At 42.6% G+C, this 72,089-nt stretch overlaps 1 protein-coding gene across 1 annotated transcript; it reads left to right on the forward strand.

Annotated features, from left to right (window-relative positions):
* Positions 1–41,275: 41,275 nt before the first annotated feature.
* Positions 41,276–43,264, forward strand: LOC147897129 (uncharacterized). Its single transcript, XM_087381456.1, has 4 exons — positions 41,276–41,398; positions 41,874–41,979; positions 42,195–42,375; positions 42,891–43,264. The coding sequence occupies exons 1-3, from the start codon at positions 41,312–41,314 to the stop codon at positions 42,332–42,334; spliced, it is 333 nt and encodes a 110-aa protein (XP_087237582.1). The 5' UTR covers positions 41,276–41,311; the 3' UTR covers positions 42,335–42,375; positions 42,891–43,264.
* The last annotated feature ends 28,825 nt before the right edge of the window (positions 43,265–72,089 follow it).

The following is a 72,089-nucleotide window of genomic DNA, read 5'->3' on the forward strand; positions in this document are numbered from 1 at the left end:
TGTTGCCTTTCTTGGGAGTAGGTGTTCAGATATCGAGCTCCACTCGTGTTATGTCAGGGTGACCGTTGTGCATTTATGTCACCGACTTGTTAGCTACAGATGCGGTTGGTACACCACCCATGAATAATAGCTAAATGACAACTATCTTTATGTACTCTAGTTAGTGGCTTAGTTAGTATGCCACCTAGGTTAGCTGAGTTTGGTTTAAGACCCCACATATAGGGTTCATCTATTCCTTTTGTACTAAAAGAGAGAGTTCTTTTGGCTTTCACAACTAAGAAGAGGAAAACTATTTTCAGCCTCCACCTTTGTGTGTATTCCCCCATTGTGTATGTGAGAAAGCTACAAGTGAGAATCCTTACTTCTCTCCCACTCTCTTCACATGGTATCAGAGCTCGGTTCATGGTAAGGAGCTCAAGAAAGCAAACAAAGTTCATGGTGTCTTGGTAAGAGGATCAGTGTTGCTTTCCTTTTTCGAGTTTGGGAGCAATTCTCTGCAAGTAGCATAGCCGAAAGTGCAAGAGTGCACTGTCTCAGATTGGGACGCCCTTTGTGATGCGGCAAGAGGGCAACATATGTTGTGGGCGAGGGGCTAAGCCCTTGGTGACATTATTTTTTTGATTTGATGCAATTTCGAGGCTCGTTTTGGTGGCAGAAGTTTTCCACAGGCACTTAGAAAAGTGCCCTGTTTTTGTTGTGTGACCACTGTTCTCAAATAATAGTGGATGATAGCTATCTTTATGTACTCTAGTTAGTGGCTCAATTAGTATGCCACCTAGGTTAGCTGAGTTTGGTTTGAGACCCACATATAGGGTTCACCTATTCCTTTTGTACTAAAAGAGACAGTTCTTTTGGCTTTCACAACTAAGAAGAGAAAAATTGTTTTCAGCCTCCACCTTTGTGTGTATTCCCCCATTGTGTATGTGAGAAAGCTGCAAGTGTGACTCCTTCTCTCCCACTCTCTTCACAGTCGGTCCCTGCAACTTGGTACCCACATGGGTGATTATCTTAATCTCCGGGCACACCAATGGATCATCATCAACAATGTGTACCATAGACTGAGTACTGGGCATTTTCCCTGTCATCTTTCGCCGCTCCGCTGATTGCTGATCCCATTCCTGAGCATTCAGGCATTTGTTCTACCAATGGCCTTCGCTCAAGTAAAGCAGGCAAGTTTTCGATCAATTTTGACCCCACCTCCATGTCTGCGTTTGCGGGCCACTATCGCCCCTGCCTCGTTGGAATGACTGTTGTGGTTGGAATGATTGTTGCAATTGAAATGACTATTGTGGTTGGTTTTTATGCACAAAAGATGCATCTAGATCCTACTTCTGACCAATCGCACTCTGACCACACCCATTATAGTGGCATTCCGCTGTGTTGTGGGTATTAGTCAAGAAAATTGCACACCGATTGGCATTAAGGGCACACTCGGAATGACCAGGATTGTGGCAGTGACTGCACTAGATACCTTTCAAACCTTTAGATATAGATCCTTCTCCAAAAGCCACTAGAGTGCCCTCACCCCCTTTAGAAGTTCGTCAGATCTTTGTCTCCGTTTCGAAGTCGGATTCCTTTGAACTGTTTTCGTCAGAGCTAGCCACGTTCGAATCTTCATCACTAGCATCCAACTTCTTAGATTTTTCCAGTTTCTTCTTGGTTTTACTTTTTGAGGATTTGCGGTTCTTGCCTATCCTCCCATGCAGAGACTCCCCTGTTCATACTGCTTGTGCCATGATCACCGTGAGCATCGTCTGTGTTTGATCCAGTCTGGCAAATGCCATCCATAGATCTTGAGATATCCCCAAAATGAAGTAGGCATTGAGCACCTCCTATGTAGGTCACCTCGCTTGTGGCATACGTTGCATGAGTAAGTTGAATTTGGACACATAATCCTCCACATCCTAATCTCTTTAATCCAAAAGGTGCAATCTATCTAGAGTTTGTGGAATCATTTTTTCCTGATGAATCTGTCTCAAGAATGCATCGCGGACAAGATCATATGTGGTGAAGTGATCCACTGCATACTCTACAAGCCACCATGCAGCTTTGCCTACTAAAGTTGACTCAAAAACTGCCTCCTATCAGAGTGGTAACACGGGTGGCGGATTGTTGACCTCATACACCTTCTCAAACTATCGGACATGAGCATTCGGGTCATCTGATTTTTTCCCTGCAAACTTGGCATACTTGACTTGGCCCGCCATCATGGCGCCTCCAACGTTTGGTGCTCCTCCTCTTCATGGCCCTCCTTGACCAAAGAGATTGCAAGAAGTAGCCAAAATAGCTATTGGAGATGAGGATGCACTCAATACTCTCGGTATCCATCCAACGAGACCCGCACCTGTTGCCCGGACCATAGCCATGATGATAAAAGTGAATGAGAAGGTGTACTTTGATGATGGTTAACTCCTCCTAGAGAGCCTTGTGACATGACGTCTCCATGCTCGAGAAGACTATTCCATCATCGCAACCGTGTTGTTAGTGTCAAAGGATCAGGAGGTCCTTGCAAGCATGTGCGCATGCATGCCTTTTGGGAAGATAGCAACTGCATAATTCGCTGTCAAGACCATCAGATGAGGTTCTTCGCTGGGATTTATGCACTCGTTCAACCATAAGCAGGGTGTTGGGGATCGGATCGCATCCGCTGGAGTTCATTTTGAAATCCATGGATGTGCCTCCTCACTGTAGCAATCTCCTTCTAAATATCTACTGGAATGCGTGCCGCTGCATATAAACCTCCATGTGAAGTGCCGCTGCAATGAAGGCAAGGAAAGGACGACATGAGCATGCCCAAAACACCTTGCCAAAAGAAAATAAATCACGAGATCATGAATCCCTTTTGTGATGGTAAGAATGCGCATCGTGATCGCCACCTACGTGTAAACGCTATGGGAAATAGAGATAAAATGATGTGTGCAACATCTACAGAAAGGATACAGCGAATGCAAATTTAGAGACACAACACTAAAGATCTCTATATTTTGGAGCAAGAGCTCTCACAAAAATTGTGTAAAGAACGTCAGAATGCTAGTAATAGCATGCGTACAAGAACCATCTATCGGTTAGAGACAGTTGAAGACTCAACCAGTTGGAGTATTGAACTACCAATCATTGTGGCTAACCTACCCTTGCACACCCCTCAAATTCACTGCTGCTAACCCACATGGTTATGTAATAAAAACGCTCCTCATATGTGACAATCTCGAGGCATAGAGGGTTGATGGTACTCTTCCATGCTATCTGCTTAGTTGGAGGATTAGGGCCAAGGTTCATGATATCTGCAAGCCCGCCAAATACTTTCTCTTATTGTGGCCCCTTTTCGTATTCAGATCCCTGGGATCCCCTATGAGAGTCGGATGGTGGAGACTCATGTTGCTGGGACTTTTGATGATGAGAAATGCCTTCAGATCCCTACTGATCATTGCCCTATTTGCCACCAGGGCTCACAGTGTGTTCGGAGGCAATGGAGTTGTGAGGAGGAGAGCAGGTAGCATCTAAATGGAATATAGTGGATCTAGCAGTTTGTTTAACTCATGCCATAGAAATGAGTGATTTTAGGGTGTTGAAGTGCTTTGTATAGTCCTTTTTAAAGCACTTTAGGGTTTTTATTTATAGGACCTTTTAAATTAGAGTTTTTTGAGTGCACCCCTCCCCCCTGTCTTTCGTTGCCAGTTTGGTAATGCTAGATCTTCCCCAACCCACCCACCCCTCTGCCCTGCCATGTCCAACATGCACATGCACATGCAAATCTGTAGTTTTTAAAAAAAATTTTGAATTTTGGAATTTGTAATTGACTCAAAAAAGCCTTAACTTTATTCATCAAACATTTTAAATTTGGGGTTCTCTTAGGACCCAACGCCTCCCCTGTCTAACTCTACATTGCAACCAAAGAGTGCAACCCCTTGACTCCCTATTGAGGACTTCCAAGCAGCACATCTCCTTGTCTTCTTGACATGTTGAACCGCTTTGGTGGGACTTGAGACCTCTACCTTGTTGCGCTTGAGAGTCTTGTCCTCTAGACATCTATAAAGCCAGTCAAACAATTTGTGTAGTGCATTGCTTCACGTGATACCACCCCCATGCCTTGTATTCTTGAACTAGGTTGCCTTTGCTTTGTAGTATTATTTCTCCATTCCTTGAATATTCCAAATGGACACAGGGTCCCATTGCTCCACAAACCACGGTGCATAAAGAATTTGTAAAGAAAAATATCAGATTAGAAACATAAACTCACTAAAGTTTAAAGCACAAAATTTTAACCTAAGAAGGATTGCCATGTAATGTGTAATATGTGACTCCCCCCATGCTTCTACCCCATCAATGATATGAATTCTCCCAATACTGTCCTGAATCTCTCATAATAAAGCTCATCTATTTGACCTTGTCTAAGCAACTTTATAAATGCATGAAGCTTTGTCCACAGTTTTGATCTCAATGTAGCAATTCACGAATGTGAGGCTTGATTTGTAGTGCACTCACACAAACCTTTCTAGTACTCCAAACCTTGTTGGAGTTAGCTCAAATGTCCACCTCTCATGTAACCCACCAATATTCTGTGTACCCAATGTTGTAAGGCCCCCATATGAGGAGAAGCCATGATGGGTATCAGATATTGGGAGGGATCCCCAGTTTAGACACTGGAAGGGGTCTTAGAGTAGACCAGATGGTTATGAGACGGCTTAGGAGCCAAGAGTAGATACCCGTCTGCACAAAGGGGGGGTTCGGGGGGGCGATAGCCCCCCCGATAGCAGGGGGTCCGGGGGGCGCAGGCCCCCGGTGGGGGTCTGGGGGCAAAGCCCCCAGCGGCAGGGTCCGGGGGCTGCCGGTAGCCCCAGGCCCGATGGTATGACCTATGCGCGATCCTTCATCTGCCCGACGGCATGTTTTCTGAAGGGTCGGTTGGTCTTCCAGGCCGACTGTCTATTAGGCCGACTGCCTATTACAGGGCCGACCGTCAACCACTTACACTATATAAGTGGCCACCCCCTATCATCAGATCACCAGTTCTTCACGCTCATAGTCCTCCGTCCAGCATCTGTCTAGATCACCATCGAAGCTCTGTCTGTAGAGCGCACGGGTGGACAGCCAACCATCAGTTGTATCAGCAGTTTGGTATATCAGAATTTTTGTATTCTCTCCAGCTTTCCATCGTGTACTTGCGTTTTGTTGTTATCTTCCGCTGCGTACTATTTTCTTACAAACCTAGGGTGCCTTGAGCCAATGTATGTTTTTCTTTATCAGCATTGTGGTTGGACAAAAATCTCCTTGTCTTTCCTCCACCCATGGACACTTCCTCCATCCATGGACACTTTAGCAGGAAGATTTTTTGTCTTTCTAGATTGTTTCTTGTCTTTCTTAAGCTTCACATTGCCTCAGTGAAGACCCATTAGTGAGAGTAGTTCTTTAGCTTTTGCAATGCATCATGCAGAGACTTACACTGGCCTCAAATTCCAAGCATAGATTAGATGGAGATAGAGTAACTTATCAAGTATATAGAGTTCAACATGCAAAGTACACGGTACTTGTACCCGCTCCAATGGAATCAGTTGAATGGGGTCCCACTTATGGTCCTTTTTGTGATGATCAGGGGATGATCCTCTACATCCACGTAAACATTATTGAAAGCATTCACCTCAAATGTTTGGATGTCATTTTTCTTTTTACTCTTCCAAGTCATTGTGCCACTTACACAATGGTATCCTCCAAGCTTTTCTCTAGCACATTCGTTTGTTTCTTGATATGCAATCCTTATAGACCAAGGTGTTGGCAATGGCATTGTAGATATCTTATACTTTTCCTCCATAGCAAACTTGAAAATTTTAAAAACAGAGTTGTAAGCTTCATGACTTACACCAGTAGCATCACAAGCTCCAGGCACCTCCTTTGCTTGCACGAGGCCCTTGAAGTCCTTCATTACCTCTCTAGCAACTTGTTCACATAGCCCTTTTTGTCTAGGGTCCTTCAACACTTCAATGACATCACTTGGCTTATTAAACTTCTTAGAATATATGAAGGATCACTATCATCCATTTCCGTTGTTCCCATCACATCTTCCATGAAATTCCTAAAGTAGTGTCCAAATGAGTCTCCAAATGAGTCTTAGTGGAAACAATGCAGCACCACGAATATTTTGGAGTAAGAAATATCATTGAAAAGTTGGGGAACTAACCTTGCAGCCTGTACTCTCCTCTTGTGGGCACCACTATTGGTTGACAATGCATCCATAGATTGCAATTGTCTTTTCCTCTCCTTCAGTCAAAAAGGTGTTCCCTTCAACTTTTGTACTCGTTCTATCGACTTCTCTTGTTCCTTCTCCACAGCACGTTGAACTTGGCCGCAGATAGACCTTTCCAAATCTTGTTTTCTTTCATCGAGCTTATGGATTGATTCTTCCAATTCCTATCACTCCAATGTAGTGTACATGCTTTGTCTCATTGAGTTCCTTGTTTTGCAATTGGAGATCCTGCATACTACTATGCATTGCCACAATAGCAATATTTCCCAAATGTGCTAGTTCTTTTGCTTGGGCTCTCTACACCTCGATTTCTTGCATAGCCAATGTCCGACAATGGTTCAATCGATTACAATAACCGAGAAATCCAACATGTCCATTGCCAACAAACCAAACAACATCATGAACTTTATGAAAAGGAGGACTTTTTTGGGTGGCAGGGTCTAAAGGATACAAGGTTCCATCCACCCAAATGTCAAGGTGCTTCTTCCCTTGCAATCGAAGATTGTGGAGCACACTTTGAGGAGTTTCACTAAATCCCAAACGGCATGTGCTTGCATATTCATCCTCAAGTTGTAAGTTCATATGGTACTTGTTGGAATTGTCCTCGAATGGTGCCATGAGTACTCAAGGACAGGTATTAGTGATGTAGGCTAAAATGTAGGGGAGAGCTAGTAAAGATGGAGCAGTGACAGGGAGACAGTAGCAAGGAAGAGGGAGCAGGAGAAGCAAATCAGGAAAAGAGGAAGAGTAGGAGGAGAGTAGGACGACTGGTGTAGAAGGGAGGGAAGGAGCTACTACAGAAGGGAGGAGGAGGGGAGAGCTGCTACAAGAGGGAGGAGGAGGGGAGAGATGCTGTATGAGGGAGGTGGAGGGAGAGGGAGTAGGGCAGCTGGAGAAGGAGGGGAGAGGAAGGAGGGAGGATGAGGAGCCAAAAGGAGGAGGAGGAGGGGAGAGGGAGGAGGGAGGAGGAGGAGCAAGACGGAGGAGGGGAGAGGAGGAGGGAGGGAGAGGGAGAGGGAGAGGGAGGAGGAGGAAGGGAGGGGCAGGGAGACGAGGGAGGGGGAGGGAGGGGGAAAGGGAGGTAGGGAGGGAGATTCAAAATTTGAAATTCAAATTTCAAAAAGTGGCCCCCTCCCCTCATTGATGGGGGGAGAGGTGGGCTCAATTGTGGGCTTAACCCACCTAGGTTGGGCTGGTTATGCCTCTTTGGGACCCTCCAATCCCCTTGCATTAGCCCACTAAGCATTCCCTAATCCATTCCTTATGAGGCTCTTTTGAGACCCCAATTCTCCCCTAATGCTGAGGGACATTTCCGTTGAGTGCTTGTGAGGATTTCTTGTCATTTGAGAGAGAGTATTCTTTCTAGAGAGTTCAAAGGTGATTTAGTAGTGAGTTTTGTTGGACTTGAAGAGAGGTAGATAGGGAGTGAGTGGATGTGCAAAGCTCCATGGAGGCTCCATGCAAAAGAAATGGTGGCAAAACCAAGGAGGTCATACTCGTGAGCATCAGCCCACACCTCTCAACAACGACTAGGCGGCTCATCAACTAGGAGTTCCACCTCAAAAGGCTCAAAACGAGGCATCAACATGTTCTCTTCATGCCGCCTTCAGCAAAAAGCCAACCTCCAATAGCGAGCATGACCTTCATCAAGGAGCTGATGCACTGTTGAGTAAACGGCTCTATCGTCATGTCGGAGTGCATCAACGCATAGATACGAGCTATCTCAATGTTTTTGAGTACAAGAAACGTTTCTTTTAGACGGGGTGCTACAAACCTGTAGTGGCAGTCCAGCCATAGATCTAGTGCTATCAGCTCTAGCAGGCCACATACTGAGCTCATGGCTCCTACTTTCGACAAAGCTGCTACGACGCTCCATCTACGTGAACCGCCTCTAACTACACAGCCAGTTCGAATGGCGCTCAAACCCATAGTAGCTCTATGCAACAGCAAGCTCAGTGGTGGACTATGGCTACGACTGGCATCCATGACAAGTCCTACCCGATGGCTCTAAGCTTCCAATTGCAGACCTTCATCACAGACCTTCAACAACGAGCAAACACACTCCAATAGCGCCTCCACAATCTGTAACTGTTTTGACTTAGGCAGCAAGGTGACAGCGTAAGGTAGTCGATTGGGAAGGAGGAGAGACATTTCACTGGCACAACAACGTATGCCAAGGACAGCTATGGCGAGTGCAACATAAGAATTTGGCTATGGCGATGGATATGGCTATCATGGCGGATGTAAGCCGCCCTGCACACAACTCAGCATGCAACGACCCATCACTAATCGGCTCCTGAACAGCTCCACAATGAGCTCCATAGCACTCGACCTCCTTCATTTCTCCTATGTCACCATCAACCTACATAGTGAGCTTTGTCCTCCTTTGTTGAGCCGCCATCAGCTCCCCTTCCTTGCTTCATCGTCGACCTGCAGAGAAGCTTACCTTGGTCATCTCTCTCTACTCTCTCACTAGTCTCTTCTCTCTCGTCCTCCCTACATGACACATGGTAGAGATAATTTCACTTGGGTGGGTTCAAAATTGGCCTCAGGTTTGGAGGTTGGTTAGGTTAACTTGGGGGTTACAAATTTGTGCAATGTGGCACCTTATCCACATAGCTGCCACCTAAGCTTGCATCTGTGCTTCATAGGCACAGTGTGCTTCAGCACATGTACACAATGTTCACATCATCAATGCACTTTTGGGCACTCTTGAGATCAAATTCTTCCGCGGGTCAGATCTTTTAATGTAGGTGGAATTTGGAGACGGTCCAAAAATAAAAAATTCTCGCTAGCTCACTCTACGCAACCGTCTTAAGTCATGTCCTGTACTCCTTCAGTCACTCCTTCATCCTCCTCCTCAAATCAACTGCAAGACATTGGGTCCCTTGCTTCGGTTTCTTCAATTTTCACTTCTTATTTCTTGGATTTCATACCTCCTTTCTTCATGCCATTCATACTTTGCTTCTTGGATTTCTTCATGCGATTCTCAAAGTTTCATGAATTCTGATCTTGGCCTTTCGATAGATGAGTTTGACATGGAGCATTTTGGAGTACGGGCATAGGAAGAGGTCTTTATGGGTGGCCAGTTGGTTGTCAGGATCTAGTTCTTTGTGAACGATTGTATTGATGTTTTCATGAGAGCTCTTTGTTAGGGGATCTACACTCTTGCTGTCTGCAGATGTTTTTTGTTAGTTGTTCTTTGTGGAAAGTATGGCATTCAGTTTTTGCATAGTGACTGCTTTTGAAGAGGATGCATACTGAGCGTGTGAATATCAAAAGATTATGATGTCTCAAAGAGATGTCCTGAGGACAAGTGGGTTCCTTAAGGGAGTAATGCTCTTTTCTTTTTCCAAGATTGAAATTTATGTCCAATTTCATTCAAACATTGCACGTAACAAGTGAGAGTTTTTTAATAGTAATTGTCTTACTAGTTGAACTTGTGAACTTACCATTCCAATAGAGTAGGTTCACCACTACAATAACAATGAAATTCCCTAGGCTTGCTCAAGATAATTTTATGTGCCAATTACAATGGTACTTTTACCTAGTGTGTTGAGTTGTGAGGTCTTGTGCAATGGTTTGGTCTTCAGGAAGAACTTCGAGAAGGAACACAAAAGTCCTCATTCACGCACTACAAAAAATTATCATCGCAATAACACCAACAACTCTTAATGACGTCCTCGCTAACTTCAACGCTGAGTGTAGTATAGGGAAACCAAACTCTTTGTAGTAAAATCCATCGCCTACTCCGAGCGCTACAAGGTGGATTCATGTCACTAAACTCATGTCCCATCACATTGTGGAGCAACTCATTGACACACCCACAACAATGCATGGATCGGCTTTGGACTACATTTAGATAAACACATCAACCAAAGAATGCAATAGCGGAATGAACTTCATATATTTGTATAACATTCCATAGTCTATATCGCTCTTGGGAACACATGACCAAACAAATAATAACATGTGGCTTTCACCTCTAACATAGAGCGTTACTTGGAAACAGTTTCCATGAGTAGTACAAATCAACAGATGATCAGTCCTCAGGGCATGTCAACATCAGCTCAGTCATCACTACAAGGCATAGGCCATTTTTCGATGAAAATACCGACGGTTTTTACATTAAATTTTTTTTTTTCACGGGCGCATCGCCGCTATAAAAGTCGCTAAAAGTGTCGAAAAAGAACCGTTGCTATATGGCGACAATGACAAACGTCGCTATATAGCGACACTGTCAATCGTCGCTATATAGCGACACTGGTAAACGTCGCTATATAGCGACGATTAACAGAACTTAAAAAAAAGGGTTAGTGGGGCTAAATAGGGCTTGCTATGGCTCTGTTTAGCCCCACCAATCCTTTTTTTTTTGTAATTACAAAACAAAGTTTTTTTATAACAAAATTTCCCTTGCGAAAAGGGTGATACAAAATTGCTCTTGTGAAATGATGAGCAACAAAAGCATATACATGTTGGACATATACAACATTGTTTGTAACAAAATTACCCTTTTGAAAGGGCGATACAAAATTACTCAAACGAGCAGATATAGAAAATGACATACAAGCCGAAGAAAATGCTACTACCACTACTACTCATCCCGAATCCGAATCGTCCTCGTCTTGTTGGCCTGTTCCTTGGTCCTCGCCAGCTGTGTCTTCTCCCTCATCCTCGTCATGTGCGTCTGATCCTTGGCCCTGTTGATCGCTCATCTCCGATGATGGGATGCTTGAGCTTTGATCCTAAGAGTGAACCATATAAATAAAAAATTAGATTGGAACTTAAAGAATAAAACAATTTAAAAAGTGAGATTACAAGTAGGAGTAAACTTATACCATGCGAGCAGCCACCTCAGCCCGATCGACCGTTGTTCCCATTGCCTCTTGCTCAATAAATCACGGCTTTGTTCCTATCCGAAATGCGCGTCGCATCTCTGCATCTGTAGGAAGATGACCCATCGCAGCTTGCTGTGGATCCAATTTACAAGAGTTAGAGTTAGCTAAAGTGCATGTAATATGTAGCAAAACAAATAGAACAATACAGGGGGAAAGAGAGAATAAGAGAAGGGGGAAATAGAGAATAAGAGGGAAAGGAAAGGGGAAAGGAAAGCGAGAAAGGGGAAATAGAGAATAAGAGGGAAAGCAAAGGGGAAAGGAAATCGAGAAGGGGGAAAGAGAGAATAAGAGAAGGGGGAAATAGAGAATAAGAGGGAAAGGAAAGGGGAAAGGAAAGCGAGAAGGGGGAAAGAGAGAATAAGAGAAGGGGAAAAAAGAGACATATGCTCATGCTTATGCATGAGCATATGTATACTTCGCTTATGCTCATGCATAAGCATAAGCATGAGCATATGTCTCATTTTCTTACGCTCATGCTTATGCTTAAGCATAAGCATAAGCATAAGCCCAGTGAGCATAAGAGAAGGGGGAAATAGAGAATAAGAGGGAAAGGAAAGGGGAAAGGAAAGCGAGAAGGGGGAAAGAGAGCATAAGCTCATGCTTATGCATAAGAGAAGGGGGAAATAGAGAATAAGATGGAAAAAGAGGGAAAGAAAGAGAGAAGAAGAGGAAAAGGAAAGAGGGAAAAATAGGAGGGAATAGATTGAAGGAGGGAAGAAGGAAAGAGTTTGAGGGGAAGAGAGGGTTCCTACGCCCATCACTGCAGCTAGCGCTTAAGGCGCTAGCTGCAGGCCAATGCAAATAAAAATAATAATAAATGGAAAAAAGAGGAAGCACTTACCTGAAATAGTACATCCTGCTCAGTGTTGTGGACTGGCCCTACAAAAGACAAGAAAAAACCCATTTTTTCAAATAAGATGTTAGAGGAAGGAGGAGATTACAAAAGTAACTTCTTGAAAGGAGGAGATTGAGGAGACAAGGAAAGGAGGAGATTGAGGAGACAAGGAGAAAGAGAAGGAAGAGAAATACAGCAAAAAGAGGTGAGTCTTCTTTCTTTCTTGGAATCTCGTTTTTTGTTTCAATCCTTTGAAAACAAGCATGAAAACTAGTTTACAGGTTTAGCAATACAAGGAGAAGCACTCACAAAACTAAAGCTAACAAACAACAACCTACATTGTTGAAATAAACTCACCTCTTGAGGAACTTCCTTTCAGGAAAAGAAAGAGGGAAAAGGGTAGAGAGGGAGTATAAGAGCTAGGAGAAGGGTGAGGAGTGGGGAATAGAGTAGGAGGTTATCGAAAATAGGTGGGAGGTCGTCGAAAATAGGTGGGAGGAGAGATTGGCTGGCTTGCTTGAGAGATTAGGAGAAGAGGATAAAGAAAGTGCCGTGTGACGAGAGTCTTGGGTTTTAACCCACAGCGTCGCTATATAGCGACGCTTATCTGTCACTATATAGTGACATTTTTATTTAAAACGTCGCTATATAGCGATGGAACAAAGCAAAAAGGTCACTATATAGCGACGCTTACAGTCTTTTTTTTGTAGTAGCATGAAATAAAGCTCATAGATGCTATTTTATAACTGTTAATATCCTCGGGGGGGTCACTCATCATATGTAACCCTATCACGTGAGTTCAACAGAAGGATATTTTTTATTTCTAAAATTTACAGAAATAAATATATATAAGGGACTATTTAAACTAGTTTTGGAAAAAATTTACAGATTTGTATAGAAAAGGGGTACATTTTATTAATGAAAAATTTTACAGATAAGGGATTTTAAATATAGGCCTTGAACGCACGTGATATAGAGGGTTTATACATAGTGACCCCCCTGAGTTAATATCTCTTCTTCATGCTTATGTTGTGATTTTATAAGTGTAGATGGAAGGGACGAGTGGAAGCTCGTCCGATGATGCGCCAACACCTGGGAGCACGAAGTGGCTTACGGAGAGGTTATACTATCATTGCACTCATTGCAAGCGAGAAGTATGACATCAACGTCGTATTATCATGCACCACTTGCGGATGTATGGGGAGGAGTCGGAACCAGTACCCACCCTTGGTGTTGCGCGTGTTGATGGACCATCAGTAAGTCAAAGCTATTTAAGTTTGCAGTCTTATTGTATACCAAGAAATACAAGCTAAGATCTTATATTTACACGAAATCTTAAAGCAGGATGAGGAGGATGACGAGGGTATGCATATACCTTCTCACTTTCAGCAAGACTATAGTCTCTGGGATGATGACAAGGGTATGGTCGACATGATGGATTCCATTTTTAGGAGCACTACATCCCATGTACATGTGATGTTAGAGTCTGAGGTCAAAAGAGGGTCAAAATGCAAGAGTTGCAATCAACACAATTGTATGAGGGTGCTATGATGTCTAAACTACGTGCTTGTCTCTCAATCTTGAATCTACAAGTAAAGTATGGGTGGTCAGATACAAGTGTCTCGGCCTTAATGAGGTTAGCTCTTGAATTAATTTGACTCATTTTTTGGATATTGTTTGTTTTGAGAATCATCATTTGGATAAAGGTGAAAAAGAGGGAATTTTGTTCCCTAATAAGCTATCCCAAAGATTGTGTTACACACCATGGCTCTTTTTCCAAAGATGGCAAATACCATGCCTGCATCAAGAGATGAAGCAAAAAAGATGCTAACAACGGTGGGTATGGATTATGATACCATCCATGCTTGCCGTAATAATTGTATTCTCTTTCATCATGAGCATGGAGATTTGGCTAGTTGTCCAAAGTGTGGGGAACAATGATATAGAGATGACTTGCAGGGTGAGTGGGTACCAGTAAAGGTTTTGAGACACTTTCCCAGCATTGCAAGAATACAAAACATGTTCCAATGCAAATCCATAGTGGAGTTGATGACATGGCATGCATCTCATCGGTCCACTGATGACACATTGAGGATTCTCGCAGCTTGGAAGCACATAGATAATCAGTGGCCAGACTTTGCAAGGGAGCCATGCAACTTACATCTTGGGCTAGCCATGGACGGGGTGAATCCTTTCGGGCTACGCTCGACATCTTGGTCGACATGGCCCGGTGAATTACAATATCCCACCATGGCCATGTGGGGGAAGAGGGAGCACTCAGGAAGAGATAAGAAGACACCAAAAGTGGTGGAGCAAAAGCTACTCTAGATTATTCCTCTATCATATATACATGAGTATACATGGGCACTGTACAAGTGGGTGGACACACTGCCCTTTACCCCAACAACCTCCCACTTAAAGGCACTGTGCCTTTAAGGGAGTATAGTACACATATAATACAATCAGCCATAGGCTGAAGAACAAGATGACCACACCATCATCCTATGCCCATCGGCACTTTACAATGTGCAAAGTGCATAGAGGATAAGCTACTAGCAGACAATCAGGTTTGTAGGATAGAAAATGACAAGTTGTAGATGCCTGTCAACCAAGGTCTCATGCTAGATCTCACTGGGAGAGTGAACTCTCACCACCACGTGCTCCTGTGCTAAGTCCATAGCACCTGAACTGTCACTGTGCAAAGAAAATGTCTCTGTACCACCTGTGACCATAAGCACGTGCCCTACAATAGACCTCTGCTGGTCTACCCAACCTGCATCACCTGCATGCTGCTCCTGGAAGCATAAGGACCTGATGTCCACAACCGCTTCCCTACTGCCAAAATCTGCCATAATCATGCTACCAACTCCCACTGCAACGGAAGCAAGAACCGGAAGTGTAGCCCCAATGGCAAACATGTGAGAACCAAGTCTCAACACAGTCATGGATGCATGAAGTACTATGGCTGCCATATCAACCATAACTTGCTGCTCAACTGATCTATGATCGTCAAACTTGCTGTGTTTCAAGTATGGAGCCAATATAGGCAATGGAGTACTCAGTAACTTCCCCCTCTCCATACTGAAACAACCAAGTATCTGACAAACATCATCAAGACCATGCAGCGCCCACTGCAAAGCATCCCTGTCCATAAGGAACCATATGGCAAGTAACCTCAGAAGGATAGCAACCTCCTGAATACTGAGACCATAACCTGTCTCACTGCGCATCACATCTTGAGCTCTCATAACGGTATCAAACCTATGAAGCCAAGCTTGAGGGGATTGCTTCTGGCCATGGAGGCACTTACGAAGCAAACACATCAATGATTTTTGCCCATGCACAATATGACCCGAGTCAATAACTGCAGAAACCACATCTGTCCTGGCATAACTAGCCAATGGATCATACCGGGCATCATTAGCCAAGGTATCCTCCTCACCATGCATAGCCTCATTCTCATCTGCAAGAGGGACTCCGCATCCTGGGAGTAAACTGTAACTGTCCATAGAAGATGCAACCCAAGAAGCGCTGAAATGTATCATATACATCATGCTTCTGCCGAATAGAATAGACCCATATGTACTTTGTAGAAGCATCAATAAATGTCACAAAGTAAGAGGCACCACCTAGTGAAACGGTAGGCATAGGCCCACAAACTGCACTATGAACCAACTGCAATGGCTCAAGATACCTCTCACTGATTGTCTTCCTCACAAAGGAGGATCCTAACTGCTGATCATCATCACAATCATGACATAAAATTTGAGAGACATGCATAACAGGAATGTATCTCAATGTTGTAAGGGCTTCCATACCTGCAGTAGACATATGTCCAAGTCTGGCATACCATAAACTAACTGATGGCTGCATTACCTCAAGTGTGCAATCCTTTGGCAACAAAATCAAGCATTCACCACTTGCCAAATGTGCCAAAGTCACTTGCCAAAATGCCAATAATGCCCTTGGACTGAAGTGAGATCCCAATCACTTTCTGTAATTTACTGTGAGTTCCCAATTCACTGTTGTGCAAGAGAAATTCCTACAACAATACCTCACAGCCACTTCGGGCAAAATAACACGCTGTCCCTGTATTTGAACAGCGATATCTTTTCACTGAAAGACCGGATGCCAATGCTGTAAACAGCAAAGTTGTAGCTGGTAGAAAGATCTACAACTTGCCAGTTGAGCTCAAGAGCCAAATCCTTGTGGATTCTCAGATATTCTCACCTGAAAAAACAGCTTCTTGCACATTAGTCACAGATAGACAGTAGACTGCAACTTTTTGTGGTTTTGCAGAGGCTGTAACTCCTGCAGCTTATACTGGATCAACTTGCTTCCAAAAGCAAAGTTGTAGTATGTTTAGTGAACTATAACTTTCCAGTTCGGCATAAAGTGCAATTCCGCACCAGGAAAGAGATATTCAGTCCTGAAAATGACTGTTCTGTCATTAAAAAACAGCAACAGCAGCTTTTGTGTATGTTTGCTGCCCTTTACAGCACTCATCTGCTCCAACAAAAAACAGCCCCAAAAATGGTCAAAATACATCCAACAGATCACCAATATGTCAACTGCAACACCAGCAAAATGGCAAGTACAATGCCCAACCAAATCAGCCCCGAGAATGCTCACAGACCAGCAATAAAATAGCCCAAAAGCATTGGCAAAACAGCCCCGAAATGTGCTCCAAACAACGCTAATCTGACAGGATCTCAATACATCACCGTACCACCGTATGTATCCAACATAGAAAAATAACCATGCATCCAACGAACTGTCAATGCATCTCAACCAGGCATGTACCACTGTCAAAGATATACAGTCTGCAAAATGGCTGTCTGCACACTGATCATCGAACTGTCCCTTTTTTGGGATAGTAAATAACTCTGTACTGTAAACTCAGATGACCAAGCTGTCAACAGAGAAAACGTAGCCCTTTCAAAGTTCTCCGACTCCTCTGTTGGGCATCGAGCCTAAATCCTTATGGATTTGCAAATACTTCCTGTCGAAAATGCAGTCACTTGCTCTTGAGAGGGAGACATCTCTTGAAAGGAATAGACTTGAGAACTATTCCCACCTAGGTAGCCCTTAAGGAATCTACAACCATCTAAGGCCTCCTTCCTTCGACAAGAGCGATGTCGACTAGTGAATTGCAATTACTTCAGAGCCTCCAATGAGCATGCACCTAAGGCATCTAAGCCATGACTTAGATCTAAGGTAGCTTCTCAGCATAGAGCCCAAACGAACTACTATCTACAATGCGCATCTTTGCATACAAACCAAAAGCGACCCTACAACGTTTGTACACAATAGCTCCAATCGAGGCATCCTCTATGACAACAACACACTTAAGCAACCATTTCTTTGCAATGCAATAGCAACCAACCTCAACACTGCAAGCTGCTCTTTCATAGACTAAATGGAGACACACAGCTTCACAGAGTCCATCGGACTGTAGCAATGGTCCATAGGCACTTCATATGCACAGATAGTTTCCCACACGCCATAACACATTGCTCCAACAATGAAATCTCACCACCTGCAGTGCCTCTAGCAATCGGACTCTTAACCAAAGCTACATGCAAGATGAACTCCTACTCCTCCAACATATACGCAGTAGCTCTTGGCTCCTCCATCGACATAGTAAGGCAAAGAGGCTCCGCAATGACCTAGAATCCCTACGACTCAACTTCCACTTTGGCAAAGTTTCAATCAACCGATGCCATACACAACAAGCTGCACATGCCAAAGCACCACTCCATTAACACAGTAATGTCCAGCTCAACGATGACCAGCTCCAAGGCATGTCCAAACGCCTTCAATAACTTCAACACCATGAACGTCGACCACAAGCATAGCAATGAGCAAATAGTGACTTGGCAAGCCAAACTCCTGTCGATTCTCTTAGTTCTTCCTGAAGCTCCCACCGGGCTGCTCCTCTCTGACCTTGTTGGCCACACTCACCAAGCTCTCCTTGGCTCTGATACCAGTTGTGGGGGAAGAGGGAGCACTCAGGAAGAGATAAGAAGACACCAATTTAAGTGGTGGAGCAAAAGCTACTCCAGCTTATTCCTCTATCATATATATATGAGTATACATGGGCACTGTACAAGTGGGTGGGCACACTGCCCTTTACCCCAACAGGCTAACAATAAAAAAGGGACACCTCATGCTTGCACTACTTGTGCCAGGAAAGTACAAGGCAAAAAACATGGACGTGTACATGGCACCTTTGATAGAGGAGCTACAGATATTATGGAGAGGAGTGGAGGTCTTTGATATTTCCAGAGCTTCTAGACATACCAATGATATTTTGGTCAGGGGTATCTTGATGTGGACCATGCATGACTACCCAGGATATGGAGAGTGCGCAGGTACGTGGTTGTGTCTTTACATGTACAATGAGGGATTATGCTTTTTTGACTCTCTTTCATACGCATGTCTTGTACTAACACATTCATGCACGCGTGCAGGACTTGTTACAAGTGGGTACCATGCTTGTCCTGTTTGTGGACCGGCTCTGAAATCACTTGCACGCTACTCCAAACATATGAGGAAAAATGTTTATGAAGGTCATGCTCGATACCTTCCGCACCTTCCGCTCGACCATCTCGTACGTGGAGGTCAACTTGATCCACCACCATCATATTTGAAGGCAAGTGACTGGATTCAAGCTTGGAGGGCAAATGGAGAGGAACCTCCTCCTGGTATGAAGAGACTATCCATCTTTCACGAGCTTCCTTATTGGGGTCAGTTACAAATCAATCATCTCTTGGATCCCATGCATATCTTCAAGAATGTGGGGGCTACTATTTGGGCACACTTGGTTGGTTCCAAGGACTTGAGAGGAGTGCGAGAAGACTTGTGTGCTATGAATGGGATGTCTCATTTGTGGCCCCAAGTGCATGCTTCGGGAAAAGTTGTCCTCTCGAAAGCAACGTGGATCCTCTCTACGAGGGAAGAGGCAGTGGTCAAGGCAGACATTGCCTCTTTTCAAACACTGACAAGGTACATGCATTGCTTGAAAGGAGCATTTTCAAAGGACAATAATCTTAGTGGGCTCAAGTCCGATGATTGGCACAAGGTCTTACAGGTATTCTAAGTAGAATTAGTGTACCGATAATCGTGATGCGTTAGTGTAATTATTATTATGTTATATTGTTGACATGACTTCATTGTTGCTTTGATAGTTCATCCTCCCAATTACAATAAAAGGGTGCTTACAAGAAGATGTTAGAAATGCTATATTCAAGATCTGTGGTATTATGAGGTATGCTTACTATCAAATCGCATTGAATGTATTTTCTTTAATTTAAGCTGATTAATCTGTAGACTGATTTTGAAAATATCTTACATGGACATGTGAAATAGGTGGATATCTCAAAAAGAGATCTCTATATCAAGCATCGAGAAGGCTAGGGTGGAATCCATCGAAGCCGTATGCTTGCTTGAGAAGCACTTTCCCTCGAGCATTATGACAACTCAACTCCACTTGCTTGTGCACATAGTTGATGAGGTAGCTATAGCAGGTACTGTTCATAGTCGATGGATGTTTTTTCTCGAGCGGTTTATGAAAACTTTAAAGGGATTTGTAAGTCAAAGAGCAAGACCGGAAGCAAGCATGGCAGAGGGATGGCTTGTGCAAGAGTCATTAGTATATATCATAGAGTTTCTTGCATCCACGGATCCTGATATGTCGCAAACTTGGCATAACAAGATTGATGATTGCATCATTGGCAAGGTTCCCCAAGAAAAAGGGATTGAAAGAAAGATGAGCGAAGAGCAAATGGAGAAATTCAATAAGTTTTCTATTTTCAATAGCCCTAAGATGCAGAAGTGGATTGAGAGATATGAAGTGGCCAAAGCAGAAAGAATAAATGCAAGGACAAGATTCAGAGTAATGTACAGGTGATCACAACCATATCCACGAGATCTGGCTCTTCTCCCTACTCACATGTCACTTGATTGGCTACAACTGGCTCTATGTAAAGCCGAACGTGATGGAGAGACAATAAACGAGCGAGAGCGAGAGTTATCATCTGGATGTATGGTGCATGTAAGTTTCTTACTCTTGACGTAATTAAGTAATTATTTGTAGCAATATATGCTATAAAATAGATGCATCTTCATTGTTTTAATGATGCTCTTTTACTGTACAAAAAGTACAGTGCATTATGGTCATATGGACGACATTTTCACATGGAACGCATCGATTCAAAGAGAGTCACATATGATTGTGGAGTCATGGCTAACTTCACACAAGATAGGCGAGCAAGTGCTTCGGATACCAATCTTCTCTCCTCACAGTTGGATTATTGTGGAACCATACACGACATCTATGAAATTGATTTCAAACAATTTACTATTTTCATTCTTGATGTAAAATGGTTTAGAACTATTTACAATGGTCCCCATGTGATAGTGAGAAAAGATAGTAGCGATCTCTTTGTAATAGACTCCACCAAACATTGGATCGATGAAACTGATACTTTTGTTCTTCCCGAGCACTGTGAGCAGGTGCATACTAATGATTTAATTAATTGAAGCTTTCATTTTTAAAGTCCATTGATAAATGCGCTTGAGCATAATTTCATATATATAATTGACAACATTTGGCACCCATCTTCAATATAGGTGGTTTTTCATCCGGATCGTTCTGATCCAAGATGGTGGTACGTGATCCAAGTTGCACCATGAAGTAAGCAAATTTTTGAAGATCGAGATGTGGATATGGAGATGCCACTACCAATGCCGGATCCAATTGATGAATCTAGCGAAGAAGATGTAGATTACCATATGAGCCAAGAGGAAGATGCGCAAAATGACATCGCACGGGAGGAAGATGGAGATCACGATATTGAGGAAGAAGACAACAATCATGAAGAATCACCACACTTTATTGAAGAAGATGATCAAATACTTTTAGATGAACGTATGACACTAGAGTACGATGATGATATAGGAGATCAACTTGTTATAGAGTTGGAGATAGACTTGTTTGGTGCCTTAGACTTGGATCAAGATGAAACAATTGATGTAAATGCTCTTAATTGATTTTTCTCATCTCAAACTTGGACATGAATATATGAGCTTCAAAGGATTGATGTACATGCTCTCATTTTTTTATTCTCTATGAGTCCAAACATGTATGAAAATTTAAAAAAATTTGTCATTGGAAAAAACTAACTTTTAAGGCCTATTAAAAAATAAAAACACCTCTGAAAAAAGTCGCTATAAAATAGTATATCAGTGTCGCTATATAGCAACACTTAAAAGTCGCTATATAGCAACTTTTAATAAAAGTTGCTATATAGCGACTTTTAAAAGAGTCGCTATATAGCGACACTTCATGAACCTCTCATGAACTGCTTTTCATACCAATGATTAACGCTAAGCGGGCACTAAACGTTGGTACGTAAACGTCGCAATAGGATCCGTGTGTAATAGTGCATGCTGCATTGCACCACCCTTGGATCCAGTGATAACCACCCCTTTCGATCATCAGATCATTCCTCAACATGAGAATATATATGCATCACTGTAGTCATGTCCCAGTGCATTAGACATTATCAGGTTCATCCATAGTGCAACCTGGGGAACCTCAGTGTTTCAACATGCACTTATGGTTGTTGTATACAATACATACTTGATGTAGATTAGTGGCAATCGATCCAGGACTACAGAGCAATCACGACATTAGCATTCAACTTTGCATATGCCTCAGGTATATCTTGTGATTTCTCAAATGTATGTCTGGTTTTTAAGCCTTTATACTATCATCTCCACCTTGTTGCTACAACCTATGATGACGAATGTTTAGCCATGGACACATCAAACAACCTTCATCTCATGACAGTTTGAGATACAGGTTTGACAGGTTGCCATATCTTGTTAGTTTTATGGGCATCTTATCAGTAGAGCAGTGTCTCATACTTACACTTTCGGCCCTAGATTTCAAAGCTCGGGGATCACTCTGTCCACACCGACTATGTAGTCTTGAGGTAGTCTTCTACAACCCTGCATAATAGGACAGAGATTACTCTACTACAACATGCAACATTGCTGTTAGTTCTTTTAGGTTGGTGACACTCTTGTATGTCACAACCATTTTCGGCTACACCAACTAGCTTCATATCCGGATGCCTCTTCTTGAGAGTAGCTACACAGTCCATGGTGACTCATGACATGTTCAGATTTGACATGTTCGACATGCAGCCATACACACCGTTCTTCACGCAGTCATCTTTCGATCGACCAATATTTGATCCAGGTGGACTTTACTTCTCCTTTACTCTCTGCATATTTTCTTTCTTTTCCTTTCGGCTTATCGTCTTGGTTTTATTCTCAAAGGCGAAGGATGACCGACAACTTAAGAGGCAAAAATGCATGTTATGTATAGGATCTCATAAGTTGTACTCATTGCACATGCTTCTCCTACATTGTCACTATGCTCATGCATGCACATACTAATCTGATTCTTTTCATTTTTCTTTTTTATTTTGGACACAACAACACAAAGCAACTATAGACGTGCTTGGTAGACGCACAAAATAGCGGGCGCATCTATAGGCGTTGCTTTAGTAGAGGAATTATGGGCGCGTCTACAAGTGCATCTAACAACTCATCTATTTGCATGTCTATTAACACATTTAAATGCGTGTCTAATCTGAGAAAATGCGGGCCCGTCTAACATCGCGTTTATTCGCGCGTCTATTTGCACGTGTATTAATGCGTTTATTTGCGCATTTACACTGAGAATTAGATGTGCATTTAGACGCGTAGATAGATGCAAACCAGAGAATACACAAAGTGAGATTTTGGTGTACATCATTGCTTTCCAAACATTGCCCATGATTACCAAAGCACATAATTTTAACAGAACATCAATGCTTTTTTGCAAGCCCACATATACAAGAATTAAGTGAGGTGAGGAGAATGAGACAATATGTAAAATAGTTTTGCCAATATCAATGATGGGGCTATGGTTCAATCTCATCCTTAATGAGATCAACCCTTGCCAAACTATCTACTTCAAAATCCAAACAAGTGTTTAGATCTACAAATACATTCAACCCACTACTACTTATGCTACTCATGTGCTCATCGAAATCAACATCACCAATGGTAGGCTGGTCCTCACGGGTAATGGCCTCAATATCTATATCTCCTATCTCATGATCATCCTCCTCTCTCGTATCACGGTCATCATCACATCCATGGCCATGATCATCCTCCATATGCTCCATATTAGTAAATGTACTATACATCACTTTGGAACGTGGCATAATAGGTATGACATGCCAGCATCTATTATTATCCACCATTCGTTGATAGAAAACCTAATTCAAACACAAATACAATCATGTTATTTTTCTTGCATAAAATATTTAAAAGCGAGTATTTTTATATGTGTGCACAGTACCTGTTCACATTGTTGCGGTAGTACTAGTGTGTCCTTCCTACTTTGCCAAAACTTTGTGGAGTCAATAGTTACAAAGCCACTTGCATGGCGTTTGATTGTTGCATTAGGGCCTCTTTCCACCACGTCCTTAAACCACTTTACATCCAAAACATACACAAAGAAGCGTCGAAAGTCAAGCTTAATAATATCTTGGATTATGCCACAATAATCATCCATGGCTCCATTGGCTCCCTCAAGCTACCAATGACACCACAATCTTGTGTGTTTCTCTTATCATTAATCCGTTGTGTTCAAAAATGCTTGCCCTCACACCATATAGCATTGAACATAGTGCACTACACCAAGAAAAAATCAATTAAATAAGCAATCTAAATTATTGAAAGCGAAGTGCTCTTAGATACTGAGGGTATGGCACACGAGATTCGTGGTGTGTACAAAAGAGGGCCCTTTCTTCTTGTCTTCTTGCCTTTGCATCCTCGTATCTTGTCACCCATCTTTTCTCACATCACTATTAAGCATGCAAAAGAGGTTGATACTATTATGCAACTCCGTGTCTATTACTTTGTTGCGTCCTTTCCCTTGAGGCACAATAGAGGTCATCCTTAGATCTTCATCATCTCTCCATAGTCGTGGGAGAGAGCTATCCACATCAACAAGAAACTCAGAAATATATACAAGTGACTCTTGTACCAACCAACCCTCGGCCATGCTACCTTCGGGTCTTGCATTTTGTCTCACGAAGCCCTTCAAGGTCTTCATGAAGCGCTCGAGGAAGAACAACCATCGTGCATGTATAGTACCGCATATAGCAATCTCATCCACCAAATGCACTATAAGATGTAGTTGGCTTGTGAGAATAGAACGTGGAAATGTCTCCTCCACTAAACAAACCACCCCCACTGACATAACTCGAGCATTCTCAAGCGTGGTGGGATCTATTTCCTTTGAGCTCACATACCTAGAAATAAAAAAGTACACCATATTAGCAATATGCATTAAAACTTGCATGGAGCATTGATATGCATCATATTTTGTATCATGTAAAGTACCTCACAAGCTCGCCCATCTTGTAAATACAATCTTTCACGTCCTTCGATGCACTACGTGAAATGCTAGTAGGTAGTATGAACTGAACCCACGAGAAGGTGGTTGATTAGTTGCTTATAATTATTCACTCACACATTTGGAAGGAAAAAGATATTATGCACATAAAATACTTACTTGGAGCATCTTGTGCCAATCATGAGATTTCAAGCCATATAATTGCTCTACACCTCTTTTCTTGCTCTTTGTAAAGGCTCCCTTCAAACACCTCATGCATCCAGTGGGAGTACAAATTGCAATAATAGCGCACTTCACCGTCGCCATCTCTAGCTTTGATAATAGACGCAGCAGTCATAGCCAGGCTTCCTACTGCCACTTGCGTCCTTTGCCACGAGGAGTTTAACACCGTAGGGTGGTTTGGACTAGGGTGCGGCCACATCGCACATCTCCATTGCATGACCCGCCACATGGTGGCGCGATCAGTGTGCCCTGTATGCTTTGCTGACATTGATGTGGCGACATACAGAGGACTAGGTATGGATGATCTATATCCTGGTCATCGTCAGGCCGTTGATCCATTTGCCTGCATAGTCTTGACAGAGCACTACAAGGAGGAGGCACAGAGAGCGTTGCTGATGCAGGAGGGTGCTGATACATCGGTGGTTGTAGCATGCGTTCCACGACGCTTTTCGTATGGTGATTTCATGCCAAGTGACAAGGCACGAGCAGAGGAGGCACGCCGGATTGAGCGAGAGGCAGAGCTACAGACATCATTGCAGTAGTGGGTGGAGCAACAGCTAGGGCAGGGCCGAGACCAGCATCTTCTACATGTAGAGACAATACTCGCGTTGGATTTGAGGCACGAGTATTCACAGATGCACGACTATGGGAGCTGAGACGCGCATACATAGAGGAGGTGAGGAAGGTAGAGATGGCAGTGGTGGTGCATGCAGCATGCCCTCCTCTTCATCAGAATGAGGCTGGCCCATCTCATGCAGGTGATGAGGCTAGCCCATCTGAGCCGGCTTTGCCTGAGGGCACACAGCGGACGGTTGGGCAACGGGTCATACAGGAGCCACGTCAGCGTTCCACTAGAGGATCATATGTAGAGCTATCAGATTCGGATTCAGATTGATTGTTTAGGCTTCACACGTTTCTTGTATAGGGATGCACTTCTGTAGCATGATGATGATGATGTACAGATTCATTTTGGTACTTTCATGATATTGTTCCCACTTTTATGATGTATGAGCATATTCATACTTTCATGATGTTCTTCACGCTTTGTTTATCTCAGTTTATCTCAGTTTATAGTTTGTTTAAATGTAACATAAACATTTAAAATTAGGAGTATGATTTTGAATTTCGAATATCTCAATTCACACATCTAATACATAGTAGATTTAAAAAAGAATGCCATGTGAAGTTATTGTAAACATTAAGCATTGAAAAAGTGTTCAAGTTCCAACTTTATCATTTTGAATATCATATTGAATTTCATATATATCAATGCTTGCAATTATTACACTAAACCTAAGAGCCGTGCGAAGTTTCATCCCCATGTGCGTATTTAAAATTAAGAGTATGATTTTGAATTTCAAATATCTCAATTCACACATCTAATACATAATGTATTTTAAAAATAATGCCGTGTGTCGTAATTGTAAACATTAAGCATTGAAAAGGTGCTTGCAAAAATGTATGCATTATACCTTCCACGTGGCGCAAACCAGATAAGTTGGAGACCAAATCTTGCATGGATGTACGTCTAGGGTAGCCTAAGAGGCGTGTGAAGTTTCATCCCCAACAAGGTTTAGGATTTAGGGTTCAGGGTTTAGGGTTTAGGGTTTAGTCGTGCTAGTAGGGATTGCTTCTACGTGGCGCAAACCAAATCAGTTGGAGACCAAATCTTGCGTGGATGTACGTCTAGGGTAGCCTAAGAGGCGTGTGAAGTTTTGTCCCCAACAGGGTTTAGGATTTAGGGTTCAGGGTTTAGGGTTTAGGGTTTAGGGTTTAGGGTTTAGTCGTGCTAGTAGGGATTGCTTCTATGTGGCGCAAACCAAATCAGTTGGAGACAAAATCTTGCGTGGATGTACGTCTAGGGTAGCCTAAGAGGCGTGTGAAGTTTCGTCCCCAACAAGGTTTAGGATTTAGGGTTTAGGGTTTAGGGTTTAGGGTTTAGTCGTGCTAGTAGGGATTGCTTCTACGTGGCGCAAACCAAATCAGTTGGAGACCAAATCTTGCGTGGATGTACGTCTAGGGTAGCCTAAGAGGCGTGTGAAGTTTCGTCCCCAACAGGGTTTAGGATTTAGGGTTCAGGGTTTAGGGTTTAGGGTTTAGTCATGCTAGTAGGGATTATAAAAATGTACGCATTTGTCCTTCCACGTGGCGCAAACCGAATCAGTTGGAGACCAAATCTTGCATGGATGTACGTCTAGGGTAGCCTAAGAGGCGTGTGAAGTTTCATCCCCAACAGGGTTTAGGGTTTAGGGTTCAGGGTTTAGGGTTTAGGGTTTAGTCGTGCTAGTAGGGATTGCTTCTACGTGGCGCAAACCAAATCAGTTGGAGACCAAATCTTGCGTAGATGTACGTCTAGGGCAGCCTAAGAGGCGTGTGAAGTTTCATCCCCAATAGGGTTTAGGATTTAGGGTTCAGGGTTTAGGGTTTAGGGTTTAGTCGCGCTAGTAGGGATTGTAAAAATGTACGCATTTGTCCTTCCACGTGGCACATACCAAATCAGTTGAAGACCAAATCTTGCGTGGATGTATGTCTAGGGTAGCCTAAGAGCCGTGTGAAGTTTCATCCCCAACAGATAAGTCCACGTGCATATTTCATTAGTATGTAGGGCATTTTTCATACGTAGTCGTGCTAGTAGGGATTGTAAAAATGTACGCATCTGTCCTTCCACGTGGCACATACCAAATCAGTTGGGCACCAAATCTTGCGTGGATGTATGTCTACGGTAGCCTAAGAGCCGTGCAAAGTTTAATCTCCAACAGATAAGTCCACATGCATATTTGGTTAGTACGTGCGCCATTTTTTACACGTATTCGTGCTAGTAGGGATTGTAAAAATGTACGCATTATACCTTCCACGTGGCGCATACCAAATAAGTTGGAGACCAAATCTTGTGTGGATGTATGTCTAGGGTGGCCTAAGAGGCATGTGAAGTTTCGTCCCCAACAAATAAGTCCGTGCATATTTCATTAGTACGTGCGCCATTTTTCATACGTAGTCGTGCTAGTAGGGATTGTAAAAATGTACGCAGCTATCCTTCCACGTGGCGCATACCAAGTCAGTTGGAGACCAAATCTTGCATGGACGTATGTCCAGGGTAGCCTAAGAGCCATGTGAAGTTTCATCCCCAACAGATAAGTCCACGTGCATATTTCATTAGTATGTGTGCCATTTTTCATACGTAGTCGTGCTAGTAGGGATTGTAAAAATGTACGCATTATACCTTCCACGTGGCGCATACCAAATCAGTTGGGCACCAAATCTTGCGTGGATGTACGTCTATGGTAGCCTAAGGGCCGTGCAAAGTTTAATCTCCAACAGATAAGTCCACATGCATATTTGGTTAGTACGTGCGCCATTTTTCACATGTAGTCGTGCTAGTAGGGATTGTAAAAATGTACGCATTATACCTTCCACGTGGCGCATACCAAATAAGTTGGAGACCAAATCTTGTGTGGATGTATGTCTAGGGTGGCCTAAGAGTCGTGCGAAGTTTCATTCCCAACAGATAAGTCCACACGCATATTTCGTTAGTACATGCGCCATAGCTCATACGCAGTCATGCTAGTAGGGATTGTAAAAATGTACGCATTGTACCTTCCACGTGGCGCATACCAAATCAGTTCAGACCAAATCTCACGTGGATGTATGTCTAGGGTGGCCTAAGAGTCATGCGAAGTTTCATCCCCAACAAGTAAGTCCACACGCGTATTTCATTAGTACGTGTGCGAATTTTCTTAGTCACGTTTTTAAAATGTCCTAAAGCACAAAACAAATTACAACATTACTACTAATAAACAATTTTTTGTTTCACAAACACAACAAATCCCATTGAGAAGACATCGGACATCATGTAAAAGATAGAATCTAATACAATGATGTGTATGAACGTGTATACAGCCATCATAGTCAAATACAAAATATGAGTCCATGAAAATTACAATGGTACGGTCACACAGTGAGCCTATACATATCGAATACAAAAAAGTGTAATCAACTAGTGATACCCAGTAAAAATCAATCTGATCAACTGATGATCCCAAAAAATATGATATGTAATGTGCTACTCCTCAGGATCAGCTCTCATGCCAATAGTTGCAAGTATGCTCTCGTGATCCGCCACTGCAAGGCGCCATCGTGGAGTGGACGTCGCCTTGCGAGTGCGAACACGACTCAAAGTAATCTTGATCCCAACAACAAGATGAGAATACATGTATGCCTCCTGATCCGCCATGTACTCCTGGAACTCAATATAGCGACCACGCCTCTGTATCTGCTGAAAATAGTGGCCACCTACGATCATGCTATGAGCATTGAAGTGCATCCCATGCCCATCCACTGTATCCTCATTCAGCACACTCTTCAGCATAGAGCATCGCAACAAGTAATAATCCACACCCTCCTCATTGCCCTTCGAAACAATAACCGCGAAGATATCACCAATACGCAAAATATCTGTAAGCTGGTCATAATCTCTAGAGGAACTGAATCCCGCATCCTGATCATCATGTACCTCCTCCCAAGGCTAGAAGGGAGAAAGCACTCGCCGTACCCATGGATCGGCCCATGGTATCATGGAGCACCCTCCCCAATCATCATCAATGCATGCAGAGCAAAAACATGCAAACCGTCGAGAAAAGATCGCGGGGTGAGACTCACCTACGCTCCTGATGGAATGGAAATCAAGAGTGCCAGGCACAGAACGACAATCAAAAGGCCTAGACCGATCAAGACTCCCAATGTCCACGCACCAAAAATACCGGCTCACCACCCTATCGTCACGCGACTGAAACGAGGAGGTAGCACTAGTGGATAAGTGCTGGCTGCACCACCGCACCACATCATGTGCATCCTTGAAGCGATCAGCACTGTGACGCAACTGGTATCGATGCAAAGCATGCTTCACGCAAGCACCTGCACCATTGTGCTCTCCCTTACCGTGCCCTGTCTCGAAGTAGCTGCATGTAATCGAAATGCCTGTCTCATGGTGCCATCTCTAGAACCAATAAAACTGTCTAGCGGATTTGAATTGACCACCGCAACCGTCTGACCAGATCCAGCGCCGCTGCCATGTGACACCATGATCCCTCAAGAAACTATCATGCAAAGTGAAGCAATGCTACACAAAATGGGCATCATGCGATCGATCATCACTAATGTAGAAGTGATACTCTCACACAATGACGCGTGAGTCCATGGTGCTATCAATGCCATCCACATGAGCCTGTGCATGACGATAGCTAATGTGTACAAATATAGCAACCTGCAATATGGCATTGAAAAAAAATATGACTATTGAAATAATTCAGTATAATGAGATGGGGAAAAAATCAATACTCAATCACACGTCACCTGTTCGGAGAAATAATACTCCGATTGGATCTCATGCTGTGGTGCAAAGGTGTAATTCTCCGCAAAGTCCACCACTGAGACAACCACCCCTATAGGAAATGTCCTCAAACATGCACGAAACTGACGATCCTCCCATTTCGCAGTGTGTGAGTGGCGTATGTAGCGGTACAGCTTCCCTCAAAAACTGTCAGTGAATACAACACGTGGTGTCTCCTTCCCCACAAGCTGCAACCTCCTCGACTGTGCACCACCATCTAATGTCAAGGTACAGTACTCATACTGCTGCCAACGAACCATCTGCACATCACAAGTATCTAGTGCAACTCGTGGCACTCTAGCAAAGTCACCACACAAAGTACATGTGCCTTCCACACAATCAAGGGAGTGGAATAAAGCATCACCATCTCGTGTACACAATATGGAATGAATGAAGTCGCGAGGGCTAGTAGGAACCACTCCCCTATGACCATCAAGGGAACGGAATACGTCATACATCAATCCAAAATCCACATGGTAGCGACAACAGCATGTGTCACGCTCCTGAGAGCATCGCACAAACCATGGCCTGCATCGCTCAAATGACCTCTGCCCAATCTTGAACTCCGGGTGCGCCTCTACAAACTGAGTGTACAACTCAGTCTGGGTACACTCCAAAAAACATGCACCATGCTCAATGTACACACCGCGTGACACCCTCTTCCGCAATGCCTTCTTGAACACCGGGGATGCTTTGCAATGCTCCTCCCAAAACTATTGTATGAAGGACCTAGTGGAATCATCCAACAATCGATCGTTGCGAGGTGTACGACCACTCGAAGCCCAAAGAGCATCAGTCTCACTATCCTCTAGACTCTGCCTCCTAATGATGCCTGCTCGCAATGTGCACGGTGCAATCTGAAGAAGACGTGAAGCGGTACGCACATGGCCTATCATATGAGGTCTACTAGGCAGCCACAATAGCACGACGTGCTGCTAAGGCATCACTGGAGTTCCTATGCTTAATAGAAGCATAGGAACATCGAACACTGCTAAGGACCTCGCTAGATACAACCCTATCTCTACGTGCACCAAGACCAGCAAGCCTCCTACACTCTACCAAGTCAGGGTGATCAATCAGGGACATGAGAAGAGAAGACTGCGAAGCTAGCGTGAGGTCACAAAAAAAAGACTGCACAATCTTGCTAGTACGACGACGGATAGTGGACTTCGGCAAGTCACGTCGTGAAGCAACACTGCTGCTGCAAGGTGGGGCAAGGGGATCAATGGGAGATGGTAGGGTGGACGGGGGAAGGGAGGTGCCAAGCGGAGCGGGGGGAGGGGGAGGGGGAGGGGGAGGGGGAGGGTGGAGGGGGAATAGGTAGAGGTGGAGGCCAAAATGTAGGTGGCTAGGGGAAGGGTGGAGGCTAGAGGTAGGGGAGCGGATGAGGATGGGGGGACAATGGAGGTGGGGGTGGGGGTGGAGGTGGGATGTAGAGGTACAGCTGGAGGTGGATCAGTGGTGGCAACGCGAGCTCGAGCTCTAGAGGCTCTCTTGCACTCACGAGCTTTTCGCTTGCGCTCCTCGTCAATGAGATTTGGGGGGGGTTCCTACATCTTTCACGTCTACTAGCTCTACGGCTTTGAGAGCCCATTCTCAATGAAAGTAGGATGGAAGGTGTGACAAAGTGATGAGGAGGCAAGAATGGCTAAGAATGGGTGAAATGAACCAAAACGTGGTGTCTTATAGAGAGCCTCAACTCATCCACTAGATTGCTCTTAGATTGCTCTTCATTATTATTGGTGGAGAGGTGCTAAGATTGAAACTAATTGGCTAAGTTTTGGTGCTAAGATTGATACTAATTGGCTAAGTTTTGTACCTTCAAATACCTCGATCGAGGTCTGCTATGCCTAGAGCCCCGATCATATACCTCGATCAGACCTTATACCTCGATCGAGGTATTCAGTGCATTACGCATGTATGAACCTCGATCGAGGTATCCCTAGGTGTCCTCGGTCATATACCTCGATGGAGGTATTGTATGCCTCACCCAGGTCATATACCTCGATCGAGGTATTGTATGCCTCGCACATCGTCATGTGTATACATCTGGCTGATGTGGCACCATGCATGGTCATGATGTGGTAATATAGTCTCTTCCTGCATGGTCATGATGTGGTAATATAGTCTCTTCCATGACATTGAAAGGTGATGTGGCATGATGAGTTGGCATTCATGAGGTGGTAGATTGACATGGCAAATTGAGGTGGAGGGATTGGTGATGTGGCAAGGTTGAGGAGGTATGCCAAGGTGGCATTGTGTGATCACATGGCTCATGATGTGGAATGATGAGGTGGCACATGTGGCAGCACGTGTGGCAATGTAAGGTGACATGGCAAGGAGTGATGTCACATCTCCTTGATGAGATGGCACCACGTGGTCTAACAATGTGGCATGGTTTTGATGACTCAGCCTTCCACATGGGTAGCATGCAGACTCCAAAGGCTTGCCACTAGGGTCAGTGATGCTCCTAGCCTACCTCACCAAGCCTAATACCAAGCCTACCTTGTCTTGGTATTAGGCTTGGGTGGCCCTTTTTCCCCCACAAAAGGGAGATTTAATTGTTGGAGGCCATATCGTACATTTCCCTTACTCAAATTTAACCAAAATTTTTTCCTCTTATTCATCATGTAGAGGACTAAAAATATTGACATTTTTGAAATGTTTGGTTATGTTTGAGAATTACAAGATTTATTTTTAATATTCTTTGTTGATCCTCTAAGGAGTAAAAGTAAAAATTAAACTTCAATCTTCCTAAATCTAACCGTTGGATTTGGGATTTGATGATTCAACCACACACTCTTATGTGCCTACTAACCTTCCACCGAATTGGATTTGCTTAATTATTCAAAATACTAAAAAAATGTGGTGTGCTACTAAAATGCATGTATTTTATGACTTTACTTATTATAAATAATTATTTATAATTAGATAAATCATTCAAAAATTACCAATAAATCAAGTTAAGCTCTACATAATGCAAAGAGACCACTTACAAAGTTTCAATAACATTTAATCTAAAATGAGTGAGAAATCTAGAATTTAATATGACACTCTCTGTTCGTGACAAACGTGTGACCACCCTGGAACCATGCCGTGTGACACAAAGAAATTTTTTGTGTGTGCATCGAATTTTCGATCAGACTATACGATTGTGTGCACAATAGCAAGTGTGATGTTGTGTCAGAAGACTTCAAAGACTAGATCCATAGGGAAGTAGGTGAGATTTGCATTTTTGTGTGCTAAAAAGCTTGTTTTTCCACCTGCTAAGGATTGGGGAGTGAACAAAAAGTGGACACCCTTAGCTTGCTACTTCCCCTCCCGCGGTGAGTGATTGTGGGAGGACTTCATTCCAAGGGGCAACATATCTAGGATGATCAGGTGGAAGAAATCGATGGTGATTCTCATAGATGACCTTATTCAATGCGTCTGCCCGTGAGGCAACTAGCGAAGGACCACAAACAGGACATGCATGGTAACCCGATGTAGTGAGACCTAAACAATAGACACAATTAAGAGTTGAAGGTGGGTCAGGGTGCCACATCCTTTGCCTATTCATAATTAGAAGTGCAATGCTTACCTGAACACTCGCCATAGCCTGGGAAGTCATGCATCGTCCACATCAAGACTGCTTTGCAGTTGAAGTCTCGTGACGAGGAAGGCCTGCTCACATCATGCACCTCGATACCTCTCCAAAGTATCTCTAGCTCGTCAATCAAAGGCTCCAAATAAATATCAAGGTTTTTGACTTTATGTTTCCCTGGAATTAGAAGGGACAACATAACACAAAGAGGGTGGAAGATTATAATTCACCAATATCACTGGCCATACACTGTAAGAGGTGCTTTTGAGACCAAATGGGTTCACACCGTCCATACCCAATCCAAGTCTCAAGCTCCTAGGTTCTTCCTTGAAGCTTGCTCCCTTGATGGACATATAAATCCTGCACCATATCATCAAACATCTCCTCCTCCACGGCTTCATGAGGTAATGGCGGAGGGCTACTATCACCATCACTCCATGGATCCGTAACGGTCCCTCCTGAAGATCCCACCTCATATCGCCGATGCTTTGCCTCCTCACGGTGAGCATAGGGCAACATATGCGGGTGTCGCACTGCATCCTGTATCAAATTAAAACGGGATCATACCTCAAACATATGAACACCCATTAACTCTTTAACACTTACCATGTTTACGGTCGCATCCCATTCTCCATTCTTTGAGATGTGATTGAGTGTAATCCTACATGCACGATACATGTTTCCTCGACATCGATCACACATACATTTGATTTTTTGCTCCAACCACATTTCGCGATGGTGGATACGGAGGGATTCATCCTCACTAGAGCTACTTGTTGAAGATGAAGACATCCTACAAACAAACAACCCAAAAAAATTTGCTCTTCTTCAAATGTTTCCCCTCAAACTCTGTGGCGCATCTAAAGGCGTGTCTAAAAGAGCGTCTGTTTGTTTTGTGGTGCACATCTAAAACCGCGTTTAAAACCGCATCTAAAATCGCATCTAAAACTGTGTTTAAAGCCGCGTCTACTCTGTGTATAGAGACGCACCTATAGACGCGCTATTAGATGCGCCTATAGACATGGCTTTTAAACCTGCTTTTAGCGCACTCGCTTTGCTTTTCCTCACACTACTTATACTTCGCGCGGCTTGCTTGTTTCGTTATTAGTTGATCCACAGTTTCGACGCTTAAGAGGAGGACACCTACACTTGCTTCCAAGCTTACACTCAAGAGGAAGGCACCCACACTTACTTCCAAGCTTAAAGGAGAGGAGGGCGAACAAGGAGGAGAAGCTGCAACTTTGAAAAAGGAGAAGAACCTTCCATACCTCTATTCAAGGTAAGTCTTTTTGCACTTGATCTTTTTTGGAAGTTTGCTCTCTTTGGATTTGTACTTTCTCTAGGTTTTTTGCAGACACAGACAGCCGCGTCTATAGACGCATTGTTATACGTGAAAATAGACGCGCTAATTAGACACGTCTATAGACGCGCTTCGATAGTTACCCGATTCTCTCTTCCTTTCCCCTTTCTTCACAGCTCATCCATAATAGATTTTTTTTCTTTTTTCTAGTTCAACATGTGGCCAGGAAGTGCTTCCAGCTCACCTGATCCCTGGCATTCTATTTGGAAGGACTTATATAACCTTTTAGGGCACCCTCCTAGTCCTGCAGAGTTATACGGGTATATGACGGGTACTCTAAACACTCCCTAGGAGTCGGCACTACAGACTCCAAACCACCCCACACCTGCTGAGATCACCCCAGCGGAGTCAGCACATCCGTCTTATGCCCCTTCCCCCATGCCATCTTATGCCCCTTCTGCCATGCCGTCTTATGTCCCGTCCCCCATGCCGTCAGAAGGTCCTTCTGTCTCGCAGAGTCGTCGACGTACTCCTATGCAGTCGAGACTCGGTTCTCCAGCTACGAGTGGTGCGCAATCCCATGCAGTCTCAAGCTACGAGTGGCCAGCGTATGAGCTCGACACGATACGGTAGCAGGCATAGTAGCAGGGAGAGCAGTGGGGGATGCATGGCACAGTGCTTTGGGAGGGGTAGCAGTGGGGACGATGATGATTCAGATGATTTAGACATGCCTCCGGGTGATGGTACGATATTCTATGACATCACTCAGACAGGAGGCATCTTGATGGATGCGCGGGGGAAGGACATCATGGCCTTCATGCGCTCTATAATTGCTAACAATTACAGAGATTGCTTTATCCACTTCAAAGACCAGCCAAAGAGGTTGGCTGATGCGACCCTCGCTGCTGTTCGCTCTAGGTATCCTAACCCCCCCAATCGCCAGTTCACAGATAAATGGGCCAAGTCAAAGATTGTTACGATACTTAGCAATAAAAGATCTTCACTTAAGAGGCAGGCACTAGCGGAGCTTGCCAGGCTTGAGGGAGGTCAACCACCAAGGGGCCCGCCCCACACCGCTCACAAGCGTGAGTGGAAGAAAGCAATGAAGTCAGCGAGGAAGGACCCCAGTCTGCAACACGTGGAGGCACGAAGGATCAAGATGGAGGAATATGGAAGCGTGCATTTTGGAGCAGGCGGTGTTGAATCATGGGAGGCCCAATTTGTAAGTATTGATCTCAAATTATATTGCTTATGTAGTTTATTAGGAGGTTGTTTCTTTGTACTAATCCCTCCGCAAATTGTGTCGTCTTGCAGCTTGAGATCGTGGGCAGATACCCTACTCCTGTGGAGACAGCCTACCACTGTCACCATCGCAGAGGAGATACATGGAGGCACTTCTATGATGACGGGTTGATTACTGAGGAGCAGTATACCCGAGCTACTGGAGCAGCCCCCGAGGTATTTGAAAGTAATTAAATAATGCCAAAATTATAAGTAAAGATTTCATTTTTCATACATTGATATATGTTGTCCCTTGTTTACAGGCCCGTGCACAAGACGATGAGGAAGACGAGGAAGGAGGCACAGAAGGAAGCGCAGAAGGGAGCGTGGAAGAGAGCGAGGACCTGGAGAACATAGATTAGTCATAGAAGTAGTGCTAGCTACTCTTTTTTGTACTTAAAGCCACTGGCTTGGCTTTGTGCCTCTTGTATATACACTCCTCTTATTTTTTGTACTTGAAGCCACATGACTTCCTTATTTTTTGTACTTGAAGCCACATGACGTGGCATAGCTTCGTGCTATATGTATATACAAGTACTTCTTGAGCTTTCAATTTTATTGCGTTTTGGAGTTGTAATGTTTTATTTGGAATTGTAATTAAAATGCATTCTGTAAATTTTAAAAAAATAATAATAAAGCGTGTCTATCAGTGCGTCTATAAACGCGTCTATATACGCATCTGTCTGTTCGACAAGCGTCTATTTTTGCGTCTATAAATGCGTTTATAAAGGCATCTATTTAAGCGCCTAAATGTGCGTCTATACATGCGTGTATCTGTTATATAGACGCACTGGTAGACGCGGGTCTCCATACGTGAAAATAGACGCGCAAATAGATACGCCCGTAAGTTTTTTATTTAGTTCACTAAACGCGTCTATGTGCGCGTCTATGGGTGCTTTGTCTTGTTGTGGGATGCTATCATATGCACCAAACAAAATCCATAAAAGGTCTTGTACATGCACCCTCTACTTACCTAGTGCAATTTAAGAGGGGGTGTGAAGGATGGTGTAAATTACACCATCTAGATAGGGCATTAGGGAAAAACACTAACGCTAACCCTAAGGGGTTCTCATGTATATATTCATGTTTATGTTCAATAGAACATAGTGTACAAGTAGTTATATCGTGTGCACTCCTCTCTCTCTCTCTCTCTCTCTCTCTCCCCAATTCATCAACTTGAGGATAAGCTTATAAGAAATTTATACAATTGACGATAAGCTTCTTTTATCAGGGAAGAGCTTTTCACAGTGCGCTAGAATGTTTCCAACTGTAGTAGTTATGGCTTATATTATTTGAACAAAGTTTTGTTGTCGTACACATTATGTTGTTAGTTTGGATATCGAATTGCCAATATGCTTTGTCGAATTCCTGTGTGTAGTCAGTAATTTAGTTGAACTTGACTAGATGACACTTACAGCTAACTTAAGTGATTTAATTTCTTGACACTTTTCATTTGTGTAGTGAGACATACATCTACCTCATCACGTTGTATGACACTAGTGGTTTTATCTTCTATGGAGAATGGTATTATTGGCTTTCTTACAAACATCCTTTCCCTACACCCAATTATTCATGAGACGTAATGAACGACATTCATCTTGTTATATTATAATATCAACGGCTTTTTCTAAAACGGAAAAAAAAGAAGAAATCTTGCGTGTATTCGAGACTCGGCTCTTCGCGTCTTCAACAGTAAACCGGACATGTGTGATTGAATGGATGAATTTCCACGCCCGGGCATCCTGCCTTGCGTAAAACATTTTTGTTTCTCATAGCAACACCGGAGCGTGATGAGCCGACTCTACCGACAATTCCCATAACGCCCTAGTCCAGGTTCAGGCGCCACCCTAAAGCTGAGGATTCTTTATGAATGGAGACAAAGAGGGAGTTGCGGAGTTGCTGTAGTTTACGTAATGTGAGCTGCAGTGTACTCTCGCTTGCAGTTCATTCTTTCGCCTTCAACTCGACTATTGAGAAGCCACTTGCCCCTATGCGCCTAACTTGTCTTTCAAGAACCTGGATAGCTATTTGCGCTTCATGCGTTCATTCTACTCCCTCAAACTTTTCACTCACGAATCTAGATAGCAATTTGCGCTTCATGCGTTCGCTGTCTTTTTTCCATGGTTTGCAGCTCCACCATGCGAGACCCACCTTATCTAATGCTCAGGGGCTTAACAATCACCATCGATGATCGTCGTCGCGCCCTGTGAATTCATTGTATCCAGAATGGATAGGCAGATGATAAAATTTTGGGGTGAATGTTGTTGAGGGCCTCAACGCGTCCTCTGTTATTCCCGTCAATCGTTCAGCAATATGGACGGTTCGATCTCTCAGAAGGAACAATCTAAGAACTATTTCATCCCGTCAAACAAACACGTGCGTTATACATCACGGGTTAAATAAAAGCTATGCTTTTCCAAAACCTATTCATCTCTAGGATTATTACGATTGCCTCTTCAAGCAAAGCTCCCTTAGTGCTCTGCTGCTGGTCCCTTCCACTCTAGTGTGGGTTGACTCTCCACCAAATGTAACTAGTGGCTAACCTCTTGCTAGGCCAATTGAAGGCATGACTCCCCAATTGGTAGAAAGCACAAGAGAACATTGACTTTGATGATGAGAAAGATGACTTTAGAAATAGGAGAAGAATGCCCATCCTTTGACAAGGGGAATGCAAAACTAAACTTCAAGTGAACTTGCCTTGGAGATTTGAAGACATATTGGTGATTTCTTTCTTGGATCCTTGCTTCTCTCTGAGAATGAAGCCCCAAGACTTGAACTCGAGTTCTCCATCAAGACTTGGAGAGTGTGCCCTTGAGACTCACTAATTGTATATTCCAATTTTTTGTGAAGCTCTAACTCTTATTTTAGTTCAAAGGCTCAACTTAAGTACCCCAATTGCTACAACTTCCTCTCTTCATAGATGCGTGGATCCATTGAACCTTAATGTGATGTGGAGCATGATATGCTTCCTCTCATGATAGATGTGTGGGTCCATTGAACCTTAATGTGAAGTGGATGACTTTGTACATACCCTTAGTTTGTCATGCTATAGAGGCTTGTTAGAGTTGGTAGGTCATGATTGCAATAAATGGTACAGCTGATAGATGTACGGGCCCATTTAACCAAGATTTAAGCTTAATGTGGTGTGGAGAACTTTGCGCGTACCCTTACTTTGTCATGCTATAGGGGCATGATGGAGTTGTTCAATCATGATTGGTAGCATTCCCTTACAAAATCATAACTTTTGTACTACTAATGATATCAACATGATTCCAACACCGATATTTTTTATTTTTTGTAAACAAAATTCATATGCCAAAACACTAAATTGCATTGGATTTGAAAAGTTATAACTTCTGTACTGCATTATTAACCTAATCCAAATGCTTGATTAAAGCTAACCTAACCTAGTATAGTTTAGCTTGTCCGAATCTAGTTTAATCTAATTTAACCTAACATAGTTTAGTTTAATGTGACCTAACCTAACATGTCTAACCTTGGTAAAACAGACTTAGAGCGAGAGAGACTAGAGGAATTTTGACTTCTTGGTGGCTCAAGCCTTCGCCAGCCTCAAACCTTCCAAGCACCTCATCCCACTCATGGACGCCTGAACACTGCTGATGTCACTAGCATTGGCTCCTATGTATCTCTCCTTGCTATAGGCAAGCGTTGTCCCCACCCACTATCCTTATGTGATTCTCCCAAGCATCCCCTCTAGTAACGTAGGTTGAGGTGGGGAAGTGTAGTGCAACAGAAGTGTGCTAAAGCCAGTATGACCCTGAAGGGCAAAAGAGCAAGTGGAAGAGGGGGGGGTTCGCATGGAGAGGAGGAGAGTAGACAAGGAATAAGGGAGAGAGCGAGAGGGCTAAATGGAATGTAGGAGGGCTGAGGAGAGGAAGGGAGAGCATGAGAGCTAAGGAGAGGAAGGAGTAAGGAACGAGGGGTGCTCTGTAGGGACTAGAGCCACGGGCGCAAATTCTGTTGCGTGCGGTGGGGGAGGGGGGGGCTTAATATTTGGTCACAGTAGGACATTGCTTGCCTTGCCTTACCATAATATTTCTTGCAAGTAGGCAGACCAATAGGAATTCGATTTTCAATTTTACATTCAAAGGGGGGACATACGTGGAAGTCAACTCTTTTGAGAGAGTAGGAATCGTAAGGTATTAACTAATTTGTAAAGGTGAGAGGGGTTAATGTGGGAGTAGTTTGATGTTTGATAAACACAAAGGAACGGTTCTTCTTTAGGGCTAAAACTAGTGAGTAGAGATGGGAGTTCTGGGTGACACACTGAGAGGACACACAAATGAATGGTTCCTCTTCAGGGCTTAAACTAGTGAGTAGAGATGGGAGTTCTGGGTGACACACTGAGAGGACACACAAATGAATGGTTCCTCCTAGGAGCTAGCATTACACTCAGTGGGGATGGGAGTTGTAGGTGGGACATTAGGAGGAGTATAGAGGAAGTAGATACAAAGGAGTGGTCCTCTTGGGAGGCTCTAGGACTAGTGTGAGTGGAGATGGGATTTGTGGCAGGACACTGAGAAGAGTAAAAGAGAAAGTAGAGAAGAACAAAAAGAAGAATTGGTGTAAAGTCAAGCCACAAGGTAGGGTCCTCACTAGGTCATTAGATGTTGATGCTGGGGATTGAACTCAGCACACTCAACATCAAGAGTCACCCATGTAACCAACCAAGAGCGGGAGAAACGTTGGTCAAGATGAGAAAGAGAAGAATTTGATTAGAGTTAGAGAAGTAGTGGCTCCTTGTGGAAGCTCAATAGAACTAGTGTGAGTACGGAGGAAGAAAAGGAAGGGGTCCTATTAAAGCGTAAAAGGGCCTAGGGGCAAAGATCGTGCGGGGGCTACGTGGACGGGTCGATTGGGGGAAGCGTGGCCGGCTGTGAGGCGACCACGTGGAGATCAGGCGGGGCACACGCGGCAGCCACCTGGGAAAATTGGACTCGGATTGCCTACGTGGACGGCAAAAACGCCAATCTAAACATACTGACGTGGACACCATCTCTTCTCTTCCTCATAAGATCGCCCAAGCCTCCCTACGCCATAGCTCAGGGAATCCCCCCTGCACCATGAGAATCCCCCCTGCACCTCACCACATTCCCCCCTCCTCGCCCTCCCTCCCCCATCAACAGGTTTCGCACTCGTACATCCAGCTCGTGAGTGCTTTCTCTCTCCTTGTTCGTTTCCAGACCTGGTTTTATCAACTTCGACTTTCGGTTTCGTGTATTGGAGAGGGCATCTGTGGCCGGCGGGGCTTTTGTTTTCTTTGGGTGATCGGGTGCTCTGCAGCTCTGCGTCCAGTTGTGTGGCTATAGAATGCATTCTCTCTTATCCGGCTAGTCGTGTCTTAGCGGTTGCTCCCCGTGGGCCGTCATGTGCTACAGCTTCTTTCGATCATGAATGCGTGTTGCGTGGAGAAACTGTGACGGCAACTAGCCCACAGAGTGAGAGGGAAATAGATGGCAGCCCAGGGGGGCGGGGGGGTTGAGAGAGAGATCAGAGAGAGGATGTGTGTGTGTGTTGCTATCTACAATTCCCTCTCTTCTGTGACTGTAGATTGAATTGTTGAGGCAACTGCCTCTGCTAAATCTCAGATGCGTGACTGGGAAGCCCACTTTTGTGGTTGTGCAGGTACAACACCTGATCGAGCGATGCCTTCTATTCTACATGGATAAAGATGAATGTGTCAAAGCACTCGCCAAGTATGCTCATGTGAAGCCTATAGTTACTATGACAGGTTCGTTCACATGACTTTTTTAGTTCCGCATTAGTATGCAGCTTTTTTGCATCGCGGCTGGGAATGTGGAGCTTGTGTAGTCCCAAAGTAGCCGGCTTTCTAAACTCCGATGTACCTGTATCTTTACTAAGGTTTCTCATCATCCCTTTCTGTTAAATCCGAGAAAATTGTGTGTTGACCTCTGTCGCTCATAGTTAGAATGTGCCTTTGTGCAGTGTGGAAGGAATTGGAGAAGGCAAACAAAGAATTTTTTGTGGTCTATCTGCGGTACAGAAATGACCGGCAAACTCGAGCCTTCGACAGGGTTTTGCAAGAGAGCACCGCCAAGTTACGGTCTCAGAAGCTTGAAGATTAGCTCCATTGAAGGTCTATGACAAAGACGCGCTCTACGATCAAGTACGTTTATTCCGTTGAGATGCTTCGCAATTCACCAAGCCGGATGCTTTTGCGCGAAGTATCACCGCTAATCGTCGTTTCTTCATAAAATGTTTGATTGTAAGTTTGCCTTAAAGTAATTGTTATCTTTTCGTTGTTTTTCTGAACAACTTGTAAAAAATCATTATGAATCATACTGCCAAGTTTAAGCACTCCAAAATTCTCTTGCGTGTTTTGCTTCTGTTCTCCGAGGTAGTTGCCGTGGGTTGCTAATTGATATGCGCATGACACTGAAGGTTGCCGTAGGTCGTTGGGTTGTTAATTGATGTGCGCATGACACTGTAAATTTCGGCTGATTATAGCAGAAGCATGTGTGCGGGCTGAGGGGCGTGATCCACGGTTGTCGACAATAACATTCTAATTACTGAATGCCTAATAGCCCCGGAGTTTCTGTGCTCTGGTAGAGGGTCTAGCTTTGTTGCAATGGGTGGTTGCTAATAGTTTTTGTTGCTAACGTGTGGCTGCTGTGCTTTCAGGAACGTTCAGGAAGGGTCTTGGAGTGTTCGCTTCACTTTGCATTAATGTCTACATACAATGTACAGCGCCTAACTGATGTGTTGTTATACTATGAAAAAGCCCGACTGGAAACGCATACACAAGTCTTGATTGAGGGGTGTCGTGGAGGACGCTCCTCGCAAGAATAACTCATGTAATCAGTGTGACTGCGAGCAGGGTTCTTCTATAGATGTAAGGGAGCCCTTTAAATGAAAACGTTTAGGAAAGCCTTGTCTTCTGCCGTATCCTTGGTTACAACATGGATGTATAGAGGGAAGAAGTTTCTCCCGCCTTCACGGGAGGAATCTATATATGTAGTGTCTGAAATTATGTTTCAAATGTCCATAATTATGGGTGATTATACCTTTTTAGCACTCTCTTTCAAGTAGCGCTATACTAAGACTTTTGTAACAAGATGAATTTCATTCATGTGGCCTGCCCTAGATGATGAGCAAAAAAGGGGGTGAATTGCAAATTGAGAGAGAGAGAGAGAGAGAGACAAGGAGAAGAAGAAAGAGAGAGAGAAAAAGGGGGGGAGAAAAAAGTGGAGGATGTGAAGGGATAAAGAAGAAGAAGAAGAGAAGAGACATAGAAAAAGGTGGTGAATTTCATGGGATACTGACATGCTCCTCTAATCAATGCATGCCAAAAGAATAAGAACATAAAAATAACTAAATACTTGATTTTTCTCTTTGAAGGCCAAACGATTACTAAGGCCTACCCATTGAGTGCAGGCCAAAAAAGTGTCCCACAAAACTTGCCAAGTGGCCCCCTTCTATTTAGGTTCTCTCCTCACACACCCACACCCACACACACACACACATTATTTTAAAAGCTCTCTCTCTCTCTCTCGCACACACACAGAGAGTTTGCAAATGTCTTTGCATTTGCAAGTGGTTGCATCATCCATTCATCTTGACAATTGTTTGCTTACCTGCTGAATAACTACATGATCGTAGCTGAACTCCTGTTGTGTTTCTACATATGGTAGGATAGTAGATAGAGTCGGATCCATGCATGAAAGTGATGGATAAACATCACTGCATTCAGACTGTGCTAATGTAGATGGAACTGCCTCGTGCGGAGGACTTACCAACAAATGTGCATGGACAGAGTGTTAAGGTTGATCCATGCTAACATATGGAACATTTGTGTCCAATCCCTCAGGACCAATGAGCCTCGAGTTATCATCATAAATTGGTCCATACCACGTGGCAATGAATGGTTGAAGCTTGAGTGGTTCACTACGAAGAGACCTTATGTATCACGTGCATTCAAGGGATATTTTAAAAACCCAACATTTAATATAGTTTCCCTAATAAAAAGCCCCCTCTTTACTTATAAACTAAGTGAATTTTTTGTGAAGTTGAATTAAATATCCCCTCTTAGTCTTGGTTCATTGTTTGCTTGGGTGTGGCAATTTTTTGTGAGGTCCACAGACTTTCCTATATATAGGTATCTTGCATGATCCATAACTTATGCATTGCTCAACAGAATTCGGTAAACTTTGTATTCAAGTTGTAATACGCATTCCAAACTTGAACATATAGCAAAAAATTATGGAATAACGATTGGGAACAAGACTGTTAAAGCATTACAAGTGCTATGTTGCTGGTGAAGCATGCATCCTGAAGACTATAGGATATAGCAATTTATTCAAAAACATCAAAATTTTATTCCGTACATATGTGCAACCAAGTAATCGTTCAAAAGTACACTAGGCGAGCTTCTTCTCAATCCAAGGATACACCTAAATGAGATCATTATGCATGGGTTAATGGGCCTCCAATGTTGTGCTAAAGCATACCCATTTGAGGGCACGCTCCATAACTTTTTTTTGATTTGTTGAAAACCGAAATGGATTGAAAATTTGAAATCCAAACTATTGGGACTAGTGCATGAAGGTCGTAAAACATTGACAGTTATTGGCATTGGTATCTAGACTCACCCTAAAATGGAAGAAGTTAGAAAAGTGCAATTTTTGCATGTGCAAAGATATTTTAATAAATCCAGTACTATTTACAATTCCGAATTGTTTCTTTTTCCATGCACTTGCTTGCTATATGGCTCATAAGCATGCCAAAGGTCATTGCATTCAATCATACATTGCATCAAATTACCCGATAGTGTGCCATTTGGCCTATTTATGTTTTGAAGCATTTTAGGCCACATTGCACTTGTTTGGGATATCCAATTCTGCTGACATGTATTGTCGGAGGGGGGAAAAACGGTGGTTGAAATTTTGCTACTCCCGCGAATTTTGAATTTTCACACCTCCCGCCCATTAAATCTTGGAAGATTAAGTACTTGCAACCTACTCCCGACCTGCAAATGCCCTACAACACCTCGACGTGACCTTGCACAGACTTTGGTTTACCATTTTCTTCTTTTGGGTAAGTTGTCTTCTATTCTTGGCTTGCCTCAACAGCTAGCTTCTCTGGGTCTATTCTGGACTGATCGTGGCCATGGCGTCAATGGCAACATGCAGCTCGCCATGGCTTGCAATAGAAATAGACAGAGGTTGCAAGATAGGGAAGTCGAAAAGCTAGGTCAAGGCACAAGAAACAGAGTGCGGGTCGAGGAAAAGCTCTGGCATGATATCAAGTCGGCAATGGAAGACACTTGCAACATTTGCGAAGGGAGAAACATCGAGAAGAAAGAAGACTTCTTGTAGAGCAGCAGCGGGAAGTGGTTGAAGATGCACGCATTCTATAATTTCCATTAGAGCGAAGAACATGAGCTGTGGTGTTAAGACTGGTGGGAGCATTCGAGGCAGCAACATCAGGCCATTCAAGTGATTACTAGTGTCGGGTCTTCACAAGCTTTAGCTTAGCACCCCAAAGTTCATAGAGTAACAACCCTACCAACACCTAAAGAGACGTATGCCCAAGAGGCGATGCTCTCTAACTTGATAAATGGCCTACACAAAGTGAATGGGGTGCACACCTTAGATCAACTAGCTGCAAAGAGGGCAACATTAGCTGTGTTGATGTCCCCTCAAACAAAGGAAAAAATGCTTGGGTGCACAATGTCAAAAATGTTGGTGATCAAAAGGACCAATGTGGCTCCAATGGTTGAACGTAGAGCAGAAGCAATGCACGATCATCCCGATCCAAGAAGTATGTGGGCTTCAATAGAATGCAAGAAAAGGAGAGCAGCCTAAGTGCGGAAGTCCTTGCTACAATGACGACGTTTTGGCATGAAAACACGAGAGTTTCTCCAAATAGAAACGACATCTGTAAGAAGCAAATGGGACGCAAGGTGTTTGAGGAGGAGCACATCATGCACATGCTAAATACAACGTAGGTCAGTGGTGCCTAAACCAGCCCGGTGGTTGTTTGTGATTGAGCTTTGGGATAGTTTACTTGTTTCATTTCTTAAACCAGGCTTGGACTAAATGTGATTGTCCTAAATTAGCCCAGTGCTTGGTAAATCATGCAACCATAGGCTGGTTCAGCTCAATCGCTAGTTATGTGATTGTCTTGAACCAACGTGGTTGAACAAACATTAGTTATTGACCAGCCCAGTGGTTGAAATTGTGAAATTCAAAAATGAAATGCAAAATATTGTTATTTTTTAATGGTGAAATTCAGAAATGAAAAGCAATATCCTTGTTATTGTCTAATATGTGAAGTTGAAACCGTTAGACTAAACCATCTCGATGGTTGAAACTGTGAGAGTGCCCTAAACCATCTTGGTGGTTGAAATTGTGACTGTCCTAAATGTGTCCTAACCCATCCCAGTGGTTGACTATCCTGAACCAGCCCGGTGGTTGACTGTCCTAAACGTGTCCTAAACTAGCCCAGTGATTGAAATTGTGACTGTCCTAAACCAACGTGGTGGTTGAAAGTTGTATTGCTTCATTAGATACACAAAGTGAAAGGGGTGCATAGCTTAGATCAACTAGATGTAAAGAGGGTGACATTAGCTATGTTGGTGTCCCCTCAAACAAAGGAGAAATGGCTTGGCTGCATAATGTCGAGTATGTTGTCAATCATAAGGACCAATGTGGCTCCAATGGTTGAACATAGAGCAGAAGCAATTCACGATCATCCCAATCCAAGAAGTCTATGGGCTTCAACAGAATGCATGAAAAGGAAAGACAACCTAAGTGCAGAAGTCATTGCTACAGTGATGATGTTTTGGCACGAAAACACGAGAGTTTCTCCAAATAGAAATGACATCTATTAGAAGCGGACAGGATGCAAGGTGTTTGAGGAGCACATTATGCACATGCTAGATACAATGCAAGTCAGTGGTGCCTAAACCAGCCTGGTGGTTGTTTGTGATTGAGCTTTGGGATAGTTTACTTGTTTCATTTCTTAAACCAGACTTGTACTAAATGTGATTGTCCTAAACCAGTCCGATGGTTGGTAAATCATGCAACCGTAGGCTGGTTCAGCTCAATCGCCAGTTGTGCAATATATTGTTATTTTTTAATGGTGAAATTTAGAAATGAAAAGCAATATACTTGTTATTGTATTATATGTGAAGTTGAGACCGTCAAGCTAAACCATCCCGATGGTTGAAATTGTGATAGTGTCCTAAACCATCCTGGTGGTTGAAATTGTGACTGTCCTAAACGTGTCCTAAACCAGCCTGGTGGTTGAAATTGTGACTGTCCTAAACATGTCCTAAACCAGCCCGGTGGTCAACTGACTGTCTTAAATGTGTCTTAAACTAGCCCAGTGATTGAAATTGTGACTATCCTAAACCAATGCAGTGGTTGAAAACTAATTTGCTTCATTAGATACTTTAATTAGACTGTGTTTTGTATTCTTTTAGTAGTAGCAAATTGGGGGCTCATTGTTCTGTTATTCCCACATGTTGGGTTAGCAGATGGAGTTGTACCTCAAGTTTATGGATCAAAATCTAGACATTTTGAATGGGCAGAGGAGCTTTGAGCATTGTAAGCCCTGGTACGTCAGGAAACACACATAGACTTTGGTCTGCCCCGACAAGCTATGAATGAATTGAGATCTAATCGTATTGGAGCATCGGTCCATGGGGATCGATGCCCATGCCTCCCTGATGAATGCACAGTATGTAGGCCACGTCCTCATCGTGTGTTGCAACGGAGGGCAAGTTTTGCAGCCTAAGGTCTCCATGGGAGCCAGTGGTTTGTCCAAAGGGAGACCATGCATGGCACAGGATTGAATGCATTCACGGCACATGCAAGCATTGTAGTTTGAAGTTGAAGAAGAAGACATTCAATGTCTCTCCAAATGAAATGAGGGAAGACAACCATGTTGCTCTAAAATGGAGGAGATTTGAAAATGTCAATGTTGAAGGATACGATAGAAAGAGATTGCTACTAGCATATAAAAGCACCCAGCCAAGTGAGCTTGTAGGTACCATGGTTCAATCCATCCCAAAATATGTGCTTCAAAATTTTGCGACTAGCTAGCAGGATAAAAAGTTCAGGACGTGCCTTGCCAATTTTCCCCGTGACACTATTGTATCTGTCATAGATTTTGCAAAAAATCATTCTTTTCAAGAACAAAATGAGAAACAAAGTGCTCGCTGGTACAACAAGCAGATAACAATTCTTGTGCATATCACATACAGTCATTTGCTTGATTCTTCCATGCCTGATGCCAATCTGCTTGCTAACTCACAAGAGTCCAGGACAGCACAACACATGTACGATTTCTACATTTTAGATGATAGGGAACATGACACCCTATTTGTGTTCCATGCTTTTCTACTGCATTGAGAATGGCTGAAAAAGGAAAATCCCCATGCAGAAAATATAAAACAACATTGGGTGTGGTCAGATGGTGCTGCATCTCGATTTAAATTAGCCTGTGGATTCTACTTTGTCTCAAGGTTCAAATCCCTGACCGCCGTCCTAGACATGATGAGGAATTTCTTTGGGTCTAGCCATGGCAAGGGTGAACATGATGGATGTGGTGATGTTATTAATCAAGCTCTATTTAAACACCAATTAGCATGCCCTCAAGAAAACTCAATGATGCCCATGATGCTGTTACATGGCTTACAACCAACCTCTCCACAGGTGCACATTCAACATACAGTAAACAAAGCCTTAATAATACTATAGTATGCAAAGTGTTCCATGAAGTGAAAGTGGATGAAGTGTAAAGGAGAAGCCAGCATGATTGGGAGAAAATTAAAGGAGTTCATGATCTGCACAACATATGTGGCTTTTCAAACAACCAACTGATTAAACAAGAAAACTTTCTTGTTTCTGCAATGCGTGCATCATAGGGGATCATGACGATTGTCAAAACATTGCAACTGTGAAGACATGGGAGCGAGTTCAAGTTTTCCCTCTACGTTCAGATGGAGTGACATACAATGGAGAGACAAACGACTCACCATAGTTTGGGGAGAGTTTCAATGACATCAGTGACTATTTGGAAGAGGGGGATAACTTTGCAATTGTTACAGATTATGGGGAGAATGAGGAAGATGACCCATACTTTTTGTTGCAGTGCACCAAGCCTAACTACAAGGTTGAGGAAACATTTAAGGATAATTGGGGAACAACCTATGAGAAGTGGGATGTAGTAGTCGGAGCTTTCTGGTTTTAAAAAACATCCAAGAGAGGCCGCAATTACGAACTACTATATAAGAGTCCACAAACATGTGTATACTCTCATCTAGTAAGAGCTATTAAGTTCCAGATGCAACCTGTGCCACAACGAAAGAAGGGCAAGAGTGTCGTCAAAGTGGATTTAGACATGCATGAGCACATCTTGGGGTGTGTTGGAGCAGTGGGATGAGGACGATTGAGATAGTACTAAGAAAATATATGTAGTCTCATTGCAGGGAACCATATGTCCACTTGTCCTACAAAATGGAATTTGTATTTGAGACTATTCTTCTTTTTAGTATATCCCAAACAACCACCATCCTGGTTTTATTAAATTATTTTTGTAAATCCCAAACGGTAAATTCCATGCTTGTTTTTAGTATATCCCAAAAACCACCGCATTGGTTTCCCATAACGAATCCAACATCCTACAAATCCATTCATCTTGTAATAATAGAAGTAAACCACCACATTGGTGGCTGTTAATATCCTAGTGCAACCAACCACCGTGTTGGCGATCACTTATCCTGCACTAATCTTGCACTACTACCATGCTATCCCTACACTACTTCCGTGCTATCCTAAAATTTGTTCCACAGTGCTATACTAAATCAATGCCCTTTAGACTATTTATCGGCTCATTAAATATCAAATGTTTTGAAAAAACAACCCTCACTGTGGATGCTACAAATTGCTTCATTGTGGTGGTTGGAACTTGCTCCATGGCGGCTGCTCTCTGCATCCTTCCTAGCCTGGGGTGTTACCTCATTGTCTTCTCCACCCCTACTGCTCTCTGCCCCATCCTGTCCTTCAAGCTCTCTCAAAGTTCCTTTATCACCTTTTTGGTTTCGTATTCTCTCTTTTCAGCTCCTCTATCATTTGGTCTTTTTCAATGTTCAATGCGTTCTACATGTTGAAGACTGTTTCTAAAGGCCCTCCTTTTTGGCTCTCTGATCTTCAAGATCCTTTTGCAACTTTTCTAGTTCCTTATCCGCCATGTCCCCATCCTTTCTCTCTTCTTCGAGCCTATCTCGAAGCTCCTTCATGCGCTTTTCTACTTCTTCTCTTTTATGCCTTTCCATGTCAACCAATTTTGTAGTAGCTGCAGCTTGCTCTTGTTCCTGCACCTGAGACTTTCTCAAGTTGCATTGCCTTTGTTGCATCGGTGGCTTTCTCTTGGAGAAAAGTCACCTTCTGAGACATCTGCTTATCATATTGCTCAAAAATACCTTTGAGGTGTAGATGCCATCAAGTGCATTGCAACTCCAGTGGACTAAGATGACAATTGGGATTCGCCATCCATGCAATTCTTTAGGTTGGTTAACACGCTCTTGGAGATTGCCCTTGAGTAAAATACATCACATCTTTTCAATTGCTCTACTGCTGCTTGAACCTACCAAAACTTGCAAGTTCCTCTCATATCAGGAAAGGAGTGAATGGTCTTCTTTAGCACATCTTGGAGGTCTGTTGGCAAGCTCAAAATCTTAACTCCACCATCTTTACTAATCTGAGTGTTGGAGTATACATCTAGGATATCGTGTCTCTTCCACTGCTTCTCGAAAAAGTGTGCTTGTGAACTGCCTCTAGAAATTCCTAGAGAATTTTCAATCACACTTTCATTCATGGTAATCTTCTGACCTTGACAAACTAGTTGCCCCTTCGTCACATTCACCTCCTGTACCAACCTGGTGAAGTTTTGGAGAGCGTACGAATTGGGCTTTTGAAGAGCAAAAGAGGAGCTCCCATATGCCATGATTTCAAGATCAAGAGAGGAGGGTGTCTCGCACTATGCTACAGAGGGGGAGGAAAGATTGTGTGAGGAGCTTCTGGACTGTGTAGGGTCCATTACAAGAGGAAATAGAAGTTACAAGAAGAGTGCCAGGGAGATAAAAATGGTTGAGAGGGATAGAAGATGAAACAACGAAGGAAATGGACTAGAGGAGGCTTGAGTTTGCAGTCCGATTGCAAGGGAGAAAGAAATGGTCGAGAGGGATAGAAGATGAGCAGTGAAGGAAATGGAACATGGAGGCTTGAGATTGCAAGGGAGAACGAAATGATCCAGAGGGATACAAGACAAAATGGTTAAGGGAATAGAAAATAGTGGTTTGTAGCCCGACTACACTGTCAAGGTGAGAGCGACTACAGTGGTTGTAGCCCAACTAATGTCAAGGTGAGAGCCACCATGGTGATTGGTCTGAATTTTGATTAATTCAAGGTGACAGGACTGACTAACATGGTAATGAATGATTAGAGGTGGTGGCATCTAAGATTCCCAGCCATGTCTATGGTGGCGGCTAAGGTCCACCAGGCTGGCAGTTAATTACCAACCATCATAGTGGCCCGCAATTACTCAGCTTCTAGTTACCACCACCAGGCTTGCATGCATGATTACTACGAGTGCAGTAAATTAGCAATCACCGGGCTTGCATGCTCAGGAGAGTACTAGAGTGCATGGTAATGAGGGATAAGAGGTGATTAGGCTTCATGATTTAATTTGGTGGGAATTACTGCCCGATGGTGGTGGCTATCATCAACCACGTCGTTGGCTATGCTTCCATCATGCCACTGCTCACCCACCACTGGGCTTAAGCATGTATGATCACTATGATTGCAGTAAAAATTACTAATCACCGTGATTGCACACTCAGTAGAGTACTAGAGTGCATGTTAACGAGTGATTACAGCCACGTTTTTCATGGCTACGATTCCACTAGGCTAGTAGTTAAAATTTCTAGCCACCGCTCACCCACCACCAGGCTTAAGCATGCATGATCACTATGACTGCAGTAAAAATTACAAGTCACCGGGCTCGCATGCTTAGTAGAGAACTAGAATGCATGGTAATGAGTGATTAGAGCTTCATGATTTACCTTTGTGAGAATTACTGCTCGGTGATGGTGGTTCTCATCAGCCACGTCTGTCATGGCTAAGATTCCACCAGACTGGCAGTTAATTACCAACCACCATAGTGGCACCACATGGCACCTTCTTCATGATTACCAGCCCGTCTAGGGTGGTGCCTAAGATTCCACCATGGTGGCCTGCAATTAATATGTATGGAACCCCGGGATCCAACCACCACAGTGGCTCGAACTTTATAATATATATAAGATCCGTGGCATTTGGCATTTTACTACGTTGCTCTGATCCACCCATGCTCTACTACTTTGCTCCACACCCCTTCTCTAGCCCTTTTTTGCCCAAGCTCTACTTTGCTCCATGCTCCCTCCTCCTCTCATCACTCATCTCCTCCCCTGCTCATCTATTGCTCACCCACTCATCTTCAGCATGCCTACTACCACCTCCCCTCAATGCTCTCTAATCCCAATGTTATATGCCTTCTCATTTAAGGTGATTGTGTTGCACTCACCTGGAGTAGAAATGCTAGCACTAGTGGAGACCCTTTGTTCCCACAGTTGATTCCCCACACATCTGCATGTCACCACCTTAGATGACATGCTCACAGAGGGCCTCTTTATGGCTGTGCTGTATGGATTCCCCCTAGATGTCGATGAAGGCCTCAATATTTTCATAGCATAGTACTCTAGACTTGTTAGGGGGCCGTAACCTAAGTCCTGGCAATGTGCATGGTCCTACCTCTTGCTCAAACAAGGCTCTTAGCAATGGCTAGATGTAATCTTTTGGCCTCTAAGGCTCTCAACGATATTTTGGCTCACTTGATGTAATGTTTTGGTCTCTAAGGCATTTATGTAATCTCTTTTTGTTCAATTTGAGACTCTCACTATGCACTGTTGTTAACTTTTATATTTGAATGGTTATGGCCACTAGTTGTAATCTTTTGGCCTTTAAGGCTCTCAATAATTGTCGAGTTTTTATAAATGTAAGATCCTTTGTTCAACTTTTGCTCGATATAAGTTGATAATTTTTATATAACCTGTTATTTGATGTAGATGTATATTGTAATCTCTTTAACTTAAATTTCACTCGATAAATTGTACTTTTGCACTCATTTATATTTTACTGCAACAAGGAATAAAATACTAGGAAAGAAGGACTACAATTTCCTTAGTTTATGACCAAAATAGCACTAAAATAACTCCAATGACCCCACCGTTGTGGTTGCATGAAGATATATTTAGAAAAATACAATTAAACTTTCAAAAAATGCAATTGACGATATGGCCCTTGAGGGGGAAAATTTTATTGTGAACTTTTTTTGAAATTTATCAAAGTTTGCAAGCTATTTTAGAGTCCCATAAAAAAAAACCTACTAATCAAAAAATAACAAAGTAATTACATATTCTATGTCTATGGATTTATCCTAGGAAATACCAAAGCAATTAGTAATTCTATGGACTAAAAAAGACAAAGCTATTAATCCAAGTAATTTATATTGCAAGTTAGTAACAAATGATATCATATATAAAAATGAGCCATCACAATACCAGCAAATATGTATTATGCATTCAAGTCTATGGATTGTTGCTAAGGAAACAAAGATTTAATGAAACTTCAAGTAAGCATATGCCAATTTTCATGTAGTTCTATTATTTGAAAAGGCCAAAGCAATTAGTAAAATGTTCCACATTAAGAACATTGTGTTGACTCAACACAACAAATTTTGAGCAAAAAATAGTGTCACATCAAAAAGTGGGCTATCATAACACCAACAAAGTTTATATTTTGCATTCAGGTCTATGGATTGATCCTAGGTCAGCTAAGCACTAATGAAACATCCATAGTGGAAAGGGTTGGTTGATGAATACGCATGTGTTGATTTGGATCCAATCCCAATACACAGATGAAGATGTAATAGATATGTTTGCATGCCAGGTAAGGTTTTTGACCCAACTCTCTTTTTTGAAAATCTGGACATGTACACATGGGTTTAGTCTTGATGTGCACATCGTAAGACATCCAAGCCTTGTCAGATCCTGTTGTTCTCAAATGGAAAATACTATGATGAAGAAGCTCCACGGTCATTTCTCCCATGACAATAGCGTGCATAGATTAAGCACTAGCTATTCTTTTTGCAGCCTCCTTAGATATGCCATGCCTCCATTTTGTGGTTCTTACCAATGTGTGTTGAGCTAAATTCCTTAGTATGGATGCTGACCCTCCATGTGCTTCACAAAAATTAGTTGGCATCGGTGCCGATCCTTGAGGTACATGTGGTGTCCTCCAATTTACATAGGCTTGATCCACTATTTGTAGTCTAAAACCAGCCTTGATGAGATTTCCTATCTCCTCACTTGTGATGTTTGTTTCCACATCCACCTTCCACATAGATGGACATTCAGGAACATGCATGATATTATGATCTGGGTGCCATGTATGAGTTATATCATCATTACAAAACAACATCCATAGTGCTTTTGGTCCTCCTACCCCTGGATGCCACTGTTTAGAGTAGAAACAGGGTGCCACCACTCCTTGTGAACTACTTTGTATATATTGATTACACAACCTTTCCATCTATGGATCCAAGACACTTCACTTTAAAGTTTTTGGAGGTCCTTCAAATTGGCCAAAAGGTACGGTGGATAGGCACCTCAACAACAAAGAGGCCACTAGGAAGGCCTCCTTGTCTCATAGGTGGAGCTGTTGGGGCTTGTTCTCTTGTGGGCATGGTCTCATTTTGAGCTCCTTCAGCTTCCCCTACATTGCCATGTTTTTCCCATGATGTTTTTGTAGACTCCCCTTGAACTCCACCTTGCTCCATTGTGGAAGCCCTAACATCCACTGGTTGGGTATTACCTTGTGGTTTTATTGAATGCCAATCTCCACCTTCTGTCTCAAACCTAATTTTTCTCGGCCGCCCTCTTTGCTTACGATCTCTGGGCTCCATCACATACCCTGTCTTATGTGAGGTGTTTTCTAAATGTATACTTGATTACTTGCTTCTCTTTCTTTGGACTGTTACCTTATCCACATGTAATGGTCTTGGTTCTTCATACATTGGTGTCCCTGCAACTATTTCATGCACCATTTGTGCCACTTGTGCTGGTGAAGGTGTACTCCATGAGGCCACTCTTTGCATCAAGGCTTCCAAGTTAGGACCATCCCCAACATGTCTTCCAATCATATATGCATATTGTTTGGCACTTTGTAATAGGGCATTTGCCATGTCCGAGATGCAACAATCATATAATTGTATCTTTGTCTTAAACCCTTCTCCTGCTAGCCAACTACCATGCATGCTTTCAGCTAGATTTGACCTTAGAGTATGTGCCTCCTCCAAGGAACTCTTTGTTACTTGTGGTAAAAAAGGAGGTAATTAGAATTGGTTTATTACATTTATTTAGCTTACTACATTTATCTACAAAATACATACCGCGCTCATGAGATTCCCCCAATGGGCAATCCGCACATCCCACCAACTAAACCATATGTCCATTGAAGGAATGTCGGCCTCACAGACATGTCCTACATGCCACCACTTCTGAATGAGCTTTGCTTGGTTGGTAGCTTCTTGCTTTGTCTTACATAATCTCCAATTCTCACACATCGTTCCCAATGGAAGAGACATGAGCGCTCTCTCCCAACAATTATGTTGTTTGGACCCCCATTGAAAATAGTTCTCACAGCTATCCAATTTTCTCTAGCTTTATCAGATATGAAACCATGAAAATTTACAGGGGGATACCCACATTGTTTCATTGTGGCATTCTAACATCTCCCAAGATAGGATTTGGCTTGCCACATCTTCATCTTTCATCTCACATGTGGCGATGGTCATTAATTCCTGCACACTGGTATACAAAGCCAACATTATTAAATATTATACCACAACTCTCTTGATGATAGCAACATGGATACATAAGGATGGAGGGAAGTTATAGGTACCTAGGATCATAAACATGACATGCCATTGTGCTCCACCCAATCACTCGATGGGTGTGATCAAATTGTACCCATGAATTCCTCAAATCTCCATTTCCTCCTCTTCTCATGTGATTTACAAGATCCACACCAGATGCTGGACCATTGGTTGACATTTTAAAAACAAAACATTTTTCATCTGGCAAGCCTTGCCCTGGAAAACGACTTCCATGGAAGAATGAATACATAGACCTTTTCTTTAGTAAAAGAAGGCTGTCATAACCTTCCCCAACAGGTAACCTTGCCTTCTTCTCTTGTGCAACAATCCGTTTGAACCGGTAACATCACAAGTCAACTATTTAGAAGGTCCCTATACCATTCTAAAGTTAAGTAAACCAAAAATCACTTAGCTACAAACAAATATACTGTTGATTCTCAACTAGTGGTACCAATTGCTCAAGAAAGTTGGTCAACTCTATATCTCCCACACTTGCCCCTTCATCATTGTCTTCTCTCATCAATGATGAATTCAAAAGCTCTTTGGCAACACTCATTTGAGCTTTACGTGGTCCAACATTTTTATCCACCTTCAAAACATCTGCAACAAGCTTCTTTGTTTTCTCTATCGTTGCCTTAGATGTTCCTGGCTGCATGGGGTCCTGATGTTCACCAACATGGACCATCAATCTAGTCATTGTTTCATCAAATGGCATTACATAATATGCTATGCAATTACAAGTATCAATGCAATAAGCAAGCTTACGACAATAGTGACAAACAATCTTGTTCCTCTCCTCTTCAGTCAAGAGTCCAAGAGCAATCTTCTTTTGTAGGTAGCCTCTACAAAAGGATGTGTTAAAATTCTTATTGTTTGCAAAATAAGGGCAAGTAATCCTATGGCATTCTAATGAGCCAACACAGTAGCTAAGCCTTACTGTACATGAGATAGCCATGTTTATGGTTGATGGTTTAGTCCATATAAGGCCATCAAATTTTTGCTCCATGCCATTCATGCCATTGGTGTTTCCAAAAGTTGGAGGAAATTCCAATAGCATACTTCCATTGTATACCCTTGGTAATTCAGTGACTTGCTTCCTTTGCTTTTTATTTGCAATTCACGTTTTGAGTATATTGGCTTGCTTGTTCTCCATGGTCCAAGGTATGGTTCTTTTGCTGATCTGACATTCATCTTTTGAATGGACCTCATTTGAGCCTTCAAGGTCAATGTGTGGAGTCTGCATCATCTCAATGTCAACATCAGTCCTCGACTTATAAGAATTGTGGTACATACCAGGCTTCTCATTGGGACTTAACTCTTCAAGATCCACATAAGGAGATGGTTGAAACGTTTTCTTTCCTTCTTTGCCAAACTCTTCGGAGTAAACTCTACTAGCAACACAACGTGATGATGAACCATGCTCTTCAAGATCACTAATAGTACTTGCTGCCATGATTGTATTGTGGATGAGAGCATACCTTTTTTTCAAGGAGGCATCCAGTACGTAATGCTCTTGACCATCAATATCCCACTCAGATGAAACCTTTACCTTCATTGTTGCTTCACCTTCAATGACTACCTTAAGGCAGATGAGCTTGTGTGTATGGGGAAGAAGGCTTTGAAGGAAATGTGCACTAACAATCCTTCTTTCGTCCTTGAGTGGGATAGAGTGTGATAGATTCGCTCCTTCAATAAGCCATTCAATAGAAGCCTCTTCTATAGCCATTTTGGATGATATGACACAACAAAAGGTACCAAAGATAGAGCGAGCTCAAAGAAAGTGGTTATTAGAGGAGCTCAAAGAATACAGACAATCTTGAGAGCAAAGGGATGGTAATCCAACATGGCATTGAGAGCAAAGGGATGGTAATCCAACATGGCATTGAGAGCGGAGGGATGGTAATCCAACATGGCATTGAGAGCAGAGGGATGATAACCCAACACGGATCATGAAAATAAGAAGGGATGAAAGAGAGAAATGCAATGTGATGCAAAGATAGAAGGCAACCAAAGAGACTTAGAAAGTAATGGTGGGAGAGTATGAAGAGGAGACTCGGGGGGGTCACTCATCATATGTAACCCTATCACGTGAGTTCGACAGAAGGATATTTTTTATTCCTAAAATTTACAGAAATAAATATACATAAGGGACTATTTAAAATAGTTTTGGAAAAAATTTACAGATTTGTATAGAAAAGGGGTACATTTTATTAGTGAAAAAATTTACAGATAAGGGATTTTAAATATAGGCCTTGAATGCACGTGATATAGAGGGTTTATACATAGTGACCCCCCCGAGAGAGGAGAAAATGATAAGAGAGTAGTATTAGGATGCGTGCTCACGAGAAAGCAAAGTGCAAATATTGAAAATGGGTAGAGAAATTGTGAAACAGGTGGTGTTTGAGCTAATTCCAATGTCGATAATGCCCTGACACCACAATGAGAAGTAGCCATGTGACCGTCATTACAACCCATTGAGCTGGAATGATGGTGAGAAAGGTGGCGGCCGAGATTCTTTCACAAACTTGGATTATGCCAGGATGCCACAATCTTAAGCCTTAAAAGAAACATGCTATTATAGGGATGATTAATTGGGTAGAGAAGATTGATGCCAATTATGCCTTGCCACTACAATTTGACACTAGTTAGTCACCTTATCCTTCATTCCCTCTCTCGGCTCTCTCCTCCCTCCTTCCACCTTTTCCCCTCCTCCTCCTTACACAGCTCCCCTTTCCTCTCTTGGCAATACCTCTCTCGTCTCTCTCCTCCCTCTCTCCTCCCTCCTTCATCCCCTCTCTCGGCTCTCTCCTCACTCCTTCCATCTTTCCACCTCCTCCTCCTTAGCACTCACACAGCTCCCCTTTCATCTCATCTCAGGTTGCTTTGTAAAGGCATGGCTAACGGAGTCAGCTCTTCTAAAAACTCACATGACTGCCAAAGCAACAGGTAAAGCTTTGTTCAAGCGAATTTTTCTAAGCCGAACTATCTTATTTTCAATCGTTAAAGCTTCAATAATTTTTGAATTGGCCTTGCACTTAGACAAGAGATGAATTCTCTCTGAATTCTCTCAGCAACTTGTATGAAAAAAAGGGGGGGGCTTAGTAGCCCCCCAGAGTCTGCACTAGTGCAGACTCTGGGAGGGGGCTCAGCCCATGGATATGGAGACCAATACCTTCGACAGAGGTGTGCTAACTTACTACTTCCACTTCAACTTCTGTTTCTACTTCTGCTACTTTTGATATTCGTCATGATTTGTGCTCTTCTCTTTGCGTTTGCATAGAATGAAAGCCGCTATGTTGCAAGGTCTCTTAAGCTTCTAGAAGCAATCTGATAGACATATGTTTACATGGGGATACAAATGGCTGGCTCTTCTTTTGTTAAGCTCCAATATATGTTATTTGATTAGAAGCCTGCTAAATTCATTGCCATACTTGCTATAGAATTGATATCTACCATTGCAAAGAAAAAAAAAACATACAGGGCAAACAAACAATGCAAGTTACCAACAAAAGACCTCACTTTATAGTGATTTCTAGAGCCATCTATGCTATGCCTCATGATGATAAAGATTAATACAATAGCTTTTTCCTCCAATGCGAAATCTACTTTCTAAGTATTCGCTATAACTTGCTTGCAAGGAGTGGTTCCTCTCACCAGATGGGTTCTCATCTCCATACAATCTGCTGCACAGACTGAATGGGACATTCAATCAGCACTTGGCAAAGTTTTTGGACTGAAAGGCGCCTGCGAATGCGATGCCTGTCGAAGGTGTAGAGTCTACACTAGCGCAGACTCTGGGGGGCTGCTGAGCCCCCCTCCTTTTTTTTGGTTTCATAGAGTCTACGCTAGCGCAGACTCTAGGGGGCTGCATAAACCACAGTTGACGAAGATTGGCTGTCTAGCCACTCCAAATAGGCGTCGGCCTTTGCACTCGATATTTGTCTTCCATCTTTGCTGGGCATGATCAAAAGGGGTATACTTCTTTGAAACTTTCACTCCTGTGACCCATTCGCATCCTCCTTGCTCTATTTGTTGTTCATCACTGGAGTGTCCATCACATGGATGTCACCACTACTTTTTTGCATGGAGACATTGAAGAGGATCTCTACATCGAGCAACCAGCTCACTTCGAGGTTCATGGAAAGGAGCATCTTTTCTTCAAGTTGCACAAAGCTCTGTACGGCGGGCTCGAACAATCATCTCAAGCATGGTATATGAAACTTGATCACCTCTTCATCAACAATGATTTCTCCCGCTTCGACACTTACAATGGGATTTATAGTACTCAGGATCAGCAACATGTGTGCATTGTAGTAGTTTATGTTGATGACCTACTGATTGTTTCCAACTCTGATCACCTTCTATTGCAAACCAAGGATCATCTCCAACAGACTTTCCAGATGATCCTTGGTATGCATATTTAATGGTCTACGAATCGAGATTGTGTCTGCCTTTCTCAAACTCAGTATCTCACCTCCCTTCTTGAGCAATGGGGCTTCGTCCACAACTCACTTCCTAGGTATGCATATTTAATGGTCTACGAATCGAGATTGTGTCTGCCTTTCTCAAACTCAGTATCTCACCTCCCTTCGTCACAACTCACTTCCTAGGTATGCATATTTAATGGTCTACGAATTGAGATTGTGTCTGCCTTTCTCAAACTCAGTATCTCACCTCCCTTCTTGAGCAATGGGGCTTCGTCCACAACAAACTCGTTTCTACCCCAATGACTACGTTGCCTCCCATCCCTGATGAGTATCTTCCAGTCGTGGATTTTCCATATTGAGAAATCCTTGGAGCTCTGATGTATGCAATGCTTACTACTCGCCTAGATTCGGCCTTCTCTGTTTCCTATCTCAGCCGATATGCCTCCTCTCCTCATGAACTTCACGTCGTTGTTCTTAAACATGTCATGCACTATGAAGTCACAACTTTTTCAACGGCCATGTTTTATAGGATCATGTAGGGACAAACATGACTACCATTTTTGAATCCATCAAATTACTTTATGTGGTTTTGCAGCTACACAATCGCCTTTTTTCCTCCAACTACTCTTTCAAAGAAGTTATGAAACGAGAATTTTTTGAGTATATGACTCTCGGGGGGGTCACTCATCATATGTAACCCTATCACGTGAGTTCAACATAAGGATATTTTTTATTTCTAAAATTTACAAAAATAAATATACATAAGGGACTATTTAAAGTAGTTTTGGAAAAATTTTACAGATTTGTATAGAAAAGGGGTACATTTTATTAATGAAAAATTTTACAGATAAGGGATTTTAAATATAGGCCTTGAACGCACGTGATATAGAGGATTTATACATAGTGACCCCCCTGAGATATGACTAGAAGGTAACCTTGTTTGGATTGAGAGCTCTGTTGTTATTATCTTTCATGAGCAGGATATCAAAGATGGAGAGCTTAGTTGGAGCTTACCATCGATTGATCGGTCATAGAAGGAATTGATAGCTCAATCTAAGAGGTAGAGTTTGATTTTACTTTTCTACTTCCATGGGAAGAATGTTATAAGATACAAATCCAGACTATTTTTGCAAAAGTATTTGCACAACAATTTGGTCAAGATTATGATGAGACTTATGCTCCAATAGCAAAGATGGATTCCATAGGATTCTTGATACCATAGCAAATGGAATGTGTACTAGCTCAATGTCAAGAATGCTTTTCTTAATGATTACCTAGATGAGGAAGTCTACATGTAGGTTATGTTGAACCAAGGCAAGAGAATTAGGTTTGCCATCTCAAGAAAAGTCTCTATAGTAGGAAGTTTGATTTATATGACTATTACAAGGCCAGATTTGATCTATGCTGTTGGGTTGGTAAGTCATTTTATGCAAGCTCCAAGGAAACCGCATTTGGATGTAGCTAGATGCATACTGAGGTATGTGAAGTCCACATTGCAGTATGGACTATTTTATGAGACTGGGGTTCAGATATAGTTGCATGGATACACTGATGCTAATTGGCCTCGTAGTATTTCTTATAGACGATCTACCAGTGGATATGTGTTCTCTTTTGGGAGTGTTGTAGTCACTTGGAGCAATAAGAAACAGCCTACAGTTGCCTTGTCAAGCACAGAGGCTGAGTACAGGGGTGCAACAATGGCTGCATGTGAGGTAGCTTGGTTGCATAAGCTACTTTATGATATGCATCAATCTACAGATGGGCAATTTTCATTTATTGTGACAACATGAGTAGTATACACTTGGCAAATAACCCAGTCTATCATGCTAGAACAAAGCACATTGAGGTGCATTATCACTATCTACAGGAGAAGGTTCTAGTAGGTTTTATTGATCTAGTTTATGTTAACACAGAGGATTAGGTAGCTAACATATTCATGAAGGCATTGGGTGCAAAGAAGCTGCGCAAGTTCAGAGACCTGCTTGGTGTGCAAGAATTGGGATTGAGCTCGAGGGGGAGTGTTGAGATGTCGAGCTCCCACTCGTGATATGCCAGGGTGACCGTTGTGCATTTATGTCACCGACTTGTTAGCTGTAGATGCGGTTGGTACACCGTCCATGAATAATAGCTGGATGACAATTATCTTTATGTACTCTAGTTAGTGGCTCAGTTAGTATGCCACCTAGGTTAGCTGAGTTTGGTTTGAGAGGCTATGATGCGCGAGGATCAACGCAAGTGGGAGTATGCTATGCAATCAGAGATGAGTTCACTTATGAAGAATAAGACTTGGGACTTGGTTTCTTTGCCACATGGAAAGAAAGCATTGCCATGTAAATGGGTCTACAAGATGGTCACACGTGATGATGTGCCTAGGTACAAGGCCCGTTTGGTCACTAAAGGGTTCAAGCAAGAGAAGGTGTGGACTTTGATGAGATATTCTCTCCGGTTGTGAAGATGTGAGTTTGGTATGAGGGTTCATAGTATACCACCTAGGTTAGCTGAGTTTGGTATGAGGAGTACTTGGTGGTACCATTTCTTGCACATTTGGTGCATGGACAGCTTGTTGTCTATCAACATATGCAGGTGGATTCACATCCTGGAAAATGATGTCCTCATTTCCACATCCCTCATGGGTGCCTTATGCCTCTTCTTCTCATTGAAGACTACATCATGGCTGTGTATGATCTTCTTTGCTTCTCGATCCCAGAAATGATAGCCCATCTCTCCACTTTCACCATAACCCAGAAAGATGCATTTCCTAGACTTAGGATCTAGCTTCTTTCAAAGATCTTTTGACACATGTGCATATGCCTCACACACAAATATACACAAATGAGAGTAAGAGGGCTTCTTGCCACTCCATGCCTCTTCAGGAATACCGCCATCCAAACTCTTACTAGGTGATCTATTGATCACATACACTGCAGTCTTCATTGCCTCAGCCCAAAAACCACCAAAAATACTTGCATTGGAGAGCATGCATTGCAACCTTTCTTGAATGGTACGGTTCATATTTTCTACAATTGGATTTTGCTCTGGAGTATGAGGGGATGTGAGCTCCCTCTTAATCCCACGTGTATCACAGAAATGCTGAAAGTCATGAGAGGTATACTCTCCACCATTGTCATTCCGCAGGCATTTAAGCATTCTACCTGACTGATTCTCAACCAAGGCCAGCCATTTCTGAAATACCTAGAACACATCACTCTTCTGAGCTATAGCATAAGCCCACACTTTCCTAGTTGCATCATCAATGAATGTCACATAGTATTCAGCCCCGGCTAATGACAATGTAGGCATGGGACCACATACGTTTGAATGCACCAAATCAAGCTTTTCAAACTCTTTCTTTCCCCTTCTTTTATGGGCTGATTTAGTCTGCTTCCCATAGAGATAGTGCTCACAAAATTTAAAATCAGAGAAAATCAAATGCGGTACATAACCCAAACGGCATAAGAGTTTCATTCCATTTTGGCTCATGTGCCCCAACCTGCAATGCCACAAAGAAGTGCTTGGCTTCTCGGTTATTGCAACAACATGATCAAATACCCTTGATATATGTAAGGGATACAAAGTCCCACACTTGGCACCCTTGGCCAAAAGCATAGAGCCCTTCTGAATTTTCCAGCTCTGAAAGCCAAAAGTGGTGTGAAAACCAGCATCATCTAGTTGACCCACTGAAATAAGATTCTTGGTCAACTTAGGCACATGTCTCACATGTTTCAAAATAAATGCAAACCCATTTGCAAAAGAAAACTTTATGTCACCTACTCCCACTGTGTCACATGCATAGTCATTTCCAAGATGCACACAACCTGTCTTTCCACTGTCATAAGTGGAGAACCATTCCTATGGGGAGTAACATGGAATGAAGCACCAGAATCCAAAATCCAGTCCTGGGAATATGCATCATCTAAAGTGGTAGGCAACTCTGCAGATAAACTAGACATGAAGAAAACATCATTGTCACTATCATGTGTGACTGCATTGATCTCCTTGATCTTCACTTTTCCTTTGTCCTCCCTTGGACTCTCTTCCTTTTGATTTGCACCTCAATTTGCATTCTTTTTCTTATCCTTTTGCTCTCGTTTCAGCTTGTAGCAATCCTTTTTCATATGGCCCTTCTTGCCACAGTGGTAACACTCACTGTTCCATGCCGTGGATTTGCTACGAGACTTCCCTCTTTCTTGGGACTTCCCCCTAAACTGTGATCTTCCCCTTTGCACATTTAAGGCTGCATCCTGCTTGTTTCCATCCATAGACTTCCGTCTAATCTCCTCGGCCAACAAGCTACCCACAACATCATCAAATTTCAGTACTCCACCAGGTGCAGAGTTACTGACAGCTGTATAAAAGGTATCCCATGAGGATGGCAATGAACATAAGAGAAATATTGCCTTAGTCTCCGCATCAAAATTCATCTTTTGAGCCTAAAGCTGGCTGAAAATAATATTTAATTCATTCAACTAAGAAGCAATGGAGACCCCTTCCTTCATCTACAGCTCAAACAACCTCTTCATGAGGTAAACTTTATTAGAGGTAGTTTCCTTTTCATAAGTGGCACACAGTTTCTTCTACAAATCTTCCGTAGTCTACTCATTTACTACTATGAAATAAACTGACTCTGCAAGATGAAGTCTAATATTAGATTTTGCTAATGCATCCAACTCATTCCAATCATCCTTAGACATATTTGCAGGCTTAGCTTCAATCCCTGTCAAGGGTTTAATCTGCTTCTTTTGAATAAGCACATCCCTTATTTGTTCTTTCCACAAAGAAAAGTTTGTCCCATAAAACTTTTTAATGCTAAAAAAATCCTTTTCAAACATGGAAGAGGATGCCATGATGCAAATGAAGCAAAAATCCCAAATGCTAGTGCCTACAAGAGAGAATCACACCAAATACCAGGTGCACCCAAATGTGTATGCCACAATAGAGTGAAATATCACCAAAACTCATGTCTCAAAGCATCTGACTCATGTGCATATACTATGCATCCATATGAGCAAATCTGGCCTAAAAGAAAATGCCAACTGCAATGGCAATCCAAAATTCCAATAAGTGCCAAATGGCTCAAGCATAAACACTATCAGTGCATCACCTACAATGTGTCAAAGCTATCCCTCAGCATAAAATAGCATCCATGTGCAAAGCGTCCATAAAAATAGCATCCCACAAGGCAATTTGGGCCTATCAGCGCATCTAATAAGGACCTCAATGCATCCAAATGGCCTATAAATCATCCACTACAACCCAATGCACACCACAAATGAGCGCACATTGCTCAAACTGCAACCAGAGTGATCTGCATAAGGTATGCTCAAGAAATCATAGTCCCACGGTAATGACTGCTACTGAAAATAGAACTTGAGATGCCTCAAAACATGGGCACCATTGCATAATCGGACTCAACAAGAAAATCTACAAATATCTCTCTTCTGCTAAAACTCCAAAATCCTAACCGATGAGTGAGAAATGGGAGTCAACACTTATCCACTGCCATGTGGCATAAATCTAAGGTTTCAAAACCTTAGAATGAAAAATGCATAACAGCGAGACGAAATCGAATACACAGAGATCTACAACTCTGAAAATCCTCCACTAAATCACGTAAGAACTGAGAGGTAGGGGTTTTTGGGCATCCAGAATGCAATGGGACAGATGGTTTTGGAAACCGTGGTCTCAATCACTGGGTCCAACACATGAAATAAAAAACGTTTTTGGAAACAGAGCTGTTTGTAAACTCCACCGGAGTGCGAATGATGAGCAACATAGAAGTTTGAATCAAAAATCCAATGAAATGATCCCAGATTCAAGAATGAAGGTGTTTCCAAGCTCCTGAAGTGAAGTGGACACCAAAAGCAAGCAATAGTTGCCTCTACAAGTCAATACAGAGTCTCTGTCATCGAACAAAATAGGGAAAAGCTCAAAAAACGACTTTTTCTTTGAAAACACTTAACAGGCTCTCAGAACCACTTTGCAAAACCAAAGTGACTTTTCCAAAGGTTTCTCCAAGGTCTCTACACACTTGGATGCAACTAAAGTCACCCACAAAGCTTCCCACAGAGCTTCTCCTTTCTCCCACAGAGCTGCTGAGCTTCAAGCATTCACACACACTTAGCTAGATCACTCGGACTCTGATACCAGTTAAGAGTGCTCTCAACAGAAGTAAGAACGGAAGAGGGAGTGAGAGAAACAGAGAGCCACACAAGTTTTGGTGAGTGCAGAACCACCCTAATCTTCTTTTTCATTCATTTATATATGTGTTTGAGTATTGTACATAACCGGGGTAAAGGCAAAGTGACCTTTAACCCCCACACTATAGCACTCCCAAAAGAGAACACATATCCACTGGTAGATCATCTATCAGAAATACTACCAGCGCAATCAGCATTAGTGTATCCATGTAATTGTATCTGAACCCCAGTCTCATAAAATAGTCCATACTGCAATGTGGACTTCACATACCTCAGTATGCGTCTACCCGCATCCAAATGTGGTTTTCTTGGAGCTTGCATAAATTGACTTACCAATCCAACAGCATAGCTCAAATCTGGCCTGGTAATAGTCATAAATCAAACTTCCTACTATGTGTCTATACATAGTAGGGTTTTCCAGAAGCTCACCTACATCCGCGCTCAGCTTCACATTCTGCTCTAAAGGAATTGAAATAGGCTTACAGCTTGTCATCCCATATTTGGACAGCATGTCCAATCCATACTGCCTCTGCTAGAGCCATATCCCACTTGGTGATCTAATTGCCTCAATGCCCAAGAAATAACGCAGCTCTCCCAAATCCTTCATCTCAAACTTCTGCTTTAATAGCATTTTTACATAAAGGATATCTTCATCACTATCACCTGTGATGATCAAATCATCAACATAAATGACAAGAAGCATAATACCTTTCTCTGTTTTTCTCACATAAAGTGAGAAATTTGCCTTGGATATCTAAAAGCGAATATTGACAAGATACTTTCCTATCTTGTCAGACCATGCTCTAGGTTCTCGCTTCAAGCCATACAAGGCTTTCTTCAACCTACAAACAAACTCAGGATGAACAGCATGAACATAACCTGGTGACTGCTCCATAAAGACCTCTTCTTGCGAATCACCATGCAAGAAGGCATTCTTTACATCCATCTGATGTAAAGACCATCCCTTTGATGTAGCCATAGCAATGACTGCTCTTGCAGTTGCCATCCTTGCAACCGGACTGAATGTTTCTTCATAATTAATGCCATATGTCTGTGCATACCCCTTGATAACTAATCTTGCCTTGTATCTATTCACAGAACCATCTGCATTGTGCTTTACCTTATAAACCCACTTACGGCCAATTGCATTCTTGTCTTTAGGCAAAGGCACCAATGCCCATGTAGCATTTGCTTCCAAGGCATCCATTTCTTCATCCATGGCTTTCTCCCATTTTTCTTTTCCCATGGCTTGCTCAAAAGAAGTGGGTTTTGGTTCTTGTATCACTTTAACCATATAGGCATAGTGAATGGCTGTAAATCCATCATATTTCAGCCTATCCATAGGATACCTAGCTCTGGTAGACCTCTGCAAAATAGGCTCACTTCTAGGTGCTCTCAAAACATCCCTTGTCTTCCTTACTCTAGGTGTAACAACAGAGGGAATACCCAACTCATCATCAAGGCTCTGTTCTGAGCCACTGGATTCACCATCCACATAAGAGTGACCTGCATTCACATTAAACATGGGCTGATCTACCTTCTCTTTTCCTTTTTGTGATACCTGCATACCACTATCTACATTGCTTTGAAGAGATTCTCTTGATCTCAATCTGCCTGTCCATGGTGAAGTATGTGAACCACTGCTAAAGGGCACTGCAGGTCCACTAATATTTTGTGATTGCTGCTATGAATTCTATGCAGCATTACCATTTTGTGCATCTACATCATCAATCACATTTACTGGTTTTACCAGCTACTCATCTCATCAAAATCAACATCTCTTCTCATTGTAAACTTACAAGTAGAAGGGTCATAGCATCTATACCCTTTCTGCTGTAGAGAATAACTAATAAAGATGCACTTCTCAACTTTTGGATCTAGCTTGGGCCTCAACTCATCTGGCACATGAACATAGGCAATGCAACCGAAAATTTTCAAATGAGAAATATCTTTTTTCCTACCAGTATACATGGGCCTCTAGCATCATGCCATGTATTGCTGCAGTGGGAGTCCTATTCATCATGTAAACTATTGTAGCAACTGCTTCAGCCCAATAATAATCTGGTAGGTCTTTTTCATTTAGCATGGCATGAGATACCTCTCCAATATGCCTGTTTTTCCTTTTTGCAAGTCCATTTTGCTATGGGGTATGACTGCATGAATATTGCTGCTTTATGCCATGCTCCTGTAGGAACCTTGCAAACTCATTTAAAAGGTACTCTCCCCCTCCATCTGACCTTAGGCATTTTATTTGCAGGCCTGTTTCTTTTTCAACCATAGCTTTAAAAGCTTTGAAATGCCCAAACACTTCACTTTTCTTTTTCATAATATACACCCAAACTTTTCTACTGTAGTTCTCAATAAAAGTGATAAAATAAAGAAAGCCTCCAATAGATGCAGCTTTAGTAGCCCACAAATCAGAGTGGATTACTTCCAATGGCTTCTTGCTCTCTTGAACATGTCTAGGAAATGGTTTCCTTGCCTGTTTTCCAAATTGACAAGCTTCACATACCTTATGCATATCTACAACCTTGAATTTAGGCAATCCTGCAACAATATTTTAGGCTTGCATTGATTTAAGTCGTTGTATATTAACATGACCAATGCGTTTATGCCAGATATCAATATCTATAACTACACCGGTCCCATGTGCAAACATTGCTGCACTCAATTCAGGCATGTCTGCATCCAACGTAAACATCCTGCCCTTCTTCTTTCCTTTTGCTATCAAGCGACCATTATTTTTCTACTGTAGTCATCAATAAAAGTGACAAAACAATGACAACCTCCAATAGATGTAGCTTTAGTAGTCCACACATCAGAGTGGATTAATTCCAATGGCTTCTTACTCTCTTAAACACGTCTAGGAAATGGTTTCCTTACCTGTTTTCCAAATTGACAGGCTTCACATACCTTATGCATTTCTGCAACCTTGAATTTAGGCAATCCTGCAATAATATTTTGGGTCTACATTGATTTAAGTCACTGTACATTAACATGACTGATGAGTTTATGCCAGATATCAATATCTGCAACTACACCGGTCCCATGTGCACACATTGCTGCACTCAATTTAGGCATGTCTACATCCAACGTTAACATCCTGCCCTTCTCTTTTCCTTTTGCTATCAAGCGACCATTATTTTTCGTATCCTCAACAAAGCATCCATGAGGATTAAATCTGACCTGCAAGCCCTGTTCAACCATTTGACCAACGGAAACCAGGTTCTTAGTGATATTTGGGACATGAAATACATCACATAGGTATTTCTTTTTCCCATCCTGCATAGACAAAGGAATTTTACCAATCTGCACAATAGGATGTGCAGTATCATCACCAGTCTTGACAAATCCTAGTCTTTCCATTTTCCTTGCATCCTGCATCCATTCTGCATGACCTGTCATGTGGTTTGAAAAACCTGAGTCAACACACCACACATCATTGATTTCTTCTACACTTGTCACAGAATTGTTCATGTGCTGCACCATAAACAGATGCTCATTTCTGTCATCACCCTGTCTACTAGAAGATGCATAATTCCCTTGCTGCAATTTTCCATTCATAATGTCATTCTGTTTTTTGTAGCAATCTTTAGCCATATGACCCATTTTACCACAATAGTAGCATTCAACATTGCTGTTTGCATTTTGGCCTCTCTGCCATCCACCACAACCTCTTTGGCTCCCCCTGCCTCTAGAGTTACCACGTCCTCCTCCATAGGACTGGTTTTCTTGAGTTTGCTGCATATTTTGATTTTTACCACGGCCTTTAGATCGGCCTCCTCTACCTCTTCTAGCATTTGAGTAGAAGATAGTTTCTTTTGAAGTTCCTCCTAAAGAAGATGCACCACCATATCTCTGCTCTTCATAAATTAGAAGAGCAAACAACTCCTCAAAATCATGAAATTTTTCACGGACGGCAATGGATGTCTGGAACTATGCATAATCTTTTCCTAGACCATTCAAGGTCATAGACACTAAATCATCATCTTCCATTGGTGACCCAATGGAAGCAAGTGCATCTGCAATCTTCTTCACCATGTGGTAGTCGTTGATGCTCAGATTTTCTCTTTGAACATTGTGCAACTCCTGCTTGAGCTGTATTTTCTTGGCTTGCGTATTTGTGCTGTACATTTTTGCCAAAGTATCCCATGCCTGCTTTGGCATACTTACATCTTGAATATGCACAATCATAGAATCTGAAATATTGATAGACAGCCAGTACATAACTTTTCTGGCTCTCTCATGCCATCCTTTAAATGCCTGCATTTACTGTTGATTCGGAACATTAGGAAGAACTGGTTCTTCTTCATTTCGTGTAATGAACTCCCAATAGCCTTTTCCCATAAGGAAATTCGTCATTCTAAACTTCCATGCTTGGAAGTTGTTTTTGTCAAGCTTTTCAGTGACAATCTGTGAAAGAGAATCAGACGCCATTACAGAACACTGCAAAATATTTTGTCACTACAAAAAACACAGCTTCTGCCTCACAAGGGCAACTCTGAAAAACTGACGAAAGTGGAATTTGACCACACAGTCACTTCCTAGTGATGATTTTCATCAACAGGAAATAAGGATGATTTTATATCTCCCAATATCTCTACACATAGGCATACGATTCTATTTCTACGGCAACTTTTCATCGACCTGTAGAGCAGTGGTCGCACAACAAAAACAGGGCCTTTTTCTCAGTGCTTGCGGAGAACTTTCGTCTCCAAAACAGGCCCTGAAATGGCCTCGAATCAAAAAAATAAAGTCACTAAGAGCTTTGCCCTTGCTCGCAGCATATACTGCCCTCTTGCTGCGAAGGACGTCTCAATCTAAGACAATGCACTCTTGCACTTTCCGGCTGTGCTACCTAGAGAGATTTGCTCTCAAACTCGAAAAAGGAAAGCAACACTGGTCCTCTTACCAAGACACCATGAACTTGGTTTGATTTCTTGAGCTCCTTACCATGAACCATGCTCTGATACCATGTGAAGATAGTGGGAGAGAAGGAATGAGTCTCACTTGCCGCTTTTTCACATACACAATGGGGGAATATACACAAAGGTGGAGGCTGAAAATAGTTTTCCTCTTCTTAATTGTGTAAGCCAAAAGAACTCTGGTACAAAGAAATAGAAGAACCCTATATGTGGGTCTCAAACAAAACTCAGCTAACTAAGGTGGCATACTAACTAAGCCACGAACTAGAGTACATAAGGATAGCTGTCATC

Source organism: Dipteris shenzhenensis, chromosome 11 (genome assembly GCF_047967505.1).
Source record: "Dipteris shenzhenensis isolate YYH24624 ecotype China chromosome 11, Dip_SZ_1.0, whole genome shotgun sequence".
NCBI lineage: Eukaryota > Viridiplantae > Streptophyta > Polypodiopsida > Gleicheniales > Dipteridaceae > Dipteris > Dipteris shenzhenensis.

What these genes read in the sequence shown, in the direction of transcription:
- LOC147897129 (XM_087381456.1), top strand. Translation starts at nt 41,312, where the DNA reads ATGAGAATCCCCCCTGCACCTCACCACATTCCCCCCTCCTCGCCCTCC. An exon ending in CGCACTCGTACATCCAGCTC is followed by an intron (nt 41,399 to 41,873) that starts GTGAGTGCTTTC and finishes GTGGTTGTGCAG; the next exon opens with GTACAACACCTGATCGAGCG. An exon ending in GCCTATAGTTACTATGACAG is followed by an intron (nt 41,980 to 42,194) that starts GTTCGTTCACAT and finishes GCCTTTGTGCAG; the next exon opens with TGTGGAAGGAATTGGAGAAG.